Raw genomic sequence first — 72,089 nt, forward strand, 5'->3', positions numbered from 1 at the left:
TAAATGCAGCACAATAAAAAGTAGAATTTGTATCAAATATTTTATACATGCCTAGGTGCAAACAATAACAGATTAGATGTCAATCTGCTTCATTAGAGAATTTCAGAACATTGCATTGTTCTCTTATCCTTCTTCAAAGGCTCTAAAAAGCTAGGATCCCTGGAATGATAAGTCATATACTTGAAAGAAACCAATAACCTTATTGTACAGATGAGGAGACTGGAGCCCAAATATGTTAAATTATTTCAACAAAGTTGCACAGTGAATGGGTGGCAGAACCATGACCAAAACCCATCATCAGCCTCAGAGAAGTTAAGCAGAATAAAGAATAAAATCTTTTTTTCTTTTTTTTTTGGGACGGAGTCTCGCTCTGTCGCCCAGCGACAGAGTGTAGTGGTGTGATCTCGGCTCACTGCAAGCTCCGCCTCCCATGTTCAAGCGATTCTCCTGCCTCAGCCTCCCGAGTAGCTGGGACTACAGGCACCTGCCACCACTCCTGGCTAATTTTTTGTATTTTTAGTAGAGACGGGGTTTCACCATGCTAGCCAGGATGGTCTTGATCTCCTAATCTCGTTATCCACCCACCTTGGCCTCCCAAAGTGCTGGGATTATAGGCATAAGCCACTGTGCCAAGTCTATAAGATCTTTTATTTTGGCTTTACTGCCCAAGATTAATGTTTTCTTCAAACTAATAAGAACTTCAGAGAAATGTACAGGGAACCAAATGAGTTCTGATCATACTAAGATACTGTTCCAATATGAGCAGTTCATGTATTCATTGATGGGCAAAATATGGCTTTGACTTGTTCTTTGTTTAATGGCAATACCTGCTTGCCAACTGAAAACTTGAACAAATGTGGGTGTTACTACTGAATCCCAGTTCTTCAGCTCCAGTTCAGTTCAACCAATCAATGAAAACCGATGGCGATTGCCAGAACAGAGAAGAGCAGCACACTCATTTTGTTGATGCCTTCCCCCACTATCATTCACTCATTCAATATTGATTGACACTCTACTGAGTGGCACATGAGCACCAGCACAGATAAATAGTGACGATTGCCACTATTAAACAGAAATATTGCTAGGTGTCCCCCTGCCCCAGTGATAATTTAGAGACATGGTGGAATAAATTAGAAGAATAAAATTCAACAAAGATTTGCTATTGATAACTTGCTCTTGATCAACAGGACCCAATATGCAGTGTCTGTGCTGGTTAATTTTAGGAATGCTAGGACTTCAGAAACATTTGCCAAATAAGAAGGCGGATGATGTTGTGAGAATGGTGCCTATGATACGTCCATGAGTTTCCAGGAGGGTGTTTGCAGCCAGGAGTGGGGACGGAGGGGAAGTTTAAGTAAACGAAGCAGCAGGTCCTGTCCCCTATCACCCGTGGAGCATTCTTGCTACCTCCCAGGTTTAACCTAAATCAATTTATGAAAAAAGAATCAGATGAACCCAAATTGAGGGGCAGGCTGCAAAACAACTAGTCTGACTCTCAAAAATGTCAGTCATGAACAATAGAAAATGCTGGAGAGCTTTCCTAGAGTAAAGGAGTCAAGAGAGCTAAGATGACATCTTCACCGCTCCCAAGAGGGAGGTTGTAAATGCAGTATTTGTGTAATTGGAAAAATTCGAATATGAACTGTATGTTAAACAACACTGTTGTTTCAATACTCATTAATAAGTCTCTTTATCCTGACAATGATGGTGAGATTATGTAGGAGAAAGCCCTTGTATTTTAGGAGTTACATGAGGCAATAGTTAAGGATGAAGTGTTATGATGTCAATAATTAATTCTTAGGTGATTCAGCTAAAACCATGTGACGGGGGTAGCTAGGGTTAGCTAGAGCAAGAGTGAGTGTATGTGGCATAATGTTAACCGTTGGTGATCAGTGAATCTAGGTGAAGGGCATATAGGTATTATCACTTATTGTATTATCCTTGAGACTCTTGTGTAGGTTTGAAATTTATTAAAACAAAAAGTCGGCCGGGCACGGTGTCTCATGTCTGTAATCCCAGCATTTTGGAGGGCCAAGGCGGGCGGATCACCTGAGGTCAGGAGTTCAAGACCAGTCTGGCCAACATGGTGAAACCCCATCTCTACTAAAAATACAAACAATTAGCTGAGCATGGTGGCACATGCCTGTCGTCCCAGCTACTCAGGAAGCTGAGGCAGGAGAATTCGCTTGAACCTGGGAGGCGGAGGTTGCAGTGAGCTGAGATCATGCCGCTGCACTCTAGCCTCCAGCGTGGGCAACAGAGCAAGACTCTGTCTCAAAAAAAAAAAAAAAAAAAGTCTTTCTTGTTGTATTCCAGCGGAATTTTGCTTTAGCTTTCCGACAGGCCCCACATCAGCAAAATGCCCTTGTGGTTATGAATGCTGAGGTGAGAGTCCTTTTCAAAGTTGGCACAGACACCATTGTGGACTTCAGTGTCTATATGGAGGAGGTGGCCCTACTACAGTCGGTGCAAATAAATTCTGTCAGCAGCTTATCGGAAGGTGATTTATTAACTTACACCTCAAACCAAATAAAGGAGCACCATGTGTTGGCCCTACCACAGTTTTGTTTTCATGCTATTTTTCTGAAGTCCCTTACAGGATGAAAACCATGGCACTCCTCTGATTCATATAAACTTTCCTACGGCAATGAAAATAAAAGTCTGAAGACTATGCAGCAGTGTAGAGTTTTAAGATGCTTTTATACCAATCAACTATATCTTCATAACGAATCATTTCTATTAAAAAACTAATAACCATAAAATAATAATAAGCATAAAATAATAACCCCTTGAATAGTCAACTATGACAATTGACATAGTTATCAAAGGGTGAGGCCTGTGTCTCTTCTCTACAGAATCATACCATTTTAGAGTAAGTGTATTTATTAAAAGCAAGATTTTAAATAAAACAGTGTGCACACAGGCCCAATTGTGTGCTATACTGTTCCTATGTGAGAAGATAGATTTTATCAACTTTGTTTATACTTTTTAAATTAATTTTCTGATAAATATTACACACCTGTTTATCCCTGACTGTACTAAATTGGTTGGATTTTTTTTAAAACTAGATGTTAGGATGAAGGAATGTGAAGTGAAGCTTGCAGGCTGTTCTAGATAAAACCACCCTTCCCAAGTCACCTCTGGAGATACGGTGGAACATTGAAGAACTCTCATGAAGTTTCCTCTTCAGATTCTACTCAGATGCTTTGCAGAAGTTAAAGAGGAGGGTAAAGATGTGTTTGTCTTCAGGCTGCCCAGGGGAAGAGAGTTTGTTCCTAGTGCTTTCAGCCTCTTAGCCTGGGACGCTCAAAGGAGCACCATGGGTTGATCTTACCACAGTTCCGTTTTAATGTTTTTTCTTTCTTTCTTTCTTTCTTTCTTTCTTTCTTTCTTTCTTTCTTTCCTTCTTTCTCTCCTTCTTTCCTTCTTTCTCTCTCTCTCTCTCTCTTTCTTTCTCTCTCTCTTTCTTGTTTTGCTTTTGCATGGCGTTTCCCTCTTGTTGCCCAGGCGCAATGGTACGATCTCGGCTCACCACAACCTCCGCCTCCTGGGTTCAAGAGATTCTCCTGCCTCAGCCTCCCGAGTAGCTGGGATTACAGTCATGCCCACCACTCTCCGCTAATTTTGTATTTTTAGTAGAGACGGGGTTTCTTCATGTTGATCAGGCTGGTGGCGAACTCCTGACCTGAGGTGATCCACCCGCCTCGGCCTCCCAAAGTGCTGGGATTACAGGCGTGAGATACCGCGCCCAGCCCATGTTATTTTTCTGAAGTCCCTTGTTGGATGAAGACCACGGAGCTCCTCTATTTCATACAGACTTCCTCACGCAATAAAAATAAAAGTCTGAAGACTATGCGGTAATGTAGATTTTAAAAGTGCTTTTATACCAATCAGCTATAGCTTCAAAATTGATCATTTATATTAAAATAATGACAGCATCTTTACTTCAGAACCCAGTGGATATTCTGACATCTCCAAGAAACTCTTAAGTGTCCTGATAGACTTTCCTTTGACCCTACCTCAGGGGATGTACTCATACGAGGTCACCACGTTTTCTGGAAGAACAGAACAGCCAAGTGGAGCTGCGACTGTCTTTTGCCATGGCTATGCTTTTTAATTTCCAATTGCTGTCATAGTGTCAGCTTTTAGGAAAGGATCAGCTGTGGAAATGCTATATTCAAGCAATAATCAGAAAATACAATGGAATAACAGTAACATTTATAGTAACAACCAAAACATAACTCTCTAGGAATAAAATCAACAAAAATATGTGCAAGGCCTACATGAAGAGAACTTTTAAAATCTATTGGTGAACTTAAAAAAAAAAAGACAAATTTAAAAAGGGAAAGACATAAGCCTTAGCTACAAGTACACAAAATATAACAACATCAATTTTCTCTTAATTTATAAATTAAATGTAACACATTCCCAATCAAAACATCAACAGCATCTTTTGAAAACTTGATTTTAAAGTTTATCTAGAAAGATAAAAAATGTATACTTCTGAAAAATAAGAATAGTAATGAGGGGAAACTAGCCCAACATAATATTGAAATGTATTCTATTATATTAATACATGTCTAGTAGTTACACATTATAGGTACTGATACAGGAAGAGAGAAACAGACCAACAGAACAATGTAAAGTCCTGAAATAGGCCAGAAAATGAGGTCTCATTAGAAGTAAAAATGCACTTCAAGTAAGCCATAAAATGGAGTATTTAAGAAAGAATATTGGTACAACTTGTAAGCCATTTTAAAAACAAAGGAACATAAAACTGTACTTCTAATTCCCAGTTTACAATACAAATAAGTTCCAGATTGATTAAAGTTTTAAATATTAAAAACTATACTAAATATATGCATGTATTAAAAAAAACCCATAGCCTAAGGATCATGAAAGCCAGAAGTCATAAAGAAAAGACTGATAAGTTTGACTATATAACAGAGAAAAACATTAGTATAAAAAGAAACACATTTACAGCAAAAAGTTTTCTAAATCAATAAGAAAAAGATTAAAAATATATATATATACCCACTGGCAGAAAACTGGAAAAATAAAACATTAACCTATTTTGAGCCCCACTTAGATTTTTTAAAATTAAAATTAAAACAGCAATGAGATACCATTTTTCCCTATTAGATTGGCAACAATTTAAAATGTTGATAATACCCAAGACTGATTAAATTTGACACATTTTTTCCTCCAAGCATACTTTTCATATAATAAAGTTACTGAAACCAAATACAGTATTCTTAAAAATGGTTAGGGTTACCAAGAAGCCAGCAACAGACGGCAGCAGAGACCTCCTCTGGGGCCTCCGCGTAGTTCATGTTCCAGTTTTACAAAAGCAGCTTTTTCTCTGCTGTGGTCTATGAGGTATCAGAGGGTAGCAAAAAATGCATGATCAGCTCTTGTCATCTCATTGGTGACAATGAGTAATCAGGTGGTGGTGGCGAGGTAGCGTCTCTGGGCCCCCTCTCCAGCCCAGAATGGGAACATCCCACACGCAAGCAAGGCTTCCTGCTGTACCGCCTGTCAGAGCCAAGTCTGTGATGGCGCCTCTCTTCCAGGTTGTCGCAGAGCTGGGCAGTTCCAGTTCCTCAGGAAGGAGGCATTAAATAGCTAGTGCTCAAAATCTGGATTTTGTTTTTTTTTTTTTTAACTGAGAGTCCTTTCCCATCAATAAACTTGACAAAGGAGAGCAAGGAAACTAGGAAACTACCAGAAACCCTCATTCGCATTTCCAAGCAAACGCCCAGCAACCTTAGCCATATTAGCAGCATGGCTTTGGGGTTAGAAAGGAGGTGAGGCCAGGAAGGGAAGATAAAAGATAAAATCAGAGTGAATAACACAGAGGCGGTCTAGCCAGCTGCCTTTTCTGCCTACAAGGGGCCACTAGGGCCAGAGCAGGCCCCCTCCCCTGGCTGTTGAGTCCAGGCTCTTTCCCACACTGTAGACCCCTTTCCTCCTTTGGTCCTCTCTGCCCTCCCCTGGGTATCCCATTTCAGACCTTGCTGTGCTTCCCAGTCCCCAACAGAGAACCCAGACTCCAATTTCCATCAGTCAAGGGGTTGCCTCCTCAGACACATGTCCTCAGCTCCCACTAACAGGTCCTCAGCTTTAGGCCAGCTCAGCTGACTGGGGACACCTCTGCACTGACCCAGCAATGCTTATCCAGATCAGTGTTCAGGGAGCATAGCAGCACCTTTCTCTCCATGTCCTCTGGATTCAGGGTCTGCCCGGTCAACGGCAAAGGTGTCTTTATGCATCCTTGGGAAGTAGGCCCTTTACTGGGTATAGAGTTAGGGAAAGTACAATCTGAGAAATCAATATAGAAAGCATGTATATATACACACAGACACTTTTGCACTTTCTTTTTATAAAAGTAAAACATGCCCTTTAATGGACATTCGACAAATACAGAAGAATATAAAAAGAAAATCAAAATCTCCTGTAAACCCACCAGCTGTATATGGCCATTGCCAAAGTATTTTTTAAATACTGTATTAAAAACTTGATTCTCATACAAATCTTAAGTATGCAAATGTCAAAGATTTATTTAACTCGACAATGAGGGAATCAGCAAAATGATAAAACTGAATGAAAGTGAATTTGAGAGACTGAGCATATAGGCATGCCAGCACAATGAAGAAGGTTGCTAGTTTAGGTAAAAAACCGGTTAATATCTTACAGGTAATAAAACTGTAACCTTTGAGGTTGCCTTTCCTACAGGACAGAAATAGTTTGATTCTTTACTGGAAAAAAATCTACATGTTCTTATGTAGCTTCACAGAGTGTAAGCGCCAGTCAATAGTAAATAAGTTCAACAAAGGAACATTCCCTTAGAGAATGAGATAACCACGGAACGGACTTGCTAGACTGTATTCCAAAATGCATTGAAAGGCCATTCAGTGACTCTTGTCTTTTTTTCCAAGTTTTAGATAATATTTCTTAACATGCTATTATAATTTTAATAAGCTTCCTTGTAATTTCAAGAGTTATTAGGGTATATATAAATATATGAATACATAAAACACATTTTTATAAAGATTGCATTTATATATATAATCCTACATTCTTCTTTTTTTCACATAATAGTATACCACAAACATTTTCCAATGACACCAAAGATTTTTCAAAACAGGATGTTTAATGGATATGTGTTTGTTTTTTATTCAAATGGATGTGCTATAACTTATTTAACCAATCCCCATTTGCAGGGACAAATAATATTTTGTAAATACTCTAGAACATAAATCTGCACACATTTCCAATGGTTTCCTTAGAACACATTCCTAGAAGTGGAATTTCTGTCTATTTTTTAGGTTCTTAAAACTGTGACCTTTAGGAAGATGGTTTCAATCCACACTCTTAGCAACTGGATATGAATGCAGCCCTTTCATCACAGCCTTACCAACATTGGTTATCATATCCTCTCTTCGACAAATTTCTCTAAATTAGAGAAAAATTATCTCTCATTATTTTAATTATATTACTTTAATTAGTAAAGTAAGACCTTTTTCAGATGTTTATTTTCTATTGATAACTCTGTTTTTATGCAATAAAATGTCATAAAAGGGAAAACTAAAGATAGACCTGAATGGCAAAAATATAACAAAAGGTAAGCAAGAAGCCTGAGGGAAATGTGAGGGAAGGGACTTTGCAGCTGACCACGGTGGCTTCAAAGAGGACTTACAGTCGCATGCATGACATATAGCCGTATTCATGTGACCCTGGGGACCCCAGGTTAACCTGCCGCTGTACGTCCAGGACTTATCAGGACAGGGAGGACAGAGCGGTGTCAAAATTTATTTTCCAAACTAGACGACCTGATTCTCCCGCTGATCTGCTGTAGCTGAGTTAGTTGTTGGTCCAAGAAGTTTACAAGATGGCAGAAAAAAACCTGTTATTTGGAAAGCTGCCTGGTGTTCATCCCCAGAATCGCTGGGAGACATCTTCAAGGGACAGGAGTATGCACTGTGACTGTGGCTACATGACATCACAGAATATAAGAACTGACATCCCTTAAAGAGCTTCATCGTGTGTTATGCCATTTGCCTGAATGGAGGGAAAGAAAGATTATCCTCACCAGACCTCCAAAGTCATAGAGTCCCAGATCAGTAGAAAACTCTCTTATCTTAGTTTACAAGTTCAAAGTGTTGAAAAGCACGAATTTAATCTTGTACCTTCATTTCGTAGGTTCAGAAACTGAAGCCCAAAGTGCTTAAAACAAACAAACAAAACCTCCTGCCCCAAGTTACTTTTGGCAGAACTAGGGCTATAACTCATATCTCCCAGTTTCCCATCTGATACTTGGCCAGCACTGTCTTCCTGCCTGAAAGGAGACCTCACATGGGCTGGTTACACAAGCCCCCTAAATTTTATGATGGTGTTAATCAGAGCACATGGACTTCCACTTGCCAGTAGGGGAAATTTTTATCTCAAGCAATAAGATCTGTTTCATAAAACATTCAGGTTTTCTCAGAAAAGCAGAGTTCCCCATATGCTACCTGCCATGAAATCCATCTTCATTCATGCCCCAGTCCTTGCTCTGTCTCATCGTCACCACACCTACCCTCTTTAGCTTCAGGTACATCAACCATGAGGAAGAAAATTCCAGTTTAGGCTGAACACAGACTGGTTTGGAAAGGCCTGCCCCATGTAGAGTGGGGAAAGGCACACCCATTTCTTAGTGGATGCCTCTGACTTATAAACACTCCTGCTTGATTGATTTGCTTGAGTTTGAATTTGTTTTCTAAAAATAGTGTGTAGATTCCCAGAAGCCCCCTTCCTTCCCAAGACCCCAGTGGGATGCCCCATCATGCATCAGATGGATATTAAACATGCCATGAGGGAGGCTGTATTCTGTGATGACATGCCTGCCCTAGCAGAAGAGCTCTTCCTGACTGTGGTCACCAGCACCAGGCCACATTCTAAAATCAATAAGTAAATATGGACAGAATTGAGGGTCAGTAATACCTACCAGCCAGGCACAGTGGCTCACTATAATCTAACCACTTTGGGAGGCCAAGGCAGGCAGATCGCTTGAGCCCAGCGGGTTTGAGACCAGCCTGGGAAACATGGTGAAACCCTGTCTCTACAAAAAATACAAAAAAAAATAAAAATTAGACGTGTGGTGGCTTGTGTCTGTGGGAGGCTGAGGTGGAAGGATCACTTAAGTCTGAGTGGTCAAGGCTACAGTGAGCCAAGATCATGCCACTGCAGTCCAATGTGGGCAACAGAATGAGACCCCATCTCAAAATAATAACAATAGTAATAATAAAGCAGACACTCAAGGGATTAATTAGCTATTAGCAATTAATCCAACTCAATACATTGAAATATTTCACAGAAAAGCAATCTCAACATATATCTTGATAAAAGAAAATAAAAGCAGAAGGGCAACTGCAGGCTGGGGAGTGGATAAAAGAGTAAATAAACCCCTGTCAAGAGAGGGAGCTGGTATCTGAGGAGCTGAGCACTATTATCTCAGAATGTAAAGGGGTAAGAACAACTTCCTCAGCTCGTGACATCCCAAAGAGCTATGATTCTTTCTCTACCTTTTTTTTCTGAGTATTAATCTTCAGAGGCGAATGAGCTCCTAAGAGTGCCACATTTGAGCTTTGGTTTATTAAACAACCCAAGGGTACTCCTTCCCTGGAAGCAGAGACTAAAAAAATGCCCTCCCAAGGATCCCCTCTTTTTGATCTGCATCCAGTAAAACCAAAGTTCTCTACTTTCCACAGTGTTAGCTTGGTTTCATGCACTCCTGGTGGCACTCAGGTGAAATATTCAGGGTTCTTGGGGTTTGTGTATTCACTTACAAGAGGGCCACATTATCCTGTGCAACACTTGCCATCTCTATAGGGTTTCTTCTCTCCCCCATTCCACTGATGCCTCTGAGGCCCTGGCATTGCCTGGTGTAGTTAATGCCATAACAGTTCAGGGTGTTCCTGGTGACAATAGCAGTGAAGAAGAAAGACTATATGCACAAGAGTTGAATAAACAAGCAAAACCCAATGGTATGTTGTCTTCAAGAGCCCCGTCTCACACATAATGATACTCAGGCTAAAAATCAAGGGATGAAGGAAAATCTACCAAGCAAATGGAAAACAGGAAAAAAGCATGAATTGCAATACTAAGTTCACACCAAACAGATTTCAAACAAATAAAGATTAAAAAGGATAAAGAAGGGAATTACATAATGGTAAATGGTTCAATTCAACAAGAAGACCTCACTATCCTAAATATATATGCACCTAACACAGGAGCACACAGATTCATAAAGCAAGTTCTTGAAGACCTGCAAAGAGACATAGACTCCCACACAATAATAGTGGGAGACTTCAACACTCCACTGACAGTATTAGACAGATCACTGAGGCAGAAAATTAACAAAGATATTCAGGAGCTGAACTCAACATTGGACCAAATCGATCTGATAGACATTTCAGAGTTCTCCACTCCAAAACAACAGATTACACATTCTTCTCATTGCCACATGGCACAACTCTAAAATCAACCACATAATTGTATATAAAACAATCCTCAAGAAATGTTAAAAAGTCAAAATCAACCAAAAACACTTTTGGACCACAGCACAATAAAAGTAGAAGACTATGAAAATCACTCAAAACTGTTCAATTACATGGAAATTCAACAATATGCTCCTGAATAACTCTTGGGTAAATAATGAAATTAAAGCAGAAATCAAAAAGTTGTTTGAAAATAGTGAGAACAAACCTACAGCATACCAGAAATCTCTGGGACACAGCTCAGGCAGTGTTAAGAGGGAGATTAATAGCACTAAATGTCCCATCAAAAAGTTAGAAGAATCTCAAATTAACAATCTAACATCACAACTGAAAGAATTAGAGGGCTGGGCAAGGTGGCTCATGCCTGTAATCCCAACACTTTGGGAGGCTGAGGTGGGTAGATCACGAGGTCAGGAGATCGAGACCATCCTGGCTAACACAGTGAAACCCCATCTCTACTAAAAATACAAAAAACTAACTGGGCACGGTGGTGGGTGCCTGTAGTCCCAGCTACTTGGGAGGCTGAGGCACGAGAACGGTGTGAACCCGGGAGGCAGAGCTTGCAGTGAGCCGAGATTGCACTACTGCACTCCAGCCTGGGCGACAGAGCAAGACTCCATCAAAAAAAAAAAAAAAAAAAAAGAATTAGAGAAGCAAGAACAAATCAGAAAAAGCTCAAAGCTAACAGAAGATAAAAAATCACCAAAATCAGAGCTGAACTGAAGGAAATCAAGACACAGAAAAAAATTCAAAAGATCAACAAATCCAGGAGTTGGCTTTTTGAAAAAATTAATAAGATAGGCCACTAGCTAAAATAATAAAGAAAAAAGGAGAAAAGATTCAAATAAACACAATTAGAAAAGATGGAGAAAATATTACCACTGACCCCACAGAAATAAAAACAATCATCAGAAACTACTATGAACACCTCTATGCACATGAACTGGAAAATCTAGAAGAGATGAATACATTCCAGAATACATACACCCTCCCAAGACTGAACCAGGAAGAAACTGATTCCCTGAACAGACTAATAATGAGCTCCAAAATTGAATCAATAATAAATAGCCTATCAACCAGAAAAAGCCCAAGACCTGATAGATTCACAGCTTAATTCTACCAGATGTACAAAGAAGAGCTGGTATCATTCTTACAGAAACTATTCCAAAAAGATGAAGGGGAGGGACTCCTCCCCAACTCATTCTACGAGACCAGCATTATCTTAATACCAAAACCTGATGGAGACATAACAAAAAAAAGAAAGGCCAATATCCTTAATGAACACTGATGCAAAAATCCTTGCAAAATACTTGCAAACGAACAAAATACTTGCAAACTGAATCTAGCAGCATATCAAAAAGCTAATCCACCATGATCAAGTAGGGTTCATCCCCAGGATGCAAGGTAGGTTCAACATATGCAAATCAATAAATGTAATTCATCACAGAAACAGAACTAAAGACAAAAATCACATGATTATCTCAACAGACTCAGAAAAGACTTTTGAGAAAATTCAACACCGCTTCATGCTAAAAATTCTCAGTAAACTAGGTATTGAAGGAATATACCTCAAAATAATAGGAGCCATCAATGACAAACCCACAGCCAACATTATACTAAATGGGCAAAAGCTGGAAGCATTCCCCCTTGAACACTGGCAAAAGACAAGGATGCCCTCTGTCACCACTTCTATTCAACATAGTATTGGAAGTCCTAGCTAGAGCAATCAGGCAAGGGAAAGAAATAAAACACATCCAAATAGGAAGAGAAGAAGTCAAACTATCTCTGTTTGCAGATGACGGAATTGTGTATCTAGAAAACCCCATAGTCAGGGCCCAAAAACTCCTTCAGTTAATAAACACCTTCAGCAAAGTTTCAGGATACAAAATCAGTGTACAAAAATCACCAGCATTCCTATACACCAAAAATAGCCAAAACCAAGAGCCAGAAAGGCAATCCCATTTACGATTGCCACAAAAAGAACAAAATGCCAAACAGCTAACCAGGGAGGTGAATGATCTTCACATGAGAATTACAAAAAGAAATTAGAGAAGACACAAACAAATGGAAAAACATCTCATGCTCATGGATAGGAAGAATCAATATCATTAAAATGGCTATACTGACCAAAGCAATTTACAGATTCAATGCTATTCCTATCGAAACCAATGACATTCTTCACAGAACTAGAAAAAAAACTATTTTAAAATTCATGTAGAACCCAAAAAGAGCCTGAATAGCCAAGGCAATCCTAAACCAAAAGAACAAAGCTGGAGGCATCATATTACCCAACTTCAAACTGTATTACAAGGCTACAGTAACCAAAACAGCACGGTACTGGTACAACAGGCACATAGACCAATGGAACAGAAAAGAGAGCCCAGAAATAGGCCATAAGTCTATGATCATCTGATCTTCAACAAAAACTGACAAAAACAAGCAATGGGGACAAGACTCCCTTCAATAAATGGTGCTGGGATAACTGGCTAGTCATATGCAGAAGATTAAAACTTGACCCCTTCCTCACACCGTATACAAAAATCAACTCAAGATGGATTAAAGACTTAAATATAAAACCCAAAACTATAAAAACCCTGGAAGACATCCTAGGTGATACCATCCTGGATATAGGAACAGGCAAAGAGTTCATGACAAAGACACCAAAAGCAATCACAACAAAGGCAAAAATTGACAAGTAGGATCTAATTAAACTTAAGAACTTCTGCATAGCAAAAGAAACTATCAACAGAGTAAAGACACAACCTACAAAAATGGGAGAAAATATTTGCAAACTATGCATCTGACAAAGGTCTAATATCAAGCGTCTGTAAGGAACTGAAACAAATTTACAAGAGAAAAATAAACAATCTCATTTTTAAAAAATTAGCAAATGACATACACAGACACTTTGCAAAAGAAGACGTACATGTGGCCAACAAGCATATGAAAAAAAGCTCAATATCACTGATGATTAGAGAAATACAAATTAAAACCACAATGAGATACCATCTCATACCAGTCAGAATGGCTACTACTAAAAAGTAAAAACTATAACACATGCTAGATGCTAGCAAGGTTACAGAGAAAAGGGAACACTTACAAACTCTTGGTGGGAGTGTAAATTAGTTCAACCATTGTGGAAAGCAGTACTGCAATTCCTTAAAGAGCTAAAAGCAGAACTACCATTCGACCCAGCAATCCCATTGCTGGGCATATACCCAGAGAGATATAAAGACACACACATGTGAATGTTCACTGCAGTACTATCCACAATAACAGACATGAAATCAACCCAAATGCCCATCAATGACAGATTAGATAAATAAAATGCAGTGCATATACACCATGGAATACTAAGCAAGCCTTAAAAAGAATGAAATCATGTCTTTTGTGAGAACGCAGATGGAGCTGGAGGCCATCATCCTTAGCAAACTAACACAGAAACAGAAAACCAAATACTGCATGTTCTCACTTATAAGTGGGAGCTAAATGAAAAGAGCTTATGAACACAAAGAAGGAAAGAACAGACACTGGGGTCTACTTGAGGGTTGTCGGTGGGAGGAGGGAGAGGAGCAGAAAAGATAACTATTGGGTACTAGGTTTAATATCTGAGTGATGAAATAATCTGCATGACAAACTCTCATGACACATGTTTACCTACGTAACAAACCTTCACATGTACCCTCAAACTTAAAATAAAAGTTTTTTTTAAAAAAATGAAAAGACTACACACACAGGGTAAGGTATTATGATAATAGCACCTAAAATTCTCATATCATATTAATAATAATGGTAGCTGCTATTCCCCGGTACTATTTTCTAGGCCCCTTTATACACATGACCATATGCAGTCCTTCTAACAACTGTAGGCTATTTATTTGCAATAAGCCTTATTTCAGAACAAACTTAAGGGAACTTAAGAACCTCATTAAGTTGGCACAGTTATCTCAATTTTATGATGAAGACATCAAGGCTTATATAGTTTTAATCAATTGCCTGAGGCAACATAGCCTGCAGTGGCAGAGCCACATTCAAAACCAGCCCCATGCTCTAGGCTATAGGTCAGCCGCACACACGTCATTCCAGAGCATGTCCCAACTGGGTTAACAAGGTCTTCACTGGTGCACATTTTTGTTCCCTTCTGTCATGTTAATTGGTCTGTGTTTTCTGCAGGTGATTTGTGGCTGCTGATAAACATGCTCATGCCAAGTGGGCCACAAAAATGGTGAAGATTGTATACCAAGACATGGAGCCTATAAATGTGAACATTCAGGTAATGTCAAGATCTGCTCAGTCTTTTGGTCATTTGGCAGTGGGTCTTTCCAGAAACTTCCAAAACATGTGCTACCATGGTACCTGTGAAACTCTTTATCTTGTTGCATTTCCCAGCTGCTGTGGAGATGGTACATCTTCTCTTGCAAGTTTCAGTCTGCCTTTCTCTTACCACCAGATACTTCTAGCTGGAAATGTGTCCTCTTAGCCCACAACAGATCCCTAATTGTGCTCACTGCCCCTAAATACACCTGAAATGCTTCTGGTTTTCCCAACAGGAAAGTCCTAAATTCCAAACTTGACATTCAAATCTTAGGAAGTTCAAACCCTGGCCTCTTAGGTGGATTTTAACATTTTCAAGTTTGAAATGTATTTCCTTTAGCTCCTGTCCCAGGTTCCAAGGTCCCTGGTCCTTCATGGCCCTCAAGTCATCTCGCCCAACATGGAAAAAACTGCTCACTCTCCAACAAATATGGAGCATGTGCTCTTTCCCTGGGCTTTTCTGCACTTTTTGCGAGCTTCCTAGGTGCCATGATTCTTTTTGTACATTCCTGATGGAGCCACTAAAGAGAGAAATAGCAGAGGAATAGGTTCTTACCTAGAGGAAGAATGGTGATAGGAATTACTTGCATTACATTGGCAGGCTGGATGACCTTCTGTCACCTAAGGAAAGAAACTAAAAATTTGTCCACAAATAAATACAGTGGAATTGAATCTCACATGAGGTCAGGTTCTAAGCAAACATAAAGAATGATCAAACTCGACCTTAACATACTACCCCACTACACCAAGATAAACCAGATACAGAGGATTAAAAATTAAAAGGTCAAAAGTAAAATCCAAAAAGCATAGGATCAAAGCATGGGAGAACTCAACAGTATTTCTATGAGTCAAACTCAAAATTCCTTAAGAGAAAAAGTTAATAAATTAAATTATATAAAATAGCACACTTCTGCATAAAGAAAAAAATATAGTAAGCAGCCAAAACACAAGCATCAACTGGGAAAAATATTTGCAAGGCACACCACAACCATCAGCCTAATTTACTAAGTATATAAGGATTTTCTAGAAATCAAGACAAAAAAGCCAAAAGAAAAATAAGCAAAGAATGCAAGCAGGCAGTTCGTGGGAAAAAATATAAATAGCCCTTATATATAGGAAGATGATATGGTCTGGCTGTGTCCCCACCCAAATCTCATCTTGAATTGTAGTTCCCACAATCCTCATGTGTTGTGGAAGGGACCTGGTGGGAGGTAGTTGAATCATGGGGGTGGTTATCTCCATGCTGCTCTCATGATAGCGAGTGAATTCTAATGAAATCTGATAGTTTTATAATAGGCTCTCTCCCTGCTTTCCTCTGCACTTCTCCTCCTTCTGCCATGTGAAGAAGGACATGTTTGCTTCCCCTTCTGCCATGATTGTAAATTTCCTTAAACCTTCCCAGCCATGCTGAACTTTGAGTCAATTATAAATTGACTTCCTTTATAAATCACTTTCCTTTATAAATCACTCAGTCTTGGGTATGTCTTCATTAACAGTGTAAGAACAGATGAACACAGAAGAGATGCTTGGTCTTACTGAAAATAGAAGAAATTTAAGTTAAAAGTTACAATGAAATGCCATTTTTAATCTATCAGGTTGGCAAAAATAAAAAAGTTTGACAATATATTCAGTTGCCAAGCTGCAAGAAAACAGGCAATCTCTTGTCTCACTGATAGGAGTATAAACTGGAACAACCTGTATGAAGGGAAATTTAGCAGTATTTATCAAAATTCCAACTGTATGTAGCCTTTAACCAGCAACCCCAATCTGCGAATTTATCCTGTAGCTTGGCTTATCTATCTGTGAAATAATGTGTTTCCAAAGTTATTCTTTGCAGCATTGTTTGCAATACTAAACTACTGGAAACAACTCAGGTATCCATTCATCTATACAATGGAATTCTATGTAGCTGTATATATAACATATAAATACAGCTACATAGAATATAGCTTTATGTATTATAAAATACATAAACAGAGGGCTGGGCACAGTGGCTCACGCCTGTAATCCCAGCACTTTGGGAGGCCGAGGCGGGCGGATCACGAGGTCAGGAGATCAAGACCATCCTGGCTAGCATGGTGAAACCCCATCTCTACTAAAAATACAAAAAATTAGCCAGGCGTGGTGGTGGGTGCCAGTAGTCCCAGCTGCTCAGGAGGCTGAGGCAGGAGAATGGTGTGAACCCGGGAGGTGGAGCTTGCAGTGAGCCGAGATTGTGCCACTGTACTCCAGCCTGGGCAACAGAGCAAGACTCCGTCTCAAAAAAAAATAAAAAATAAAATATATATACATATATATATAAACAGAATGAGGGTTGGGCATGGTGGCTCACATCTGTAATCCCAGCATTTTGGGAGGGCAAGGCAGGCAGACCGCCTGAAGTTAGTAATTTGAGACAAGCCTGGCTAATATGGCAAAACGTTGCCTCTACTAAAAATACAAAAATTAGCCATGCGTAGTGGTGAATGCCTGTCATCTCAGCTACTTGGGAAGCTGAGGCATGAGAATCACTTGAACCCAGGAGGCAGAGTTTGCAATGAGATGAGATTATGCCACTGCACTCCAGCCTGGGTGACAGTGAGACCCTGTCTAAAAAAAAAAAAAAAAAAGAATGAGGACATTCTCTAAACACAACTATAGAAACGCCACTAAGTTATACTGACAAGTGAAACGCAAAATGCAAAAAATGTGTACAAAGTGAAGAGGGTAATAATAAGATCCATATTTACTGGTATTTGCATAGAGAAACTCTGGGAGAACACACAAGAAGTGATAATGTTAGTCACCTTTGGAGAGAATGAGTGGAAACTAGACAGAGGGAAATGGGTGTGGGCAAGACTCCACTGATTATATTCTGATTCTGTTTCATTTTTAAACCATTTGAATGTGTTATCTAATTTTGAAAATGAAATTCTAAAAATAACCTTGAAACATTCCTTAAATTGTTCATAAAGTACAGAACATAAGCACACTAAAGCTTGAGAACAACTTGACTAAAATAAGCAACAAAGGTTAAGTTTCTATGCAGGTCGAGGTATTGAAATCATTCTCCTGTAACATACCCATCAAATTCCTAGGTAAGAATGGGGGATGGGTGGAGAATTCTAAAGTCTGCTTTCAGAGTTTAGACTAACCTAATATTAAGCCTCCATAATAGATTGTGAGTATTAAAGGAGATAGAGGAGTCCCAATGTCACTGAAGGTTGAAGTTCATAGGTAAGTTAAATATGCATATGTGCGGCTCCTCTATAGGGTGATCACATTTTCTGAACTGTGCCAGGTCAGAGGTGGTCTGAGAAATGCAGCTGTACCATGGAGGCACTGGGACATCATGTTTGAAATCTGTGCTGTCTTGTGGTTTTCAGGGTGAGGGATGTAGAGGTGACCTATGTTGGAAATCTTGAATCGCACAACACTTTTAGTAGTTGCTTTTAAAGTAGCCACTTTTAGTAGTGGCTATAATGAAAATTATAGCCACCAAACACATGGCAGAAGGACGCTGGTGGGGAGAGACAGAGGTAGAGAGAAAGCCTGAGGATAGAATCTTTAGTGATTCTTTCAGTTGACGTTGTTATTAAATTCTCACTTCTATCACCTAGAGAATTGCACCTGTAACTGCCCAATGGGTTCACCCTGCCTCCTGCCTACACAGAGCCAATTTACCAAGACAGGAAAATTGCAATCGAGAAAGAATAATTCACACAGAGCTGGCTGTGTGGAAGACCAGAGTGTCATTATTACTTGAATCATCTCCTCGAGCATTCGGGGATCAGAGTTTTTAAGGATAATTTGGTGGGTGGGGGAAGGACAGTCAGTTGAGAGTGCTGATTGGTTGGGTCAGAGATGAAATCATGAGAAGTTAAAGCTCTCCTCTTGCTGAGTCAGTTCCTTGGTGGGAGCCACAAGATCAGATGAGGCAATTTATCAATCTGGGTGGGGCCAGCTGATTTGTCAAGCGCAGGGTCTGCAAACTATCTCAAGCACTGATCCTAGGAGCAGTTTAGGGATGGTCAGAATCTTGTAGCCTCCAGCTGCAGGACTCCTAAATCATAATTTCTAGTGTTTTGGCTTATTTGTTAGTCCTACAAAGGCAGTCTACTCCCCAGGCAAGAAGGAGGTTTGTTTTGGGTAAGCGCTGTTATCATCTTTGTTTTAAACTATAAACTGAGTGCCTCCCAAAGTTAGTTCAGCCTATGCCCAGGAAGGAACAAGGACAGCTTAAAGTTTAGAAGCAAGATGGAGCCAGTTAGGTTAGATCTCTTTCACTGTCTCAGTCATATTTTTGCAAAGGCGGTTTCAAACCTGATAATTCCCAGATGTCTCACGGGGTAGGAAATCAAGGGCTGCTCATATATAGTTTATTGATACCAGGTCAACTTAAAATTCGCATTTATGGGCTGATTACTAAATGGTTCACCAAATCTTTCCAATTGCCCTGATTCTTTTCTGCACTGCCTCCAGCTTCTTGAATGCAAACAAACTTTATTTCCCAATACCTTTGGTTATTCATAGATTTCTGAAGTTTTTCCTTCATAGTTAGGTAAAAAGAATTGTTTTTATAAGATTTTTTATTCTCCACTCTTTCCCTCACTTCTCCCCTCACATACACCCATTTATTCTTCATAGCTGAATCCCCTATGGGTTTTAATGAGGACTCTTTCAACTCAGTGGGTGCTGAATTGTGGCTTGGGATTTAATATCGCTAGTAAATAGGTGAAAAGATGGACAGCTGTTTGGGCGTCACTGTTGAGGAACAAGTTTCTATATGTTCTATAAAGTCAACCCTGCCCCCAGGCAGTTTCATTACAGAAACAGGTTCACCCATAGATAAGAAGATCTCATTATTTATCCTTATCTGATGATGGAGTCCTTGCTCAAGTCAATAATAATTCGCTTCTCGGTCTTGAGAGCACACTGATTTGGGCAGGAACCAGAGTAAAGGTATAGGAGATTTTTAATTGCATATAATTACTCAATTATCTATCATGTGTTTAATAATAATGGCCTGTGGAAACTTGGCCAAATTATGATTCTTTGACATCAAGACAGGAAAGAGCAGAAAGATAGATATCATATAAAGAATAGGAGTTGCCTTCTCTTAAAATTCCTCCTACCCTGCAGCTGCAGGCTATACATCACCACAGCTTCCCTCTGGCCCACCTGCTTCCACTCAAGCCCCACCTCCTATCTTCAGGTCACGTGGACTTCTGATCCTGCCTGTCCAACTCGGGATCACTTTCATTTTTTCCCTCTGGATGGTGCATAGCTCCCTCTGCCTTTATTTTCTGCCAACTCATTTATATAAGGTGCTAATGCTAATATCTAAGAGTGAGGAGTCTTGGGTGACCTTCTGTGGCACTCTAGGGACTGCTGAGCAGAGGATAATGAGGACCTCAGTGTGACCATCTTAATTACATTTTGTAATGCAATCTATCTTTAATAAATTTTGGAAAGCGATACCAATTTATTTCTCCAACTAGGGCTTTGCAGGCATTTATAGAATTTTCTCTAGTCTGTACCCCACAATAGATAAATAATTTTTTTTTCTCGAAATTGGAGGAAATGACAAGAAATTTATTTTTTGGTGAATGAAGCTTTTGCTTTTTATGTGTGATCCGTGTTACCTTCTGAGGATCTTCTTGCCATTTGTATAAATGAAAAATCTGGCCAGTAAAGGTAATAATGAAGGAATCACAGAAATGACAAACTCCAGAAGGTTTTTAAATTCCCAAATTACTCAGAGAAAATCCAACGAATAGCTGTGGATGACCACTCAGAAACTGAGAGTTAGGCACAAAAATAGCCACAAATAATGCTCTATCATGACCTCTAAAACAGAGCGACAGCAAAGGAGTTCCTAAACATACAGATTGCTTCCTAGCTGCCTTGTTGATTATGAAAAAGCAAGAAATTCATGGCTTCCTGCTCTTTCCTGGGCTGTTCTACTCTTTGTCTCTCACTTGTGTAGTCAAGGGAATACAGTTGTCCCTGAAACATCCCACAAACCCAAACTTGAGATCTCAAATCACTTAAAGTTGTGATCCTGGTTTTCTTTTCTCCCCAGATCTGGCTGCCCAATCCATTTTATTCTGGAACATGGGGACAACATGTTGATAACTGGAGGATGGCACCCACTACCTGGGACACATAAGGTAAGCAAATAGGAAAGTCACTACAATGCAGCACAAATTCATTGATTCGCTAACTTGCAGTTTCAAACATCTGCAGAGCCCTGTGCTCATCCACATATGATTGCTGTACTTTTTTATCAAGTTTTGGTACTACACTTTGTGACTGTCAAGTCACTGCCCATAAATGATATGGGAACATTTATGTAGAGGGTGAAAGAAAGGCTGGAAGCAAGACAGAAGTGTGGGCAGAGGCCACAGCATTTGAAGATCTCCCCGTTTCTGGGGGCATCCAGAATATACACATGTTAAGGATTTGGATATTCTTCTAAATATGCTGGTCCTAACTGAATTTTCACAGCTTACTAGTGAATCACAAGGGACAGTTTGAAAAGCACTGAGTAAGATGGAATTTCTGTAACAGTGGCCAGAGAACACCTGCATCAGGGCCTTGGAGATGCTTGGGTAAAATGCAGACTCCTGAGCCTCACTCAGACCTCCTGAAGCTGAATTTCTAGGAGTTGAGACCCAGGTACAAGCTCCAAAATGAACCCCTGCACTGGAAGAGTTTGGAGCAGCTGGCCTCTAGATTCCTCCCAACTCCAAAGACTGGGATTTATTGAGCCCATAATGTACAAAGCGTTATATTAAGAGTTATGGGAGACACAGATCTATCACATGGCACCTGTCCTGCTGGAGAAACAGCATGTACATGTGGAGGAAGTTAAACAACAAGTTTATCGTGAACAGGTAGCTCATGATTCACACAAAGAGGGGTCTAGGCACATGATGCCCTGAGTCCAGAAGATGGGGACCTGTGCACTGTGGTTTTCAGGGAACCCTCAGCAGTGAGAAAACCCCTTGGCCCATTAATTAGGGAGAGTAAACTTCTAATGAATCATGCTTTCTGCACTAATAACCATAACAGCAACCACCGTAACAGTAATATGTAGTTAGCATGAATGGGGCTATTTCATTGCTTGCAACATGTGGCTTTCTGTTAATCCTCTCCATTCTGTTAATCCACACTCCATTTACAGATGGAATTTTTATGACCTGCCCACCCATGGTTTTATAAGATGTATTCTCAAAAATTCTCAAAACAGATGTAGTCTAATTTAATAAGAAATATGCATTATAATGCATCGGAGGAGGAGATGCTGTCCTGAGGGCCAGCAAACAGCTATTTGTCTTAACTACACAAAAAGTTGGGAAGGGCTGCACCCACCTGGCAGAGCTGTTCTTTCCACTCTTTTTTCTACCTGGAGTCAGACTCAGTGATTCGGGAGAGTCACTCTGTGCCACCACTGAAATACTTTGGTTGAGTCATGATCAGAAATTTTGTGCTTTGCTTGGGCTTGCATGGCTTAAATATGCAAGAAAAAAATGGAAAAGATCCCAGGAAATATTATAGAAACTAATGTCTCCAACCTAAAGAAAAAGAAAAAAGGTCTGAGTGTTCATAATACCAATAACATTTTGAGGGTGTCCAGTAACTTTTTTAAAAAGCAAAATTAAGTTGTTTCCATTTCAACAAAATATGGAACATTAATTGGTTTAAATTGTAGAAAAATATTTTATTTATCCATTTATATAAAGACGTATTTACTTAATCTATAAGTTATATATACATTTAATTTTAAATTATATGCATTTTAAATTAAATGTATATTTACTTATATATAAGTATAAATATTCTATACTTATATATAAAAATAAAATCCACGTAATTTAAAATTAGACGGTCACCTAAGTAGGTATGAGATTCCCCTCTGTGGTGGTGCTGAGAATTGAATACAGAAACACATCTTAGAAGGGCTGGCATTTCTCCTTCCTGCGTGTCTGAGGCCGAGCCTGCAAGACCAAAGACCAATTTGCCTTCCAATACAACCTTCCAAAGGTTTGGTTTTCCCCATGGAGCATACGTAACTGAGACCTGGATGAAGCTGTGGCAGCCAAATGCCACCTCACCACCAGAGAAGGTAATAGGAACTGATCATCATGAAAAAGGCCTTTAAATAAATAAAAGAACAGTATTTCAATTCTAAAAGTTGCATTGTCTCTTAAGTGCTTAATTTATTCTCAAAGTGTTCTTTCCTGCTGATTCTATAATATTCTGCAGCTAGTCTCTACTATGGACTCACTGTGGACCTTGTGCAGGTTGGCATTTTCATCCACCAGGTTAGAGATAAACATGTGCAAATTGGTTGATAAGACAATTCACAAGCAAGAATTTGATCCAAAGAATCTGATAAGATGCTGGAGAAACGTATGAAAAATTCTTCACACTACAGCAGGAAAAAAGCTATAGAACAATTTAACCAGTGGAGTTACTCGAAGGAAAGAGGAATTGTCATTATCCCCATGAAATTCTCAGTTGGATATCCAAAGATGTTTTATCATCAGGTAATTTTCAGAAATGCTTGTAAGGCTAAAAAAAGAAAAAAATTACCTAGATCTATTGATGCTAATTTTTAGAGAATAACTTAGTGATTCCATAGGTTTTGTTGCTGGTTTAGCAATTTCATTTCTTTTGCTCTAGCAGCTATGGTGCTATTGGTTGATGAAGAATTACTGATAACAAAGAAGTCTACAAGGAAAACTGATATTTAAAACACCACAGTTCTAACATACAGATTATTTTGAGGACCACCTTAAGTCACAATCCCATTTAACATTTCTTGTCATGTTTCTGTGTGATCCTTAAGCATTACTTCTGGAAGGCTTCCCTGACCTCCAACACCTACGCTGCACCATCCACTCCTGATTCTTAACTCAGTACAGTTGCACTATGTTGAAATTGCTGATTTCCCTAAAGGGTTTCTCACTGCAGGAACTATACCCATGTCTTAGTCTATACCCATGTCTTAGTCATTTCTTTATTCCTCTCTGTATTCCTCCTAGCATAAATGTTCGGATGGAATGATGGATAGATGGATGGATGGAATGATGGATGGATGAATGGATGGATGATGGATGGGTGAATGTATTGTTACATGAATGAGGTGAAACAATTTTGGGGAGTATTGGGTCTTTCTCTGTAATTTCCTTGAAAATGCTCTACAACTTCTAGAAAAATAAGCTCAGATTGCTTGGTCCTTCCTACAAAACCACAGTGGAATTACAGAGAAGACATCAACATTTCTGCCCATGATTTATTGTTGTTGTCTGTAGATTTCTCCCCACTTAAAAAAAAAAAAATCACTTGGTATTAGAGAAACAGCCAGACACTAAAAATGAATCTTTTTAAATCAGTGTCATTGAAATCAGAGATAGATCCCCAAAAAGGTAATGTTGGTGGGATTTTAGAATTTTTTTTTTTTTTTTGCAAGAATTGAGTTTTGTAGAATTGTATGAAAAGATTATTGGAACAAAAAGGTAAAAATATCTAAACATTCCTACACTGAACATCCATGGGCTCCTTGCCTAAGAGACATGTCTAATAGGCACTTCTCATGCTTCTAGCAACCACCTTCCTATAGCACGGGGAGCAGCTCTAATGCCTTAAATTGCCCCAAACTGGGTCATGCGTCTGAGTCAAACTGGGTCATGTGTCTACTTCAGCACCTCCACTGCTCTAATTAGCATTTTCCCACTGGTTAACTCGGAAACATAATCATCACTTTTTAAACAGAGATTTCTTTCAAATGTTTAAGTAACCACACCCAGAATTGTGATTGAAAGCGACAGTTAAGCTCAGGGAAGACAATGACTAGTTTAGCTTTTTTTTTCTTCAGATTAATATATATGTATAATTTTTAACACACTCAAAGTTGCCCAACTCTAATACGCCCTTTCATCACGCCTGGCTCCCAGAACATTTTCATCTACCTTTCTCAAAGGGTAGAGTCCTGACGAGGCTTCTCCTTGCTCAAGACATTCTCGGCTCTGCTCTTGAAGGAAGAGAATCTGAGATCACACACTCATAAATTGTACCCACCTGGTAAAATCTGTATTTTAATGAGGGAGTTCTAGAGGTGGTGCCTAAATCTCCACGTTTTCCCAGTTTAGGAACTTTCGACACTCTGGGAGCCCCATAGGACCCAGGCTTGGACAAGGGGACACCAAGCCTTGTTTATGACTGAGCACATAGACGGCTGCTCAGCACACCTCCTTTCAAAGAAAATTGTTTAAATATACTTTTAGTGGCCAACATTTTTCCTCAATGAAAATAGCTTTATTGTTTTGTGATTATACAAATAATATATGCTCACTGTTTTTGCAAAGAAATTGTAAACAATACAAAAAGTTCAAAGAAAAAAATTAAAATCACCTGGAAGCCCACCATGCAGAGATAACTACTATTCATATTTTGTCAACATCCTTTTCTATATCTCGCATATGTCTATATGATTTTGAGCAATTGGGATCATTTTGCACGTGCTGCGTTTAGTTGTGGACACATTTTTTAAGAGTTTTCTTTCTTGTTCTGTTTTGCTTTGGTGAGGAAAGAGAATGCTGCCTCCTCCTCCCTGCTTCTCCCCACTTCCAGCCACCAGGTAGCCAGTGTTAACAGTGTGGTATACGTCCCTCCATTTCTTTCCTGACGTACCTGTAATCATAGTTCACATTCACATACTTATACAAAGGTTTGGTATAAAATAATGTAACATCTCTGTGTGAGAATGTTCCTCTCATTTCCAACTTACTACCTTTCTTCCTCACCTAGTGAATAAGTAAGTAAGTAAGTACATTGAAACCAAGTATTAAGCTCCATGAAAAAGCAATAGTTTTGAGGAAGCAGTAATGAGGTAGAGGGTAAGACTGGTGTGCAAAATCTCTCTGCCTCCCTGAAAAGTCCACTTAACATATTCCCTCTCAAGTCACCTCAGTCGTCCTCTGTGAATCAAGAAAGATAAAACCCAGAGGCCAGTCAACTCAGTGCACTGTCACCAGACACCTACTATGTGACTGATGACATCATTGAGGCAGTGGGGCTGCAAATGGGATTTATTACTGGAAGGTCTGAGTTTGCACCCTATTTCTGTACATTTAATGGCTGCGTGACCCTGACAAGTATCTACTTCTCATCCCAGTCTCTTCATCTGCAAAATGGGAATGGTATAAGTATCACAGAATTATAAGGATTAATACAATAATACACATGAAAGTATTTTTAAGTTATGAAGTGTGTTAGACAATGTGGGAGATAAAAAGGAAGTGTGGTGCAGTACCTAATTAAGAAACTAAATGTTATCCAAAGAGGTGACATGAACACAGATGGAATCATTTCAGTCCTGGAGCAGTTAGTTGCTGCAGGCAGGGCCATATACCCTCATGCCCAAGGGCAGTAACTCCTGTGGATAAGAGATGTGCCCACACACAGAATGCACCAGTTTCATCCCATTAGTAGAATAACACCCGACATCCCTTGATCTACAAAACATGCTAAGGGAAGACCCTTGCTCTGGGTCACATCCACCAAATACTCATGACTGGGCCAACAGGAGCAGTGCAGACCCAAAATGCTATCTGTTCGAGGCGAGACACCTCCAGGAGAGCAGCTCCAGCTCATAGGCTCAGGGGGATTCCTATAAGCACACAAGAACCATTATGACATAGAAGCCCCAGCAAGAAGGCAGGCAGGACTGCTGGTGAGGACACGGCTGAATGTGCACCTTTCTAATGATAAAAATGACCACCAACATCCTAATACACATGCCCTCAGACCTACCACTTTCACTGCTAAGAATTTTGAAACAACTTTGAGATCTAATCTATCCACATACCATGAAACTCACCCATTTAAACTGTACCATTCATAGAGTTGTGCAACCATCACCAAAACCTAATTTTAGAACATTTAGTCAGCCCACCCCCCAAAAAAATATTTATACACACTATCACTGCTAGAAATTTATCTGATGGTCATTTTCAGGAAATTTTTTGCCAAGACATATATGCAAAGGTGTTCATTTTTGGAAGCTATTCTTAGAAGAGTGGGGGGAAATGCACAGAGTGCTCCTTATTTAGAAACTTCTTAAGTTATATTACATATATGATGGAATATTGTGCAGATATTAAAGCAAATGAGATGGATCTATATATGGTGATATAGAAAAAAATACCCAAGATTCATTAATAAGTTTAAAAAAAAACAGCAGAATGGTGTTTTTACTCTTACACTTTTTAAAAACATTCTATCACAAAATTATGCCATATTCATAAATAATCACAAGGAATTGATGACCAGTTACTTTTAGGATGGGACACGGCAGACAAGTGGGCAGGGGTGCTTTCATTCTCCATCCTGTTCCTTTCTAAAATGTTTGATTTTTTTAAAGTATACACCATGTTCATTTTTCCCTCTATGAAATCTTTGAGACCAGATATATTTTGGGGTTCTAAATTTTTCTGATTTTAAAAGATCATATGATCTCTACACTATTTATTAAAGTCCTCAGCAGAGTCTGGGGCAACATGCCACATTCAAGCATGGTAATACTTCTGCAGTGAAGTGTATGATTACTTACACCAAGTGAGATCTTTTGAAGACTATGAATCTCTCATTGGATGAGATCAGGATAAGTTTCTCCACCAAATAGGTGCTCAGGGCTTTTCAATTCAGAATTGCAGGTAACAGACTGGGGACTTATATTAGCACTATTCAACTTTTCTTATAATAACCCAGTGTGTGAGAGCAATGAGATTATGGACAAATGAGATTTTGTTTTTTATATTTTGCTGTATTTTATTCTATAATTCTTTGCCAGTTTTTACTCCCCAGAAGCAATTGAGAATAATAGTTCAGAGGAACAAGGAGAAAGAATTCACGAGGACAGAGTGTTCCTCCCCGAATGACAACTAAGGGCAAAGAGGGTCTGCTCCAACAAAAACAAGCTCTAAATTCTACTACTTGTTAACAATTTAGGCCAATTTGCTATTGCTTTGCAGAGTTGGAACCGCAGAGTGAGGCACTCTCCTTATTGACTTCAACCTTACACTATGAGAGACTCAGAAAGGAGGACAATGCCAGTGGGCGTTCAAAGTCTAACCAGTTAATGCCGCTGAAAATGGTGAGAGGCCCCTGCAACAGCTGACGACCACATTTCAACAGTAAGGGACTCGTCTAGGCTTTTCTTTGTTTCACAGGTTTCATGGAACAGCACCTTTGCTCTTCTCAGGTGGCACACACCTTTGGATGAAACCACTGGTCCTGTACCAGTGAAACTGTAGCTTTATTTTGTGGCTTTTGCTACTTCATTTGTGACTGCCTTACTGTCAAAAATTCACATACCGATGGCAGAAAGAACAGATTTCTAATTTTATTTCCAGGCTGCTGCTCTAGTTCATATCTACACAGATGGGTCTATATTAGTTGGTCATGGCAGAGCTGAATTGGGACAGGGTATTAACACCAAAATGACACAGGTGAAAGAGGTTGTTTCAGTTCGCCATCAGCCAGAATTGGACTTCATAAAATATTCCCAGACTGCACTGTATCACCTTTGGGCTTTGTGATGCAATGACTAGAATTCTCCACAGCGTCCCTAGGAGCTCATTCTGAATTACCTGGTAATAAGCCTACTGGAACTTGGGAAGAGGGCTTCACCTGCCTTCTCTAGTGGGAGGGGCTTCACCAAAACCCAGCTGCCCAGGGAACCAGTGGCTCCTCACCCTTGACTGGAGCAGCTGTAACTTTTCATGGGCTCCAAAGTTCAGTGAGGAGCGGCAGCATTCCCGGACAACTCCTGTGTATTAATTACACATATATTTAAGTTCTAATTGCACCCCAAATCCAGACTTCCTGGTGCCAGCCAACTTGTTCACTCCTCAGTCAAGTCCACTTTCTCATGCTTACTCTATGAAAAGGGCACCCATGATAGGGTCAGGGTCCCCCCTCTAGAATGCAGACCTCCTTATGTGAGAACAGAGATCTCCCCAGGCTGCCGTCTTGGAAGGACAGAGGGCACAAGCCTTGCTGAGCCAAAGACCCTGGTATCTGGAGAAGGGCAAGCGCGGCATCCCATTTTGAGAGGGGACAGGTGCAGATATCCCTGGTTTGGTCAGCTGAACTTGAAGACCAGTGCCAAGAGTAACTCACTCAATGCTGGTCACTCAGTGACCCACGTTCCAAGCAAGTCTCTTACAAAGCTTTAATGAGTACCTGCCCCTGGAGTAACGTAATGAAGACAATACTGAGTGCTGTACAGTCATGCCTCACTTAACGACAGGGATATGATCTGAAAAACACATCTTTAGGCAATTTTGCCATTGTGGGGACATCACAGAGTAGTATATTTTCATAAACCTAGATGGTATGGCCTACTGCACACTTAGGCTACATGGTCTAGCCTATTGTTCCCAGGCTCCAAACCGGCGCAGCATATTACTACACTGAATGCTGTAAGCAATGGTAACATAATGGTAAGTATTTGTGTACCCAGATATATCCAAACATAGAAAAGGTACAGTAAAAATCTGGTATAAAAGATAAAGAAATTTACACCTGTATAAGACACTTACCATGAATGGAGCTTGTAGTACTAAAAGTTGCTCTGGCTGGGTCAGTAAGTAGTGAGTGGATGTGAAGACCTGGCACATGAGTGTAGACTTAATAAACACTGCACACTTAGGCTACACTACATTTGTTTTAAAAATAATTAGGTCAGGTGTGGTGGCTTACACCTGTAATCCCAGCACTCTAGGAGGCTGACGCAGGCTGATCACTTGAGTCCAGGAGTTCAAGACCAGCCTCAGCAACATGGGGAAACCCTGTGTCTACAAAAGAAAATATGAAAATTAGCCAAGCATGGTGGCATACACCTGTAGTTCCAGCTACTTGGGAGGCTGAGGTAGAAGGATCACCTGAGCCCAGGAGATGGAGGTTTCAGTGAGCCAATTTCATGCTGCTGACCTCTAGCCTGGGCAACAGAGCCAAAAAAATAAAGTTAAATTAAAAAATAAAGTAATTATGCCACAACACTATGACAGCTATGATGTCACTAGGCAATAGGAATTTTTCAGTTCCATTATAATCTTGTGGGACCACTGTCATATATGTGGTCCACTGTTGACTAAAACATCATTATGCCACACGTGAATGCATTTAAAACCACCCTTCAAAGTAGGTATTAATGCCCATATAATTCAAACAAAAATACTTTGGAGAGCAAAGGGAGCCACTGACATTAACACAAAGACAACCAGTGTAAACAGGGATTGTCCTGGGCAAAGCAGGCTGTGTGGTCACCTGGTTCTGGTATCTCCAGGTCACGGACAAGATCCCCACGGCATGGAGAGTATAAGTGATCCACATACTGAGAAGAAGCAGAGCTATTCAATCACAGGGATGTCTGGCTCTAAAACTCACATTTCTCTACACACCACGCTGCCTTTCTCTGTGCCTGCATTCTTGTGTTCACTGGCTGGACAGGGATTTTCATAGCCTTGGTAAGTATGCAGCAAATCCTAAATGGAACCTCAGCACATAAAACACATAAAAACAGAGCCATTTTGGTTGAACTAGGCAAATAGATCTTGCATTCTATCTATCCTCCCTCTAGCCTCCACTTTTACCTCCTGGGTGAAAAAGCCCTGCCTTGGCACTGGTTCCGCAGGGAACACCAGAGTCAGCCCCTTATCCAGAGGTGGAGACAAGCCAAATGGAAGGTATCTGCAGGATGCAGGGAGGATGGTGATTGTTACAGGGTGAGAAATACAGTCGAGTTTGAAAGGTTTCCCTATTTGATTCTCTGCCACTCTTCTGTCCATTTCCACCTGCAGAATACCTGCCAGACTCTTGTGGAATGCTTTGAACCTATCATCAGATGGAGTGCTAGTGGCACCTGGGAGAAGTGGGTGAGCACCAGGTGTGGCTGAAGCCTGCAGAGCTCCTGTGGGATCACGGAGTGGAAGCACCTGTTCCCAGGTATGCTGCATCCCTGCCACTTCCTCCTCCTGTCCTGTACAACCTGGGGCATCCCTCCCCAGTCATCAGTGGGCAGGCAGATCACCTGGGCATCAGTTAAAATGCAGATTCTTATTCTGTATGTCTGAGTGGGGCCTCAGAGTCTGCATTTCCGTCAACCTCCCATGTAATACCTGCACTGCTGAACCACGCTTTAAGTAGCACTCCTGACTGGTGGATATAAAATGATAGTATCTCCATCATAAGGAGGTGACCAGGAGCTAGGAAGAAAGTCATTCTTACATTGGTCCAGCAATTAAAGATTAGTAAGCTGAGTTCATAACGGACAGATATAAATCAATCATTCACCTTCCAACCAGATCTTATGAAACAGAAATCTCTGATTCATCTGGATATTTACTCACATCTGGAGAAATAGCTCAGTAACAATGTTAAAGCCGTTCGTGTTTAAAGACCACTTAGTGTGTGTCTGGTTATTTGCTAAGGAAGATAGAGCCTACATCATCTAAAGTTCAACTTCGGAAATTTGCAGGGAAAAAAAGCAATACATTTAAAGGAAGTTCTTGCAGGGGAAGCTGTTATATTGGATTACATTTTGGAAAACAGCTTCAGCTAAAGCTACAAATGCTTGCTATTTTTCTCACCTGCATTTCAAACATTTATAGGGAAAACTGGATAGTCTTTGGGTGGTAGTTCTTGTTCTTCTTTCAGAATAAAGACTTCATTTTAAAACGTGACCCAGATTTTTAAAAATTGAGGCAGCAGAAGTTCTGCAAGGCCCTGAGTATTTAATTAGTGCTGTTAGAAAGTCTCCAGGTGATTTTGAAGTTTTGTGGGAAGCCCTCAGAGAGCGGCGATGGATGGGATGTGGTGGCAGTAACTTGAGGGATTACTGAACTTACCTCCTTTATCTCTTAGTTTCTCTGAAACTTAAAAAGACATGCATATTCCAACCAAGCTGACGCTCCATCTAGACTGGTTCCCCATATATGGAGACAGGAGAGTGGAGATCCTCAGCTAGACTTTTTTGGGGGACCCTGAATTTAAACTTCCACCACAGATGTTTACCTTCATCACTTCTTCCCTTGCTCTTTAAATAGATCCACCAAAGCAGTGACTTAGCAATCATCCTGGGCATCCTTAGCAATCATTCTTCACAGAGAACCCACTTGGGCACTCTGCTTGTTCACTCAGTAAAATAACATTCCCAACAATAAGGAAAATTATGACATCTAGAAAACCATTATTTTCACATGTTTTGCTTTTGTCCAGTTGTGTATTTTTCCTTTCATCGTATTCTTTTTTGCAGGTTAATGAAGCGTTTGCTCAAAGCATTAGTCTCTCTGCCACTGGATATTTTAGGTAAGAGGTATCTAATACTGTCCTACAATTATTCCCTTTTAGAATGGAAAAGGGACTTTGAAAAGACGTGCTCAGTTGTTTATATTTTTAATATTAAGTCTATTATTATTTATTTTATTTCTTTTTTATTGAAAGGTTTTCATTAGAAAGAGAAACGCTGTATTATCAGAACAGGAAGGCAGATAATTTTGAGATGAGTCCCATAATTTTCTTCCTGCAATGCCTTAGTACACATAAACCTGCCACAGGTTTATAGATTTGATATTAAATGATCCTGTGGATAGTGAGGACAGATAAAGATAGAGGGATTTTTGCAAAGCTTTCAGTGCTTCCCAGTATGGATTTAGTGCTTATACCTTTCAGTCTTAGTGTCTAATAGGATGCAGCACTTTGGGATTTCTAATATTTCTTGCTCTCCAGAAATCTTGCCTTATATCCTGCCTCTTGTGACTCTCTTCTCTTGTCTAATGGGAGATTGATTATAAAAGCTGTGATGACCAAAACAACCCCATACAGATAGCATGGGAAGTTGAGCAAGGTACCCCATCAGACATGAGAATTTGTCCAAACAAGCAACAGGAAGATCTCACTGGAAGCAGTAAGAAACTAATCATGCTTTTACCATATTTAGCATACATGGGCACATCTCCTAGGCTTATTGGGAGGGTTGTCTGGTATCCTGGTGGCATCTATAAATACAAAGCTCACATCTGAAGGTAGGTTGGATCTTCTTGAATGGGGAGGTCATGCCTAGTGTCAGTAACCCAGAGGAAAGACGTGAATTTAGGAAACTAGAACTGAGGGAGCTCAGATTCTGTTGGTCTCACAGGTCAACCATGGAAGTTACAGGCACCCCTGGCCAGTGGGTATAAATAATAGTCACCATCATGAGGAGGTAGACCAGAAACCAGGAAGAACCCATGTATTGGTTCAACAATTGAAGAGAAGTAAGCTGAATTGTAAAGATCAATGAAATTGTCTGTTTTTCTTGTTCTTTTGTTTCCTCCTTTCATTTATCCAAGTCTTATATGAACATTCTAACTCTGATCAGTTGGTCTACGGAGAATCAACCCAAGAGTCCTGCATCTAGTATAAGAAAAAGAGAGGGAAACAGTGCCCCGTTAGGCCAATGTGTCAGTGGTAGGATCAGACATAGACCCCAAAGGAAGTGAGTCTTGGGTGAAAGCCAAGGCCATAAGGACCACCCAGTGCCAACCCTGAGGTTCTGAACTTTATTTTTGGTAAGAAAAGTGAAATTTCCTCACAGCAATAGGCAAAAATGGAAAGCTATCCTGGCACGCAAGTATAGAATGCCACCAGAGACAAGCAGCTGGCAGAAAAAGCCAGGCCACTAGCATCAGAGACAAAGAACTGTGAGCTTGAGAGGCTATGGCAGATGACGAGGGATGGACAGTGAGGGAGAAAGAGACTCAGATGCAACAGAGGCTCGGTGGCTAGTCTTGGGACCCAGCCAGGGCTTATTGTAAAATAAGGACTTGGTAACTTTTTGTATCTTTGCCTTGGCAACCAGGAAACTCAAAGTTCAATTTTATGCTTCATTTAGTTATGTTTTGTTGTTGCTGTTGTTGTTTATAGAGACAGAGTCTTGCTCTGTCACCCAGGCTGGAGTGCAGTGGCATGATCTTGTCTCACTGCAACCCCTGGCTCCCGGGTTCAAACAATTCTCCTGCCTCAGCCTCCCGAGTAGCTGGGACTACAGGTGCATGCTGCCACCCCCCATCTAATTTCTTTTGTATTTTAGTAGAGACAGTGTTTCACCGTGTTGCCCAGGTTGGTCTCAAACTTCTGAGCTCAGGTGATCCGCCTGCCTCGGCCTCCCAAAATGTTAGGATTACAGGCATGAGCCACCGCACCTGGCCAGTTTTTATCATATATAAATTCCTACTCTCTTATTATTCATTTCATCTCATTTCTTGACTCTCATCTTTTACACTTATTTTAATGATTTGACTATTGTATTTGTATCTAATGTGAATGCTTTCTATAAATAGACTCGTAAGGCTTGTTTAGGAAATAGGTGAAATTGAATTAAATATGTATGTCTCACATGAATCTCTTAAGTTTCTCGGTAGATGAAAAAGACCTCCCTTATAACAACGCTTGTCATACCTGAAGAACATTATTTAGCCAGTTCTCAATCTTCTCTTTACCAGAATTGATTTTAACTCGTTTTTAGCTTTTGAAACAAGTTTACAGAAAAGTTGCATGCATACTATAAAGAATTTTATTTCCCCTGAATCGTTTGAGAGTAAATTGCTGACCTAATGCCCCATCAGCCCTGAATACTTAAGAGTTTAGTTCTACGCACTATACAATATACCCATCAGAATCCAGAAATTAACACCGGTACACAACTACTATCTCATTATCAGACTCCCTTCAAGATTTGCCAATTGTCCCAATCAAGTATTTTATAGCAAAAATATTCAATACAGAATCTCACTTTTCATTGAGTTATCCTGTCTCTCAGGTGTCCTGGAGCAGAGATCAGGTCTTCCCTCTCTCTTTGACATCCATGACTTTGACACTTCGGAAGGTTTTGGCCAGTTATCTTGTCCAACGTCTCCCATTTGGAGTTTGTCTATTGTTTTGTCATGGTTAGATCAAGGTTATGCGTCCTTGTCAGAATATTACAAAAGTGACTCTGTGTTTCCCTCATGGCATCCTGCCAGGTGACACATGACTTCGAAGTGTCATACTTGGTTAAGATGGCATCTACCAAGGCTCTCCACAGTGAGGTGGTTTTTCTCCTTCTGTAGTTAATAAATATTCTGTGGGGAGATACCTTGAAACTATGTCAATATATTGTTCCTCATTAAACTTTCTGTTTATTTATTATTATTAGACAGAGTCTTGCTCTGTTGCTCAGGCTGGAGTGCAGTGGTGCAATCTCGGTTCACTGCAACTTCCACCTCCCAGATTCAAGCAATTCTCCTGCCTCAGCCTCCTGAGTAGCTGGGTCTGTACAGGTGCCCGCCACCACACCCAGCTAATTTTTGTATTTTTAGCAAAGACAGGGTTTCACCATGTTGACCAGGATGGTCTCGATCTCTTGACCTCGTGATCCACCCGCCTCGGCCTCCCAAAGTACTGGGATTACAGGAGTGAGCCATCGTGCCCGGCCTCTGTTTATTTTTTACAAAAGTATGGGCTTATGGTTTCCTGTTTTATTCAATGGGTGATAATTTGTTACTATTATTATTTACTTAATACAATTAATTTTATGCTCCAATCCTAACAGCTGATTCCAGGACTAGGGCAGGGAAAGTATAAAATGAACCTAGAATCTTTAATTGTGCCAGAACTCCAGGAAGTATTCACAGAATAATGGGGACATGTCAAAAGGCCACCGAGGTGGAAGGAAGGGGCTCCCACTGGTCAAATCTGGTCATAAATTTTTGCTCTTTTTTTCTAAGAACAGGTTTCCCATCATGTAATCATTTTTATGATTCTTCTTTGAACCTATTTTATTTTGCTGTATTTCTCCAAACTTAAACATTTCTAAAAGGCCCCTAGAAAGCATCCTGAGATACCATCAGTAGAAGACTGCCTCCTGATCTTTGCTTTTTAAAGTCCTCACAGCATTCTATTTCTGGAATTCACTCTACTGTTGACCTGTGGCCCATTTTGGTTTCTCTCTGAAAGTCAACTTAGATGTGAAGCCAAAATATCACCAGAGCCCTCCCCACTTCTTCATTCTCCTTAGTTGCAGAATCATAACAACTGTAGAGGGAACAGAATGTTCAGAGTCTACACGGTGGTCACATTCCCCTGCAGGCAGGTCTACACAGGAAGCCAGACCAGAACCAGAAGTTTCCCTAACAAACATAGAATTCAAAAGGGAACATCAATAAACTGACTCCTTAGTGCAGTTATGCAAGCCAAACTCACAAATCCATCTTACTGTCAGCTGAGCTGGGAAATACCCAAATTTGGCAGGTGTTCCCAGCCCACTGCCAGCATTTACCTCTCTTTCTGTTTTTCTCCCAAGCTCACAAGACAAACTCCTCTTCTGCTTAATGTGTTAACATAGTCACTTTCTGACAGATACTTCTGAAAAATACTGTGCAACTTTTAACACAGTGAAATTGGTATATGTCAAAACCAATTTCACTACAAGAAAAATGGTAAAAGAGGAGTTGTCATACTCAGAAAATATTATAACCTGTATTATCCATGATAACACTAACATCATAGAATATATATACATGTGTGCATGTGTAAAATACTAACCTCATAGGGTGAATGGCAGTGTAGGAAGACAAGGAGTTGGAGTATTTGTGAAAGAAGGAGAAGAATGGAGAGTTTATAGGAAAAAGAAGAAAGTCTCATTCATTTAGATAACCATGTTGGAAATGGCAGGTCGTTTCCCCAATGCCGGCATCAATTATTTAATATCAGCAACTTTGTCTAGATGGATCAAGTTATGTAATTTTGAGGAACAAAACTTGCTGAGATTTTTGCAGCTAATGAAAACCTTGACCAGGAGGAGCAAAATAAAAGAAAGTTACTCAAAGGTGAGGATTAATTTCAAAATCATGTAAGAAGATGAAAATCACGCAAAAGGGAAAATTGGGGTGATTTACTATTGTAAAAATGTGCCCCCAAATAGGACAAGAGATTAAAAAGAGAGCTGATCTTATCAAATGACAGCATCAAATGATACCTTTTCATAACATCAGTAGAAGTACCAAAAGATATCCTTGAAGAGCAGCTCAAAACAGCAGTTAACCTGATTGTTTATACTGCAACTAATTAAAAGCACAAATGTGACAGATCTGACCACTACCTACCATGTGATGATGATGTCTGTGAAGATGTTCTAATTGGCAAAGGGCTTGAGAGTGGTAAAGAGAATGTCACGTTTCATGATTTGTGAGCTTTGTGTTGAACATGGTGTTGATATATTAACTATGTGCAGTTCACATGCATGGCTGGAGCCAAGCACCAGACACAGAACTTCCTGAGCAGTGGCCTTCATTAGGACACTCCACCTCACAAATGCATCGACTGAGGCTGCACCATTCACCAAGAGACACCTAGGCCCAGAAAGTTTACTTTTCCCTGTGTTAAATGACACAATGTTTCTTCATGCTGTAAAAACAATGGTTTGGATATCTGCCCATTTGTTACAAAATGGAAAAATAACTGAGACTTTTTCGACTACATTCATGTTTGTTTGACCAAAAAAAAAGGTGTTTCAGACACAAGATTGAATTTTTAATTTTTTTTCACAGAAGAGGAAGTGGGGGTGGAAAGAAATGAGAGAGAGAGACAGAGAACACAAGCCTGTACATTGGAACAGACACACAAAGATACAAAACCCAGAAAAAGTGAATGATTTCACATTTCGAAGAGTGGCTTTCAAAAGCAGGCTTATTAAAGCCAGTCACAAAAGGACACATATTGGATGATTCCACTTATCTGAGGCACCAAATTCATAGAGACAGAAAGTAGAATGGTGGTTGCTAGGGGCTAGGAGAGGGGAACGAGAAGTGACTGTTTAATGTGGACAGCATTTCAGCTGGGGAAGATGAAAAAGTTCTGGAGATGGATGATGGTGATGGTTGTACGACAGAGTAAATACACTTAATGGCACAAAGTGCTACACTTAAAAATGCTTAAAGTGTAATTTTATGTTACATATAAAATGCTTAAAGTAGTAATTTTATGTTATATATTATTATATATAAAATAGTAATTTTGTGTTATATAAAGTAGTAATTTTGTTAACATATTATAATAAAGTAATAATTTTATGTTATGCATTATTATGTTATGTTGTAATTATTAATCACTGCTTTTTAAAAGAGGGCTTCTTTAGCAGGGTTTTTTTCTTGCAAGGCACAGTTGTAAATGCTTTGATCTCAGATGGAAAGACTACTACAAAGGAAATGATACTTCAAAGTTGAGTGGAGAGAGTTGATCATAGGACCTCTATATGTCTGTGTTATTGTTGAAATAAAGAAACCGCATCATGAATAAAAGTCCTTCACTGAAGGTTTTTTTCCTCCTTAGCTGAAAAATATTTTATTGGAACTTTCCAACAAAATCCTCCTGGATATACTGAAATATTACGCTTCTTCAGCAGGATCTGCACCTATCAACTCCATGACTGCCCAACATAGCTCATAAGACAATGCAGCTGTATCACAAGCGTATGTGAGTCTGGGCTTTCAAAATGTCTCAGCAATAAATCAAAGAGGAGGAATGGCCACCGCCTGTGTGCTTGGTCTCATAAACTGTGTCATTTGAATTCATTTTAGCCTCACTTCCGGCAAAATACATCTTCATTGCCACAGCAACTAGCCTACCAACCAACAAGATGGTTTAAAAAAGAAAAGTATTTTGGGTTTTCTTTCTTTTCTCAACCATAGTCATTTAAAATGCTGCTCAATATTTTTGAAAACAAAGATATATTGTGGAGTACAGTTTTTAAAATGTTTAGGTTTTTTAAAGTTAAAAGTATATCTTCCTTTGTTGAAATGAAGCAGATGATTCTCCTCATGGTGGGCTCATGTCTCCCCTGCTCTAAGTACTTGGTGAAACATTGAGGAGCATAACATTCTACATTTGTGGCATATTTTAACTCTTTGAAGCCAATTTAACTTACCTGATTTCCATATTCTTAGCTGAAGCTCCATTTCCAGTCCTACAATCTAACCACAGTCTATTCTGTCTTATCAGGGGCTCTAAAGTTCACATAGACTGAGAGAAGGGAGAAGGTGATATCTACCCTCCTTGTGGTTTTAGAGTCGCCTGTTCTGAAGTTGAAATTGATGATATGACAGGCACTCACAAGATAAGCGGCAAATCCCACATCCCTGGTATGGTAAATTTGTAGTAAAAATGCTGAGGCAGAGCTTTTTTTTTTTTTTTTTTTTTTTCCTGTCACATAGGCAAATACTAAATAATCATTTTGGTGTCAGCAAGCATGTAGAAAAATGAGTAGTCTGTTTACGGTGTTAGCCATAATTTATTTCAGTGGTTTCACCTTTCTCGAAATATGTATTACACTTCACATTGTGCATACTGTTTGAGTCAATAATGCTACTATTAGGCATTTTTCCTAATGCAACCTGAGGAGGGGGAAGAGGCAGAAAGGTGGTTGGGGAAAGCTTCCGGAGTAGAGATCTAGAAGACGAGTCATGTTCATAGAAAAAGGCAGGCGAGGGGTCAGATGGGGAGTTATTATACAGGGAAATAGCAACACCTACTCGCTGTGTCTGGGGAACATGGGGCCACCTTGTAGAAAGCACAAAGCAAGGGATTCTGGGAAATGAAGCCAGGAGTTAGTCAGGGACCACAGAGGCCATGTTCCCACCCACTGACACATTTGGTATCTGTCTTTTAGGGTGAGGATCCAATGGAGGGTTTTCAACAGAAGGAAGTCATGGTTGAGTCTGGAATTTAGATAGTTCAGTCTAGTGGCTGCATAGAGGATGGATTTGAGGAAAAGGCAGGACTAAGGCAGAACTAGGAAGTGGGGAGACCCTTTGGGAGCGTGTTGCAATAATCTAAGCCAGAGAGGATGAGGACCTGAACTTAGGGAGTACTACTAGGGATGGAAAGGAGGGGACAGGTTCCAAACTTACTTCTTATGGAAAATTGATGGATTGATGGCACTTGCTGAGGGAATGGTGAGGAAGTAAAAAGGAAAGAGCAAAGCACATTTCTGCCTTGGGTAATTGGAATTGCATTTCACTCAGTTTTATTTTTCCAGAGCCTGGCCCAGTGCCTGGCACATAATAGGTGCTCAGTAAACGGTTGTTGAATTAGTAAAATTTTAGCTTAATTTGTAGTGCTGTCAATATCATGCTGTTATCATAGTTGTATACCACAGATTTGCTTTTGCGTACTACTAGCATTTGTATACCCCTTTGCAACTAGTGAAACCTTTTCCAGTATATTACCTCATTAATCTCCATAACAACTCCATGAGCTAGGTATTAATATTGATATGCCCATTTTACAGATGAGAAGACTGAGGCTCAGAGAGGTTAAATTCCCCAATCAAATTACAGTTAGTAAATGGTGTAGCAAAGACTCAAAAACAGACTCTAAATTCCATACTCTGTTCACTATGTCACAGTAGTTCCAGGTTTTTAAATAAGCCACTTCAAATGACAGATCAGCATTTGGTTCATCCACATATACTAAGGCACAATAAAGATAAGTTACCACACACTAGTCCATGTGTGGTGAACTGTCCTTATTATTCTGTCATAGCCAGAGAGAAAGCCACACATCTTTTATTCTAATATCTTCTGGCAACAGACTTAGTTACTTGAAAAGCCCCTGGAAAACACATGACAGCTGTGCCTCCAAACAGGAGAACATAAGTCTGGACCTGAGCAAATGAAGCCTACTGGCAAGACAATGTCTTAATGGAAACTGGAACTTGACCCAAATTCCTTATAGTTCAAATCACTGCGGCATCCGTATACCGAGTACTGGTGACACCTTCTCCCAGGCTGTGAAGTCGAGCATGACATGGCCCCTGCTCCTGAGGTACTCTTGGTGAGAGCCTGCCACATCTGAGCAGTTAGAAATGTGCACTTTGCATGCATTAGACAGGCCTACATGTGTCAATCAGCCATGCCTTAGCTGGGCAACCTTAGGATAACAACATATGCCCCCTGAGCCTTCGTTTCCTCAACTGTAGGGTGGGAGTTCATAGACATTGGGGACTGAAGCTTTAGGTGCACCAGACTCCAGGATGGGAAACAGGCAAAAGCAGCCAAGAATTCAACTCTTTCAGGGAAACAGGGACTGAAATCCACCCTCATCACAATGGAGAACAGAGCTTTATTCTCTGTGAAAAACAGGGACTGAGGCTGAGCTTTCCCGTTTGTATTAGTCCAGGCTCACGTTGCTATACAGAACGACCTGAGACTGCGTAATTCATAAAGAAAAGAGGTTTAATTAGCTCACAGTTCTGCAGGCTGTACAGAAAGCATGGCTGGGGAGGCCTCAGAAAACTTACAATCATGGCTGAAGGCAGAGGAAGCAAGCATATCTTCACATGGTGGCAGAAGAGAGAAAGCAAAGAGGGAAGTGCCACACACTTTTAAACAACTAGATTTCAGGAGAACTCCCTCACTGTCACAAAAACAGCAAGGAAGAAGTCTGCCCCCATGATCCAATCACCTCCCACCAGGACCGTCCTTCAACATGTGGGGATTACAACTCAGCACGAGATTTGGGTGGGGACACAGAGCCAAACCATCACTGTTCACTCCTGACTCTGAGGAAAGCTACAATGGTTGTCAGGAAACTAGGAAATGGTCCAACCAAAAGCAATCTCCCCATGGGAAAAGAGCCCAGAGCTGCTGACAGAGGGTCTGATTCTAAACCACGAAACCAGATGAGAGCAACCATAAAATCGATAAGGGATAGATGAGAAAAAATAAAAGAAACCCTCCTCAGGATAAGCTTGTAGACTGAAATTTTAAAAGCATGCAAAAAAAAAAAAAAAAAAAAAAAAAAAAAAAGCCTAATGCCATGAAATACAATAAATAAGATAATTTATTATCAAGGGATGAATAGAGCAAACTGAAATGATTTTAAGATATATATGTGTAAGATCCTCAAAGAAATGTACCTATTTTTCAAAATGGGAAACTAGGAAAAAGTTGGTGACTATGAATCAAGAATATGTACATGTGAAAAGAGCCAAATACCCTGATGATGAAAAACATTGTCATTAAACTTAAAAAAACTTGAGACAACACCTAGTCAAAAACAGAATTTGTGAATTTAAAAATTATGTGGAGGAGTTCACTGAGAATACAGCCCAGAGAGATAAAAAGATTAAAAATATGAAATAGAAATTGGAGACATGAAGGACAAACCAAAATGCCCTGGCATGTCTAATGGGAGTTTCAGAAGTAGCAAATACAGGGAATAGCAGAAAGATGTTAGCTGAGAATTTTCTAGAACTGAAAGAAATACAAAATTTAAAGTCTATAACAAATGCTGAGGAGGATATATAAAAATAAATCAACACGTGGACACGTTAAGGTGACAGATAAAAGACAAAATATTAAAAAGCCACCAGTGTCAAAAGACAGATTGCTAACAAAACAATGACACTAGACCATTTTAACAATCCAGATGCCAGAAAACAATGGAGTAATGTATTCGAAAGGCTAAGATAAAGTAACTGTCAACCTAGATTTCCATAATCTTTTGACATGGTTTGGCTGTGTCCCCACCCAAATCTCATCTTGAGTTGTAGTTCCCATAATCCCCACATGTTGTGGGAGGACCCAGTGAGAGGTAATTGAATCCAGGGGTGGTTACCTCCATGCTGTTCTCATGATAATGAGTGAGTTTTCACAAGATCTGATGGTTTTGTAAGGGGCTTTTCCCACCCCTGCTTCACTCTGCACCTCTCCTTGCTGCCGCCACATGAAGAAGGACATATTTGCTCCCCTTCCGCCATAATTGTAAGTTTCCTCAGGCCTCCCCAGCCATGCTGAACTGTGAGTCAATTAAACCTTTTTCCTCTATAAATTACCCAGTCTTGGATATGTCTTTGTTAGCAGTGTGAGAATGGCCTTTTCCAACGGGAATGAAAGAGCTTCTCGACCACAAATTTTCATGGAAAAAAAAACAACAAATAAACTGGAAGGAAACAATGGGATATAAAAAGCAAAGCTCTAATGGGAAAAAAATTATTAAAACTTACCTTACATGGGTGTTTATGTGGATTCAATGAGATACTACATATAGTGTTAGCAATGTGTCTTACACAAAGTAAATACTCAATAAATGGTGCCTATTCATTAATCCTGAAGATAAAGACAACCCTGCCACATGTTTTCATTATAAAAGTAAGGTCTTCTAAAACTCTTCCATGTTATTACTTTAAAATGCCCATACTGAGAATTGTGGTATATTTACTCCAGTATTTTTCTACATAGCTTTACACATACATTCTCATCTATGAATATAATTTTATAACCTGCTTTTTTTCACTTGATATGCTGCTATCATACTTCATCTTCACAACTGTTATTTTAAATGGCTATATAATATTAAGACTGATTAAGGTAAAAAGTTTCAACTTAAACATTTTGGGGAGATGAACTAGTATTCAATATTTATAAGCTTAAAAAATTCTGGTAGATTCCATATCAAGAATTCTGTAATAATTAGCCAAAAACCTCTAATTTTTTATTTATTTTAAGAAACATATTGTAACTGACAATATTTGGTATTTTTAAAGATTCTACAAGGAGTAGAACTTTTTAATGGTCTTGTCTTTCCCTCCCTCCCTCCGTCCCTCCCTTCCTTTCTTTCTTTCTTTCTTTCTTTCTTTCTTTCTTTCTTTCTTTCTTTCTTTCTTTCTTTCTTTCTTTCTTTCTTTCACAGAGTTTCACTCTTGTTGGCCAGGCTAGGGGCTCACTGCTACCTCTGCCTCCCAGGTTCAAGTGATTCTCCTGCCTCAGCCTCCCAAGTAGCTGGGATTATAGGCATGCATTGTCACCTCTGGCTACTTTTTGTATTTTTAGTAGAGACGGGGTTTCACCATGTCGGCCAGGCTGGTCTCAAACTCCTGACCTCAGGTGATCCACCCACCACAGCCTCCCAAAGTGCTGGGATTACAGGGATAAGCCACTGCACCTGGCCTTTAATAGTATTTTCTAATCATCATTTAAATGCCAGTAAAAGAAGGTATCCTTATTGCTTATAAAATGGAGTATGTAATGTAGCTTTCAGCTTATTTCTAATTCGCTACAGAACATCACCATGGATGCTTCTCTCAGTATAAATCCTGTTATGGACACAGGACAGGTATATGTGCACCTTACTCTACTGTATCAGGAGTTAGAATCTGAATGTTTTATGAATCTGAGTGTCACGTAATACTTTACCTGTTCTACATACAGGATGATAGAAGCAACTCTGTCTTCTGTTTTCTGAGTGATACTAAATAGTTTGTTCTATCAGCTAAAATTATTTCCTTGTCTTTCTTCTTCTTTATGCACCATAATGTGGAAGGAAAATTCTTGAATTCCATTTGTTCATCCAACAAACATTTATGGATTGCAGAGATGTAAGCTATGACAGACACAGAATCATGTGGGGCCCAGGAATCTGTGTTTTCAATGAATTTGCCAGGAATGTGTGCCACTGACAGATAATGGAAACCACTGACTGATGACCGAGGATCACTTAGGAACTCATTACAGATAGGCAAGAGATGTGAAAGGCATAAACTGGGACAGTGGGAAGAGGGAGGAAGAAGAAACAGATGTTCAGAAATGCTTAAGAGGTAAAATCAGCAATTGGCCAGGGTTGATGGAGAGAGGTAGTACAAAAAAATAAAGAAAGAATAGATTCCAAACTTCCATCATGGATTTTCAAAGTTGTGGTAGTCCCAGGGACTGAAAATTCAAGTGAAGAGGTACACACTTTAAAGAGAGAAGTGTGAGTTCAGCTTGGCTCTGTTGACTTCAAGGTGCCAATGGGAGATCCAGCAGGAAGTGTCAAGAAGAAAGCTGGATATCCAAGTCTAAAGTTCAGGACCTGAGCTGAAGATGTACATTTCAGAGTGATCCACTGAGAAGTGATAGCTGAAACCATGAGAATCTGGGATGATGACACACAGAGAGGGTAGGAGAGAGATTGAGAGAGAGGGTGGATGAGAGAGAGAGAGACAGAGAGAGAGAATGGGCCAAGGTTGAAAACTTAGGGCCCTTAACTCCACAGTGGAGATCACACAATTGTATTTGTTAGCATTTTTAATGTAACCCAAATGTTTTAGCACATCACAAATACTAACAAAGAAAATGTTTGAAAGTTTATTTCAGCATAGCATTCACAGTTTTTGCATTAAATCTTCTTGAATGTCATTTTTGTAGGGATAAATTCTATTTAAACAGCTATTGAATTAAAAATACAATCAGATTATGTCAGAATTTAGCCCTTGGAATGAGGGAAAGAAGGGGAGTGATGCTGGGATGTGAGCCCACTGCTAAAGAATTTGGCTGGGAAATTCTTCCTTGAGAGAGAACAAATCCAAGCCCTTGTTCCTTGAGAGAGAACAAACCCAAGATCTTAGCCATCATCCTCAGACTTTCTAAGACACCCTGACAACTGGAAAAGGGACTAAAGAGTTGTCCTTCCATGGGTCAGATGACTTTGGGATGAATAAACCTTGTTCCAGAAGTTGGGCCACAGGAAAATTGGTCATCTGTTCCTAAAATCACTACCATGCAACTGATTTATTGGACCATTGAAAGTTAAACATTACTTGTTTTTATAAGCAGGTCCAGGCATTTTTTCTGAAATCTACCCAGGAATATCAGAAAGTCATCTGCAAGTAGAATATGAAAAGCTAGAGAGACCTGGACTTTAGGAGGAATCAGTCATTTAAAGAGCAACATCTTTTATACTTGGAAATTCTTGACACAGCATGGAAAAGTGAGATTCATTTCTTTCTATGTCTCTGATTGAAGGAGCATTTACACAAGGTCGTAGAAGTACTAACACTAGAGGAACTGGAATATTCTCCTGAAGGGGTCCTATACACCTGTTATCCAAAGCAGTACAAAATTCCTTAAATTACTGAGATCCCAGAGGAGTTCCATGTGTTTCTGCTGACACCATCACAAAATTCAGCAGCAATCCCTCCTCCAAGGTAAGCACTGATGGTCAGTATGTTTGTTTAATGAATGAATAAATGAATGGATAGATGAATGAATGAACCAAATTCTATATCAGGACAAAAATGTCATCTTGAGTAATTCACTAAGAATAAATCCAGAGAGATATAGAGATGAAAAACATGAGAGAGAACACAGAAGGGCAAACTGTATTAAGATTATGCCAGGACATGAAAAGGGTGACCCATAGATGCTTTCTGCTATTGTTAGTCCTCAGAGGTATTTCTAGCACCCATTTTGGTGTCCAGAAGCCCTGGAGGTTTTCTGATAAAATACAGAAGCTCTATTGATACCCTTTGCAGAATCTTGGGGGGTTTTGCTGTCTTTGTGATGCTTGCCCATACCAGAGGACTCAGCCATGCACTTCTCAAGCTTGGCTCAGAGGACTGCATTTGAGCCAAGGCTTAAATAATACAAAAAGAGAAATCAGATTCATTTCCCAGCCCCTCACAGTTCCATCTCCTTGTTCTTCCCATGACAATAGATGACCAAGAGGAGCCAGAATCAGCAGAGGCCAGTGGAGAGGCCCTTCCAAAGCAGTCTGTGTCTCATTTGCTCTCTTATGGCTAACAACAGCCCACCCATAAGACCTGAAAGGTTTCCAGATGGATTCCAGCTTTACTCAACCCCTTGGTCCTAAGGATATCGGATAAATTCTTCTTCAAGTGTTTCAGACAAATACCAAAATTACCAGATTGGTATTACCAAGCACCAAAATGAAACAAATTCATGTGTCCACTAGAACACAGTACGAAAATGAAATAAATTCATGTGTCCACTAGAACACAGTACCAAAATTAAATAAATTCATGTGTCTGCTAGAACACAGTCCCAAAATTAAATAAGTTCTCGTGTCCACTAGAATACAGTACCAAAATTAAATAAAATCTTGTGTTCATCAAAGCATTCCAAGACAAGGGGGTCATGCTTTGTCATTAGATGTCCTTATTTAATATTAGATTGAGATATATAAAATCGCTGACATAGTCAACCTTTTTTTTTTTTTTTTTTTTGAGATAGACTCTAACTTGTTGCCCAGGCTGGAGTGCAGTGGCGCTATCTTGGCTCACTGAAACCTCTGCCTCCCAGGTTCAAGTGATTCTCCTGTCTCAGCCTCCCGAGTAGCTGGGATTATAGGCGCCCACCACCATGCCTGGCTAGTTTTTACATTTTTAGTAAAGATGGGTTTTCACCATGTTGGTCAGGCTGGTCTCAAACTCCTGATCTCAAGTGATCCACCCACCTTGGCCTCCCAAAGTGCTGGATTACAAGCATGAGCCACTGCGCCCAGCTGTATTCAACCATTTTTTACCTATAAAGATGGTGATTTTATATGGCTCAGCTTAATAGATGAGGAAATACTAGGAGAGCAAAGGCTAACTGTGCCTAATCCTGGAAACAAGGGAAAGCATTAACCAAGGCAGATGTGCCTCTGAAATGCTGCTGAGGTAGAAAGTAGCCCTAGATGCTAATCAAAGACTTCTTAACATTCCCACGCACCATCTCATAGCACAAGTCCCCTTTTCTCCTTGAATGCTATCAAAAACCTCTTGTGATGCATCCCTCAAAATTGCTCAAACTCAGTTATTTCAACAGCCTCCTCTGAGCTTTAGGGAGGTCAACTGTGTTTCACAACTGGGAAAGATTATGTAACTAGAGCAGGCAGGCAGCTGTGAAGAGCAAGGGTGCAGCATGGGTTCCAGGTCTCCCTGGCCCTGACCTCGACTCCATGCAGCCTGGGAAGACACAGGCATTCATTTCCTTTCCTGAAACGGGGTCCAGGGTCTTGACGTGTCCAGAAACCAAGCAACTCCTTCACCTAATCAGTATCTGTCTTAAAAGAAAAATGTCAAAAACAAAAAATACTCCCTTTATACATTCAAAAGTCAATTCCAAAAATGATACAGACACGTACACAGACATTTAGAACTTCCCAAAGTCTTCCCAGTGGAACAAACTACCAAGTTCTTGAATTAATAAACAATATGGACATTGGTTTTAAGTGAATATTATCCTTTTTTGTTTGTTTGTTTGTTTTTTTGGCAGTCTCTTTACTCAAGAACAAGGTTCTTTTCTAGAAAAATTTTAACTTATACACACACAGAGAGAACTTTTCCTTTTACAATTCTCAAGAACTCTTTGTCTCACAATTAAAAGGTGGACAAATAATTCTAGATAGCCATGACATGGTATCCTAAACTCCCCTAAGCTCCCTGACTTCCTGCCCTCAAAGTCTCAGGCATTGACCTACAAATCAGCTCACTTTTCCCTTAAAGTTTCAGCACCAAGCTCTCATGTGGAAGGTTGGGAGCTATGTTGGCATCCACACGGAGACCCCTTTGCATACGCTGGGGGCAAGAAGAAGAGTTTCTCCACAAGAGCTAGAATTTAATCCCTACCCCCGCCTTCCAGGATGAGCATAGCACCCTTGTGGGCAATGCCCCAAGCCCTCTTTCCTTAGCTAAGTGGGAAGAAAAATCAGAGGAGGGACAAAGAGGAACCAAAGAGAAAGAGAGCACCAACCTCCTCCCAAGAGAGGAGACCGGCCCTGCCTCTCCTCTCTCCCACCTCCTGTTCAGAGCAGCCTCAGCCTTCTCAAGCCTCCATCCTGTGGACAGAAAAATCACTCAAGATGAAGACAAGAGAACATCTCAATGTGAGTTTGGGTCCCTCTGCTTGTCATGATGCAAGCTCTCCTCATTGAAATGTCCTCACAGTGAAATCAGTAACCAATCGACTATCTTTAGCCTTTGACCTGTTTTGGTAACAACACTCCTTCCTTTTGAAGGGGAGTGGGGATAAAGGGGACAGTGAATTTCCCTTAGCTTGTTAAGCACCTATCCCCTCTTTCTGAACCTTTGGCCATGATTTACCACAGCTTTCTGGGGTTAGCTTAGCTCTGCCCGTGGTTATATAATACCTCCACAAAAACCTCAGAGTCCGAAGGATCCTGCCCTCCTCTTGGATCACATGGTACAGTAGCTCACCTAAACTGCTAAAACTCTCAAAATGAGACTCCAAGAACTTGTCTCATAGTTAGTTATATCCTGATGCATTCTGGAGCTCTCGGAATGTGTACACAGCAAGCCAGTGGGGGCTGCTTATCCTCTCTGGAAGGACAGGTGAACTAGCAGATGATGTTCTATGAATTCCTTTGACCTCATTCAGCCTCTAGACCAGCAGCGAGGAGAAGGCCTCATGGCAAGAGCATCTTCTATCCCCTCAAACAGGGAGAGGCTGCACCCTGTAAAACCTGCCCCCACTGTTAACAGGGAGGAACATTCTACACCATCACCTCTTCCACTCTACCCCTCAACCAAGAAGCAGGCTAAGCTCCACTCATAACACTGTAGCTGCTCCCAAGGACCTTCCCTTGTGAAGCTCCCCCGTCAGTGAGATGGTTGCCCCAATGTGCCAAAAAGTGAAACTGACACCTGGAGGGGGCAAAGCCAGGGCAGCCCTGCCAGTCAAGCTCAGGATGCTGAAGTGGAAAGCTGGTCCTGTCTCTTTCACTTCTTCCTCCAATTCTACCCCAACTTCCACATGGTGCACAACCTCCACATTCTGCACAAGACCCCGTTTCAGGAAAGGACATGAATGCCTGTGTCTTCCCAGGCTGCATGGAGTCCAGGTCAGGGCCAGGGAGACCTGGAGCCCACGCTGCACCCTTGCTCTTCACAGCTGCCTGCCTGCTCTAGTTACATAATCTTTCCCAGCTGTGAAACACAGTTGACCTCCCTAAAGCTCAGAGGAGGCTGTTGAAATGAATGAGTTTGAGCAAGGGAATCCCCTTCCCCTTCCTCAGCCCTTCCAATGCACAGCTGTGGATCCCCTCTCAAGCCAAACTCAGAGATGTCACTATACATGCGTTTTTCCTCTTCTCTAATATGATCCATCCTTTCTGCGGGGGAATGATTTGGTTTGTCACCTCATCTGACTTTCCAGGACCCCCACACCACTTCCTCTTGTCTAAGGCCAACTATATTGCCATTTCCCAGGCACTTTTGTAGTGTTTGTTTTCCCTGTCAAAGGCAGCTGAGAGTTTTATACCATCACCTAAATGTCACACAAGAAGACTGAGACCTGAGATCCATTTTAATACAAGTGGAGTTTAGAGGCTTATAGTCCCTGGAGAACTTAATCTTCCATTTGATTTTTAATCTTTTTTAAGTTTTAATGATTGGCATGGCCAGATGGACATCCTTATCTCAATCTCAATTATGGTTCCAATATGTTGGCACCAGAAGGTTGGACTTAATGATGCCCTTTCAATAACAATACCATTCAATAATAACACCCTGTTGCCCTAAAGAACTGGTCATCGTTCATGATGTTGCAACACAGTGACCCACATACAGAGATGAGATGTTGAAATGGGAAATATTAATAAGGTCTAAGGGAATGGTCAATTTCAACAGTCAGTTCCAAAAATTACTGCCTCTAGGTAGCATTTCACTTAAACTGGTTTATATCTCAATTCTGCTATGCTTTGTTCTCACCTCACCACTAAAATCACTCTCCCCAAAGTCCCCAGTGCCCTCTGGGCTACTGGATACAATGGACTCTCTTTGATCCTGAGCCTCTCAGCAGATTCATCACAGTTGACCCTACTCCCTCCTTCTTAAACCACTCGCTTTCCTTCATTTCTGTGATGCTTCACCCTCCTGCTTCCTCCTCCTCTGTTTGCTTTTTGGTGTTTTTTGGTTTTTTGGGATTTTTTTGTTGTTGTTACTGCAGATTCCCATTTTTTCTGCCCATCCTTTAAATTTTGGTATTCTCGGACTCCATTCTGGACTTCTTGGGCTTTATTCTATAGGCATTCCCTAGATACTCTTATCCACTAGTAAATAACTATAAGCATTTTGAGGACAAGGCTTATGCCACTCACCCTGTATCCTCAGCCCTAAAACAGTGCCTAAACATAGGGTTACACCTAATAAATATTGGATAGGTTGAACTGATATTTTTTTCTGTAGTCAAATCAAATCTATGGCTGAATCCCAGACCCACTCCATCAGCCCCTATATTTCCCTACAAAAAGTGTAACATTCACTATACTGCACATCTTAAAGAAAGACAGGGATCATTCTTCCCTGTACCTTTCTCCTGTCCCTTGGGTAAAATTTCTCAGGTTAAACTCCTGAGTAGAGTTTTTCAACCTGTGGTTCACTGCCTGTTAAGGGTCGTAAAGTTAATTTACTACGTTACAAACACCTTTTTTTATTGTTTTTATTATTATACTTTTGGTTCTAGGGTACATGTGCACAACGTGCAGGTTTGTTACATATGTATACATGTGCCATGTTGGTGTGCTGCACTCATTAACTCATCATTTACATTAGGTATATCTCCTAATACTATCCCTCCCCCCTCCCCCCACCCCACGACAGGCCCTCCCCCCACCCCAACATCACAGGGTGTGATGTTCCCCACCCTGTGTCCAAGTGGTCTCATTGTTCAGTTCCCACCTATGAGTGAGAACATGTGGTGTTTGGTTTTCTATCCTTGCGATAGTTTGCTGAGAAGGATGATTTCCAGCTCCATCCATATTGCTACAAAGGACATGAACTCATCCTTTGTTATGGCTGCATACTATTCCATGGTGTATATGTGCCACATATTCTTAATCCAGCCTATCATTGATGGACATTTGGGTTGGTTCCAAGTCTTTGCTATTGTGAATAGTGCCGCAATAAATATACGTTTGTGCATGTATAGCAGCACGATTTATAATCCTTTGGGTATATACCCAGTAATGGGATGGCTGGGTCAAATGGTATTTCTAGTTCTAGATCCTTGAGAAATCGCCACACTGTCTTCCACAATGGTTGAACTAGTTTACAGTCCCACCAACAGTGTAAAAGCTTTCCTATTTCTCCACATCCTCTCCAGCACCTGTTGTTTCCTGACATTTTAATGACCACTATTTTAACTGGTGTGAGATGGTATCTCATTGTGGTTTTGATTTGCATTTCTCTGATGACCAGTGATGATGAGCATTTTTTCATATGTCTGTTGGCTGCATAAATGTCTTCTTTTGATAAGTGTCTGTTCATATCCTTTGCCCACTTTTTGATGGGGTTGTTTGATTTTTTTCTTGTAAATTTGTTTAAGTTTGTAGATTCTGGATATTAGCCCTTTGTCAGATGGGTAGATTGTAAAAATTTTCTCCCATTCTGTAGGTTGCCTGTTCAGTCTGATGGTAGCAAACACCTTTTTTTTTTTTTTTTTTTTGAGATGGAGTTTCACTCGTGTCACCCAGGTTTGAGTACAATGGCACAATCTCAGCTCACTGCAACCTCCATCTCCTGGGTTCAAGCGATTCTCCTGCCTCAGCCTCCCGAGTAGCTGGGATTACAGGCATGCACCCCCACGCCCAGCTAATTTTTGTATTTTTAGTAGAGACAGGGTTTCACCATGTTGGCCAGGCTGGTCTTGAACTCCTGACCTCAGTCAATCCACCCTCCTCAGCTTCCCAAAGTGCTGGTATTACAGGCATGAGGCACTGTGCCCAGCCAACAAACACCATTTTTAATTAAGTCAAATAGGATATAATGACACACAAAATACCAAAATATTTTACACATAGTAAGGGAAAGTATTTCTTTCTTAACGATCTGTCTGTCTGCATATACACATGAGTGGACTGGTAAAAATGTAATATGTACATCTCACAGGTGAATATGGTTGAAAAAAGTTGGAGAAATACTGCTCTGAAGTGCCCATTCCCTATATCCAGGTCAAATGTAACCCCAGTTACTACTTCTTCCTCCAATTCTACCCCAACCTCCACCCCAACAACATAGAGTGATATATGTCCTCCTTTTCAGACCTAACAAACATTGCAAACTTAAATTCACTCCAGAGCAAGTTCAAAATAAGCCTTTTCATTTAAATAGTTTCATGAAAGGACAGGCTACTCAAAAATTGGGGGCTTGTGTTGTCGCTTCAGTTTCTTCTTCTTTTAAACAAATTTCATCAAAATAAAAATCAATAGGACATGGTATATTTTTCCAAAATACATTTTTATAGCATCAAAATAACTAGATAATATCTATGAAATTCTACAAACAGGTGACAAGATTGGGCCACCACAGATACTACTTAGGCCTGTGAAGGTGACCCACAGTGCTTGTACTCTGTCTCCTCCAGAAGGTTTACAAAGGTGACAGCTAGGCACCTACTCCAGATCCTAGAAATAAGGGTATTCATTGTAGTACACTCTCCTTTCCAATCGTTGTGGCTTTTTGAAATCCTGGGATAATATATCTGGCTGATAGTAACTTGGGAGAGTGTCACCTTCTCTCTTAATGGCTTGCCTTTTTTTTCCTTTTTTCTTTTTTTTTTTTTTTTTTTTTTTTTTTTTTTGAGACAGATTCTCACTCTGTCACCCAGTTTGGAGTACACTGGCACAATTACGACTCACTGCAATCTCCGCCTCCTAGGTTCAAGCAATCCTCCCACCTCAGCTTCCTGAGTAGCTAGGACCACAGGGGTGTGCCACCAAGCCCAGTTAATTTTTTTCTTTTTCATAGAGACGGATTTTCACCATGTTGGCCAGGCTGGTCTCGAACTCCCAGACTCAAGCGATCCCCCCCACCTCAGCCTCCCAAAGTGCTGGGATTACAGGCATGAGCCACCACACCTGGCCAATGGCTTGCTTTTTCAATGTGTGCATTTTTCAACCAAGACATATATAGGTTACAGGAAGCCTCTTGACCCAGCACGACATACACCACTGTCTGAGACCTCATTGGAGAGCTGGGATTGTCCATTTGTCATGCAGCCATTGCCCTTCATCCTGGGAAGCATTTGTCCTTCTTTCTGGGAGTTCTCAGCACCTCTGAACTCTTCATCCTTACGTGCAGATAGACTGGGCTTCGTTACCTGCCTTCAGTGCTTCTCCCCTATCCCAGCACTCAAAACAAAAACATGAATTGTATCATTGGTATATGCCATCCAGGGGAAAGGAGAAAAACCTTCTAAAGATTTAATAATATGGAAGCTCTAAGTAATAGGGACAGGTAAACACCTGTAATATTGCTCAATGCAGAGTGGCAGAAAATGAGACTGGAGAAACCATCCTGTAACCTGGATACCAGGAAAAATCAGATGTATCAGCAAACACAATCATCCTGCAGGAGAAAGTGACACACAGTCACAATAGTGCAGGGCTTAAGGTTCAGGAGTGTCACTGAATGAGTTCCGATCCCAGTTCTACCACTTACTAGTTGTGGGGCTTTGGGCAGGTACCTAACCACTCTGAGTCCCAGTTTCCTCACCTAAAATGGGGACAATGGCAGTGCCTGCCTCATGGAATTGTGAAGATTGAGGGATGTAACCCATGTACCTGCATGTGACCAACTGACAGTGTTAGCTGCTAACGTCGCTTATGCTCATGTTATCACTAATAAGCAAACTCACTATAGACAGGTGTTTACTCATTCACTTATTCATTCATTCAATATTTACATCAAGTACCTGTTAAATGAACGTTCAGCCTCAAACATGACAGACACACCCCAATTTTGGCCAAGGTGGTAGCATTGTTCATCAAACTTCTCTATGGCTAAAGCAAAATATCACTTGTATATTTCTGCCCAATTTTAAGCCCACGAAAGGGCCTTTTGGTCACAGTTTGACTTTCCTGTAGATGTGCCTGCAGGAAGAGTGCACAGCACGGCTGCAGTCTGGTTTCTCCCTGTAAGTCAATGCGGTGGGTCTGATTTCCACAGCAGTCCCTGGGGAGTTTGAGGAGTCTTCTAGGGGGCAATCCAATCTAGAGCTCTGATACAGTCAGGAATCGACTGGGTGAAGAAACTGACTTTACCTCAAGCTATAATGAATGCCACCTTGCAAAGGCCTGGTTGACCACATGTCTCTTCCCTTAGTGCCGTTTCTCCAGGCCTGGAATCCCTGCCCAGTGGGCTGGCACCTGCGTGCTCCCATCTGCACGCAGCTGAGGTATACGGACAAGAGCGACGGGCTGGGCCCTGCAGACCTCTCCCTGAGCCCACTTCTACCACAGGTAGCCACCTGACCCTGGGAGGACAGTTGGGAGTGCAAGGACCTCATTCTCCAGGGTGATTGACAGGATTCAGTAGTGTGGCACATGTGGAAAGATATAGGTGGCACCATCTGGAAATCAGGTGAAAGACAATCACAGTCATAGGATCTCTATCACCTGCCTCCAGCACTCAAGCCTGCCAGGAAGTGGGGGAGCAGGCAATTGCAGGGGAGTAGGGTGTGAACCTGTGTAGCTCCAGCAGCAGAGAAGAGCTGGCTTCTGGTGAGGACAGGGCTGCCTCTCGGTCACTGCTGTGGGACCCAACTGAGCAGTCTAGATAGACTAGTAAGCCACTGAAGCCTCCCTGGGTCCAATAAATTCCCCAACTGCCTGCTAATCGCCAGCATTAGGCACTGCTTAAGGGATGTCTTAGGTGTCTTGTGTGAGTTAAGGCAGCAGTTAGCTACTGCTAATAAGAGCGTATGAGTAGGGGGAAAGTTGTATAAATCAACAATGAAAACCCTTTGATGGCTTCTCTTGAGTTGACGATAAAACATACAGTTCTTAACATTGCTATAAAACATGTAGTTCTTAACATGGCTTCCAAAGCCTTGCATGACCCTGCTGACCTTTCCTGAGGCTCCTTGTGCCACAATTACTGCATTTAGGCCACATGGCCTTCTTCAGCATCTTACGTGGGCCCAGCTATTCTTTTCTTTAAGGTCTTTCCACATGCCCCCTGGTTCAGTCAGGGTCCTCCAGAGAAACAGAACCAATAGGATATATGCACTCATATGTCCGTATGCATATCATCCATGCATCTATAATACATATGCATATATTACACATATACATTTGCATATATATGCACATAAAGAGACATTTGAAGGAATTGGCTCGTGCAATTGTGATGGCTGACAAGTCAAAATCTGTACGGCAGGCTAGCAGGCTGAAAACTCAGGCAGGGCTCCTATGTTGCAACCTTGAAGCAGAATAATTCCTTCTTCTTTGGGAAACCTCAGTTTGGGCTTGGGCCTTCAACTGATTGGATGAGGCTCACCCACATTATCAAGAGTAATCTTTTCTTAAAGTCAAGTGATTGTCAATGTTAGTCACATCTACAAAATACCTTTACAGCAATATCTAGACTAGTGTTGAACCAAACAACTGGGTACCATAACCCAGCCATGTTGACACACAAAGTTAACCATGATGCCCTGCCTGTCTGCCTGGGATTCCCCCACATCCTCACCTGACTGGGACCTTCTCACGCTTGGATACTAGCATAAAGGTCACATCTTCAGGAAGCCAGCTCTGACCCCACAGCTTATGTAGGTGCCCGCAGTTGTTTCCCTGGTAGCACCTGATATTTTTCCTCGATTGCCCTCTCCCACTTCTAAGCACATCTCTGTGTCTGTGTATTTCTTCATTGTATCTCTCCTAGTTGAACCTAAACTCCATCAGGGCAGGGTCATGTAGGTTTTAGTCACCATCGCAAGGCTGCTGTAGCCCAGAGTGTCTCTGGATACATTAGAGAAAGGGTCCCTTCCTGCAGGTGGATGTGCCCCTCACAGTTAGGGTCTGGTGAGCAGAATGCGGGCTGGATGTCATCCCACTGCCTCCAGCCCTGTGCAGGAGTCAGACTGCACACCCAAGTGGAACAGTGGCAGATGGTAGGTGAGATGGCGCCTTCCATAGGAGATGGGATGAACGAGCATTCCCCTGACACAGCTGTGCAGGGCCCAGGTTCTGGGATGCTTGAACTTTGCCCCAGGGACATCTAACCCAGAGACCCCTGATGGTAGTCAGCCCTGCTAGGAGGATACATCAGAATCGGCTGGAAGGGGCATGTGTACCTTGTAGAAGCTTTGACTCAGTTTAGCACTCTGTTTATAATTTGAGCAAAGCTTTTTAAAGCCTGTTATGTTTTAAATTCCGAATACAGAGGATAAACCCTTGGGTGAACCCTTGGGCATGGGCCCAACTAGGAGCATCAGCCAAAAATAAAGACATTTCTAAACTCTACTAATCCTTTCAAAGCCCAATTTGTGCTGTGGTTAATACCCGAAACTCCAGCTGGCTTCGCCACCCCACCCACACAGTCCCCTTGGCCATGTGCATGCCGGGCCTCAGCCAATCTCTCGCTGTTTGGCAAGTTTGCCAGCTTCTGAATTGCTGTCTGGGCCTACCCTCTTCCAGGACAGGATGAGGCAGTTCCCTACACAGATAGAAGCCAAGCTCTGCAGCAGAGCTCAGAGATACCCTAGAACTGGTCATGAGGGACATTTGAAAAGGCGATCATCTTCAAAAAAGAATGACCCCAGGTAGACATGATTTGGAAGAGGTGAGAAGCTGTCAGCCAGGACTAACATGTTTGTTCTATCAATGGTGGATTTAGTCAACAAATATTTGCTGAGCCCCTGCATAAATCTGGTGCTGGGCAAGGCCCAAGGATTCAGCAGTGAACAAGATAGAGGTCCTACTCTGGCTTTCTCCAAGGCCCACCAGCCGGATGCTCCTGGGATGAAAGGGAGGAAACAGCTTCAGATGCTTTTCTAAATCAGCTCAGGCAAGGGGTCATTGTGCCCACTACCTCCCCACCTCCCCACAGGCTGGGTGTCCTCGAGTATGCTTATTAAAAATTCTCTTTTGGAATCTTGAAGATCACGGTGGATGGGAGGCAGCACTAGATTGTAGCTCCCACTCAGATGGACAGAGCAGTGGGTGGAGGCTCGCATTGTAACTTTCACTCCAGAATGACTGCAGGAATAAATCAGGAAAGCTGAGAGAACCCACAGACCCTCTGAAGAAAGCAGATTGCTCCTGCAGGACACAAGAGACACCCCAAATACTGTGAGGGCCCAAACTGTGGAAGTGGAAAAGGGGGAGTGTCCATCCCGAAACACACACCATCACTGGGGAACCTGACGATCTAGATCATGGGAGAAGATTCTGACTTTACCTGGAGCTGAGTCAATTTAGAGAGCCAAATGAAACACAGGGGTAGAGGATGCAGCAGGAAAAGCCCTGTGGGCTTGCTGGGTCCCCTAGCAAGCCATTTCTGCCTTGCCTCACAGGGGTCCTTGAGGAGGGCTGCCAGAGGCACTGGGGAAAGGCCAAAGGAGAAGAAAACCTCCAGCTGAAATTTGTCACAATTTGAACCAATCCAGAAGTCTCCTGGCCAGAACTTGAGGGAGGGTGTGTGAACAGGGTGTGCAGGCTCCACAGGTGGTGGAGGCATGAAAGCCCTAGTTACTTTCACAGCTGGGAGGTGGGAAAGTTCTCAGCCCTGCTCACCCAGTGCCAGGAAACAGACTCGGCGCCATTAATAGGGCACAGTGGGAGTGAGACTGGCCCTTCGGGTTGCGTGGGAGCTGGGTGAGGCTGTGACTACTGGCTTTCCCTACTTCCCTAACAGCCTGCACAACACGGTAGAGGTAGCCATAATCCTCCTGGGAACAAAACTCCATTGACCTGGGAACTATACTCCCATCCCTCACAGTACCTACAGCAAGACCCACCCAAGGAGTATCCAAGCTTAGACATACCTAGCCCTGCCCCCACCTGATGGTCCTTCCCTACCCACCCTGGTAGCAGAAGACAAAGGGCATATACTCTTAGGAGTTCTAGGGCCCCACCCACCACCTCTTCCTCCCCATACTACCATAGCTGATGCTCTCTTGAAAGCGTCACCTCCCAGCAGGAGGCCAACCAGCACAAAAATAGTGCATTAAACAACCAAAGCTAAGGGCCCTCACAGAGTCCATTTAACTCCCCTGCCACTTTCACCAAAGCAGGTGCTGGTATCTACGGCTGAGAGACCCACAGACGGTTCACATCACAGGACTCTGTGCAGACAACCCTCAGTACCAGCCTGGAGCCTGGTAGTCTTGCTGGGTGGCTAGATTCAGAAGAGAGATAACAATCACTACAGCTTGGCTCTCAGGAAGCCACATCCCTAGGAAAAGGAGGAGAGTACTACATCAAGGAAACATCCCATGGGACAAAAGAATCTCAACAACAGCTTTCAGCCCTAGACCTTCCCTCTGACAGAGCCTACACAAATAAGAATGAACCAGAAAACCAAATCTGGTAAAAAGACAAAACAAGGTTCTTTAACACCCCCAAAAAATTACACTAGCTCACCAGCAAAGGATCCAAACCAAGAAAAAAATCCCTGATTTACCTGAAAAAAGAACACAGATGGTTACTTACTAAGCTAATCAGGGAGGCACCAGAGAAAGGTGAAGCCCAATATAAGGAAGTCAAAAAAATGATACAAGAAATGAGGGGAGAAATTTTCAATGAAATAAATAGCATAAATTAAAAACAATAAAAACTTCAGGAAACAATGGATGCACTTACAGAAATGCAAAATGCTCTGGAAAGTCTTAGCAATAGAATCGAACAAGCAGAAGAAAGAACCACAGAACTCCAAGACAAGGTTTTCAACTTAACCTGAGAGAGGAGAGAAGGAGACCCCCATATTGTTGTATGTTGTTTTATACTCAGTACCTGTTTTAGGAAGAAACAAGGAAACGAAACCGAAGGCAGGCAGCCCGGCGCCAGGCACTGGACCCAAAAACCAGGCCTGGGCCTGCCTGCCCTTAGCCTGATAGTTAAAATTCAACCCATGACCTAGCAACCGATGTTACCCATAGATTCCAGACATTGTATGGAAGGACATTGTGAAACTTCTCGCTCTGTTCTGTTCCACTCTGATGACCGGTGCTTGCAGCCCCTGTCAGAGAACCCCCTAGATTGTTCAATCAACCATGACCTTTTCATGCAAAACTTTCAGCGTTGTAAGCCCTTAAAAGGGACAGAAATTGTGCACTCAACAAGCTCGGATTTTAAGACGCTAGTCTGCTGATGCTTCCCGCTGATTAAAGCCACTTCCTTCACTATCTCGGTGTCTGTGGGGTTTTGTCCGTGGCTCATCCTGCTATAAACCCAATCCAGCAAAGACAAAGGAAAAAGAATATGAAACTATGAACAAAGTCTCCAAGAAGTCAGGGATTATGTTATACGACCAAACCTAAGAATAATCGGTGTTCCCGAAGAAGATTAAAAAGTTTGGAAAGCATATTTGGGGGCATAATCAAGAAAAACTTTGGCAGCCTTGCTAGAGACCTAGACATCCAAATACAAGAAGCTCAAAGAGCACCTGGGAAATTAATCACAGAAAGATCATCACCTAGGCACAGTCACCAGGTTATCTAAAGTTAAGATGAAAGAAATAATCTTAAGAGCTGTGAGGCAAAAGCACCAGGTAAGCTATAAAGGAAAATTTATCAGATTAACAGCAGATTTCTCAGCAGAAACCCTACAAGTTAGAAGTGATTGGGGACTTATCTTCAGCCTCCTCAAACAAAACAATTATCAGCCAATAACTTTGTACCAGTGAAGCTAAACATCATAAATGAAGGAAAGATACAGTCTTTTTCAGACAAACAAATGCTGAGAGAATTCACCATTACCAAGCCAGCACTACAAGAACTGCTGAAAGGAGCTCTAAATCTTGAAACAAATCCTGGAAACACATCAAAACAGAATCTCTTTAAAGCATAAATCTCACAGGACCTATAAAACAAAATACAAAAAAAAAAAAAAAAAAAAAACAAGATAACAGGCAACAAATAGCACAATGAATGGAATGGTACCTCACATCTCAATAATAACATTGAATGTAAATGGCCTAAACGCTCCACTTAAAAGATACAGAATCACAGAATTCACTGACCATCTGCTGCCTTCAAGAAACTCACCTAACACATAAGGACTCACATAGACTTAAGGGAAAGGGGTGGAAAAGACATACCATGCAAATGGACACCAGAAGTGAGCAGGGGTAGCTATTCTTATATCAGACAAAACAAACTTTAAAGCAACAGCAGTTAAAGAAAGACAAAGAGGGCCATTATATAATGGTAAAAGGCCTTGTCCAACAGGAAAATATCACAATCATAAATATATATTCACCTAACACTGGAGCTCCTAAATTATAAAACCATTACTAATAGACCTAAGAAATGAGATAGGCAGCAACACAGTAACAGTGGGGGACTTCAATACTCCACTGACAGCACTAGACAGGTCATCAAGACAGAAAGTCAACAAAGAAACAATGGATTTAAACTATACCTTGGAACAAATGGATTTAACAGATATTTACAGAACATTCTACCCAATAACCATAGACTATATATTCTGTTCTTCAGCCCATGGAACTTTCTCCAAGATAGACCACATGTTAGGCCACAAAATGAGGCTCAATAAATTTAAGAAAATTGAAATTCTATCAAGCACTCTCTCAGACCACAGTGGAACAAAACTGGAAATCAACTCCAAAAGGAATCTTCAAAACCATGCAAATACATGGAAATTAATAACCTGCTCCTGAATGATTATTGGGTCAAAAATGAAATCAAATGGAAATTTAAAAATTCTTCCAACTGAAGGACAATAGTAACACAACCCTATCAAAACCTCTGGGATACAGCAAAGTCTCTGCTAAGAGGACAGTTCATAACCCTAAACACCTGCATCAAAAAGTCTGAAAGAGCACAAACAGACTATCTAAGGTCACACCACAAGGAACTGGAGAAACAAGAACAAACCAAACCCAAACCCAGCAGAAGAAAGGAAATCGCCAAGATCAGAGCAGAAGTAAATAAACTGAAACAAAAACAATACAAAAGATGAATGAAATAAAAAGCTTGTTCTTTGAAAAGATATATAAAACTGATAAACCATTCGCAAGATTAACCAAGAAATAAAGAGAACAAATTCAAATAAGCTCAATTAGAAACAAAACAGGAGATATTAAAACTGACACCCCAGAAACATAAAAGATCATTCAAGGCTACTGTGAACACTTTTATGCACATAAACTAGAAAACTTAGAGGAGATGGATAAATTCCTGGAAAGATACAACCCTCCTAGCTTCAACCAGGAAGAATTAGCTACCCTGAACGGATCAATAACAAGCAGCAAGATTGAAATGGTAATTTTAAAAATTACCAACCAAAAAAATTCCAGGACCAGATAGATTCACAGCCAAATTCTACCAGACATTCAAAGAAGAATTGGTACCAATCCTACTGATACTAGTTCACAAGATAAAGAGAGAATCCTCCCTAAATCATTCTATGAAGCCCGAGTCACCCTAATACCAAAACCAGGAAAGGACATAACCAAAAATGAAAACTACAGACCAATATCTCTGATAAACATAGATGCTAAAATCCTTAGTAAAATACTAGCTAACTGAATCCAAAAACATATCAAAAACACAATCCACCATGATCAAATGGGTTTCATATCAGAGATGCAGGGACAGTTTAACATAAGCAAGTCAATAAATGTGATACACCACATAAACAGAATAAAAAACAAAAATCACATGATCATCTGAATAGATGCAGAAAAAGAGTCGACAAAATCCAGCAACGATTTATGTTTAAAACTCTTAGCAAAATTAGCATATAAGGGACATACCTCAATGTAATAGAAGCAAGCCAGCTATGACAAACCCACGGCAAACATAATACAGAATGCGGAAAAGTTGAAAGCATTCCCTCTGAGAACTGGAACAAGACAAGGATGCCCACTCTCACCCCTTCTCTTCAGTGTAGTACTGGAAGGCCTAGCCAGAACAATCAGACAAGAGAAAGAAATAAAGGGTCCAAACTGGTAAAGAGGAAGTCAAACTGTCACTGTTTGCTGATGATATGATTGTTTATCTAGAAAACCCCAAGGACTCCTTGAGAAAGCTCCTAGAACTGATAAAATAATTTGGCAAAGTTTCCGGATACAAAATTAATTTACACAAATCAGTAGCTCCTCTAAACACCAGTAGCGACCAAGCTGAGAATCAAATCAAGAACTCAAACCCTTTTACAATAGCTACAAAGAAATAAAATAATTAAAAATATACCTAAACTAAGAAGTGAAAGACCTCTACAAGGAAAATTACAAAACACTGCTGAAAGAAATCATAGATGACACAAACAAATGGTAACACATCCCACGCTCATGGATGAGTAGAGTCAATACTGTGAAAATGACTATACTGCCAAAAGCAATCTACCAATTCAATGCAATTCCCATCAAAATTTCACCATCATTCTTCACAGAACTAGAAAAAGACAATCCTAAAATTCATATGGAACCAAGAAAGAGCCCACATAGCCAAAGCAGCACTAAGAAAAAACTCCAAAGGCATCTTACCTGATTTCAAACAATACTATAAGGCTATAATTACAAAAACAGCATGGTACTGGCATAAAAATAGGCATGCAGATCAGTAGAATGGAATGAAGAACCCAGAAATAAACCCAAATACTTACAGTCAACTGATCTTCGACAAAGCAAACAAAAACATACAGTGGGAAAAGGACACCCTATTCGACAAATGGTGCTGGGATAATTGGCTAGCCACATGTAGGAGAATGAAACTGGATCTTCATCTCTCACCTTATACAAAAATCAACTCAATATGAATCAAGGACTTAAATTTAAGATCTAAAACTATAAAAATTCTAGAAGATAACATTTAAAAAAAAAAAACAAAAAAACCCTTCAAGACATTGGCTTAGGCAAGGATTTCATGACCAAAAACCCAAAAGAAAATGCAATAAAAACAAAGATAAATAGCTGGAACTTAATTAAACTGAAGAGATTTTGTGCTCAAAGGGAAAAGTCAGCAGAGTGGAAGAAAATCTTCACAATCTATACATCTGACAAAGGACTAATGTCCAGACTCTACAAAGAACTCAAACAAACTAGGAAAAAAAAAATCCCATTGAAAAGTGTGTTAAGGACATGAATAGACAATTCTCAAAAGAAGATATACAAATGGCCAACAAACACATGAAAAAAAATGCTCAATATCACTTATGATCAGGAAAATGCAAATCAAAACCACAATACAATGCCACCTTTCTCCTGCAAGAATGGCCATAATCAAAAAATAAGAATAAAAAGATAGTGTATTTTGGCATGGATACAGTGAAGAGGGAACACTTCTGCACTGCTGGTGGGAATGTAAACTAGTACAACCACTATGGAAAACAACGTGTGGAGATACCTTAAAGAACTAAAAGTAGAACTATCATTTGATCCAGCAATTTCACTATTGGGTATCTACCCAGAGGAAAAGAAGTAGTTATTTGAAAAAGATACTTGCACATGCATGTTTATAGCAGCACAATTCGCAATCGCAAAAACGTGGAATCAACCCAAACGCCCATCAATCAATGAGTGGATAAAGAAACTGTGGTATGGCGAGGCGTGGTAGCTCGTGCCTGTAATCCCAGCATTTTGGGAGGCGAAGGCGGGCAGATCACCTGAGGTCAGGAGTTCAAGACCAGACTGAACAACATGGCAAGACCCTGTCTCTACCAAAAGTACAAAAATTAGCCAGGCATGGTGGCGGGTGCTGTAATCCCAGCTACTCAGGATGCTGAGGCAGGGGAATCGCTTGAACCCAGGAGGCAGAGGTTGCAGTGAGCCGAGATCACGCCACTGCCTTCAACCTGGGCAACAAGAGCGAGACTCTGTCTCAAAAAAAAAAAAGAAAAGAAACCATAGTATATATATATGTACATGATGGAATACTACTCAGCCATAAAAAGAAATGAATTAATGGCATTTGCAACAACCTAGATGAGATCAGAGACTGTTATTTTAAGTGAGGTAACTCAGGAATGGAAAACCAAACATCATATGTTCTCACTTGTGAGAGCTAAGCTATGATGATGCAAAGGCATAAGAATGACACAAAGGACTCTGGGGACTTAGGGTGAAAGGGTGGGAAGGGGGTGAGGGATAAAAGACTACAAATTGAGTGCAGTGTATACTGCTTGGGTGATGGGTGCAACAAAATCTTACAAATCACCACCTAAAGAACTTACTCATTTAACCAAACACTACCTGTTCCCCAATAGCCTATGGAAATAAAAATTTTAAAAATAAAATTTTTTTTAAAAACTGAAAAAAATGCTCTTTTGATTTTTCTCCTCCACCCCCAGGGTCTAGGAGAGTCAGAAATGTTTCCAGGGTCTTCTGTGTTCTTCACCATAACTGAAGTTGTGGGTGCAGTTTGCAGGGAGAGGGGCCTGGTCCCAACTTTGACAATAAACAGCCCAATCACACTGGAGCAGATTTGAAGGACCTGTGTGGATTGGTTTATGGACCTGGTATGAGGTCCCTCCACCTTGACTATGAATTCTCTGCTCTACTCTTCAGTAATTCTCAATGCATATGGGGGCAGGGGACATATGTCAATTTAAAAGTCATTTCATGATCCCAACCAGTATAAGGTTTTCATTTAGAAAATAAAATTACTTTGAATTTTCAAACAGAAAGTTATAGGATTTTTCTATTTATCAAAGGGGAATATGGATTTTAAAGGATTAAGAAATGGTCCTTCCCATCTGGGCCCTGAAAAAGTTGCAGGTAGTCCAACTACTGATTCTTCCAGCTGCACAGCAACCTTCAGCCAATCAGACATCCCCATTTGCCCCAGGTGTGCTATACCATACCATCACTTCCCAAGAGTGGCATGACCTGGACGAGGTTAGGAAGCCCTGCCTGTGGCTCCAGCCATGTGCTGACCAATGTCATAGCCAGGAGCCATGTGGGGCTCGGGACCCTCTAAATGAGCCTAGTCCAGATTGAGATGTGCTGCAAGTGAAAAGCACACACTGCATTTTGAAGATGTGGTACCAAAGAATTCAAAAACACCTCAGTAATAATTTTATACTGATATGATGTTGAAATGATATTTTGGATATACTGGGTTAAGTATAAATCACTAAAATTAATTTTATGTTTTACTGTTTTTATATAGCTACTAGAAAAATTTATGTTTTATACTTGACTTCCACCTGTGGCTTGCATGGTAGTTCTGTTGGACAGCGCTGCTGTGGACAATCCCTTTTGCATTGTGACATGAGGGAAAAGGCAGAGGCACCATCAGGTGGAAGAGATTTAGTGGCTGTGGGGAACCAGGAAAGGAAATCAATCATTTGATTAAAACACCTTCACAAGGTCCAGCATGTAAAAGTGAACACCAAGAAAGAAAGAGGGGAGTGGATAGGAAAGAAGAGAAGAGAAAGAAGGGAAGGGAAACAAAGAGGAAAAGAAGGGAAGAACAGCAAAGGAAAAGGCTCTAAACCTCATTCATTCCTCCGTTATCACCTCATTCCTGAGCCCCACCCCCAATGTCCCCAGCACAACAGACAATCCCACTTCTGCTCTGCTATTATATTTGGCTTCTGGAAAACTCCGCTTGTCGCTTTGGTTCAGTTCAACAAGTACATTCTATGCACCTGCTATGTGCAAAGCATTGTGCTGGGCGAAGGAAGAACCGCAGTAAATGGCACAAGTCCCTGTCCAAGGAGTCCAAAGTCTAGTGGAGAGCCAGCTGTTGAAAGAGGTGATCACTGCACAAACCACCCAATGCTGGGGACCGCATGCTGAGGCAGCACAAAGAACTGAAAGCTATTTATTCATCCAAAGGGTTCCCTGACTCTGCCCCAGCTGGGTGGCAATTTTCTCTAAAGAAGGCATCATGTTATATTTTTTCTGCATCTGTCACCGAGCTTCTGCAAATCCTGATCAGTTGAAAAGGCTGGAGTGATGTGGTGGCTTTGAAATCAGATGCGGGCTTCAAATCCCAGCTCTGCCTCTTAATAGCTGTACGTATGACCTTAGGCAAGATTTTCACCTACCTGTGCCTCAGCTTCCACAACTGTAAAAAAGCAAAAAGATCTATCTAGTCATGTCTTTGTATTTAATGAGCTTAGCTCTATAAGTGTTTACCACAGTGCCAGCACATACTAACAGCTAAATGTTAACAATGATTATTATAACAACTATTGTTATTATTCCCCAAGCAGTCCTTGGTGTTCCCAGCATCATGTTTGTTTTCTGTTTTTCTTAGACTGCAACACCATTGTGGAGAAATGAGTGAAGAAAGACTTCCGATGGGGTCGCAGGGGCAAAAGGAGAAAGGTGTCTGGGGTCTGGCAAGGACATTACAAACAGTACTCCATTATTCCAACTTAATGTCAGCTGTAACTTCCCTTAGCCGCAAGACCTGTGCCAGCCTCACCTGATTAAATATTAATACATTTTTAATGCATTTGAAAAGACTTAGTACAGTTCTGCACTAAGGTACATAAGATATATGGCAACAAATCGTTAATTGTATGATGGTAGCTTTTTTGTGGTTGAAACTCTTAGACTCACCCCTTTTCAATAACAAAGACAAAAGAGGTAACAGAGAGCAGACTGAGATGCATAATCATTTATACATTTATTCAACACATTTTAATGGAACATCTAAAAAGTGGTGGCCAAGCACTTAAGGAATGGTAAAAATAAATTAGGGGTCCTACTTCACAGAGCTTATAACTTAGTTTAGTTATGTATGGCCTTATAATGAAAGCAATGCACGTAGAAAGTATTGTACCAGGCACAGCCCAAATGCACTCCCATGGATGGTAATGAGGAGGTGACATCCAGCTGATGGGTAGGATCTAGACAAGTGGACATAAAGAAAAAGAAACTCCAGGTGGAGGAAAACACAGAAGCAAAAGTTTGGGGGTCAGGAAGGAATCAGGTATGTCTCAGAATATAGACAATTTGATTTGGCTGGAGGGTAGGCTGTGAAGGGGAAAATCTGGAGATACAATTAGAAAACTAGCCTGGATCAGATTATAGATGGTGTATTAGTGTGTTCTTATGCTGCTAATAAAGACATACTCAAGACTGGGTAATTTATAAAATGGGTTAACTGCCTCACAGTTCAGCATGACTGGGGAGGCCTCAGGAAACTTACAATCATGGCCTACAGGAAGTAAACATGTCCTTTTTCACATAGCAAGAAGTGTGAAGTGAAGCAGGATGGCAGGGGTGGGTGCGGTGGGCAGGGGAAGCCCCTTATAAAACCAACAGATCTCATGAAACCTCACTATCAAAAAAACAGCATGAGGGTAACTGCTTCCATGATTCTATTACCTCTCACTGGGTCCCTCCCAGGACAGGTGGGGATTATGGGAACTACAAGATAAGATTTGTGTGGGGACACAGCCAAAGTATATCAGACGGTCTTAAACATAAGTGAAAGCCTTCTTTACATAAATTAAACATCAGTTTAACTTTACATAAGTTAAAGACAGGTTTTACCCCATCAGCTGCATAGGTCTTGTAATTTGATCAAGGAAACAATATAATCAGAAAGATTGAAGACTGTGTAACATGAATCAGCATGAGACAGAATAGTTGGGAAGCTACTTTAATAATCAAGAGGTGACAAAGGCTTGAGGGAGGACATACTGGTAGTAACAGAAAGATTCAAGGGACAGGATTTGTCCCCCAGCTGGATGGGGTGGCCAGGGAACGGATCAAAGATCAGTCTAAGGTTGTGCTCAGGAGTGTGGGAGGACAGGGGTGCCCTTAACAGAAGCAGGCACCACAGGAGGAGGAGCTGGTTCAAAGGGAACATGGTGACCTGGAGTTTAGATTTGTAGCCTGGCAGCCCGCCAAGGGATGTATCCAACAGGCAGTTAGTGCAGCTTGGCAAGAGGTCTGGGGCAGACAGATTTATGAGTCATGAATGCAAATTAGTAATTAGAGTCATGAGATTGGATCAAACTCACTGGAGGGTGAAACTGCAAAGAAGGAAGAAAAGCAAATGCAGAAGGTGAGGAGAAAAATGCAAAAAGAAGGAGAAAAAAACAGATGAGGAAGGACTAGGCCAGGGTGGCCTCCACGGGGAACACCAACCGAGAAGGCAGATCTCAGAGAGAGGAGTAGGAGTCAGGAAGCACTAATCGCCTTGAAACAGGATGGGGTCCTGAGGCTCCTGGCACACTCCGAACATGCGCACACCTTCAGACAGAGCCAAACCCCTGCAAGGGGAAGTGGGTCACCCTTAGACAGCCAGATTTTAAAGACCCTAAAAATTCCCCCAGTTTATGCCCCACCTCTGCCCCTCTGTACACACCTACTGAAAACAAACTCTCCTCTACCGGCCTGAAAACCGCACCATCCTAACTCTGACATGGATGAAGGCACCCCGAATTCCAGGAAGCCTCTGTTAATGTGTATCCCGAATCCAGAAGTTCTTAGGGTCTGGGTAGAGGCTGGAATCCCCTCCCCTGGCTCCTGGCCCTCCCTTTCTGGTTACCACACCCGCAAGACTCATGGACTCTTGTCTGCCGCTGGGCAGTGGCATGGATGGCACCTTCCTAAACATGCAGATGGGCGGGTCACTGTGCAAGGAGGAGGTCGCCCAGGCCGGTCCTCAAACGGAGGGAGCGCAGGCAGTGTGTCCGGGATGGAAGGGGGAGGCCTTTCTTTAACGGGAGGAAGGGAACGAACGGTACAAGAAAGGAATAATGGACATCTTGGTGATATTTAGAAAAAAATGCGCACACTCAAACCGCCTGCCTGGGAGGCCACCGCTCAGGAATCTGCTGAACCGCAGCTGACCCTGAACCGGTCCAAAGCTCCTGGCCATTTTGACCCAGGTTCTCCCCGTTCCCAGCGTCCGCATCCCGCCAAGAAATCCGAGGCTGCAAAAGCGTTGGACGCGAAGTGCCTCGAGACCCAGGCAGGATTACGGTTTGCCCTGGACGTTAGACTCGGTTCAACGGACACCCTCCGCTTCCACGCAGGACGCAAATGCTTCGCGTTTTCAGATCAAGGCAGAGAGCCGGGCCGTCCGCCACGCCGCCCACACCAGACAGAGCCTGGGAGAGACCGCCGGGCCGGGCGGGGCTCCTGGGCAGGTCTGCGCAGCCCGGCACGTGGAGGCCCTGTTGCGCCAACGTGCGCCCCCGGGACACGCAGGCACGCCGCGGCGGTTGGGCGCGGCCGCCACATTGACCCCTCTCCTCGGCCCCTCTCCCCCAGCGCCACCACTTCGCAGTCCCCGGGGACGCAGGGGACCAGGGCTGCGAAGCAAGGCCCAGCAGCAGCGACTCCACTTCTCCCTGCAGGAAATCCTTGTAAAGAGCACAGCAGACGTCTTGATGACGCAAAGTATGACTGGTGGCATGAGTGACGGGGAGCGAGAGGGCGAGGCAAAGAGGAGAATTTAAGAAGAATATGCGTAGGCCGTTCTGATTGTTTTTTCCAGTTGATGCATAATTTCTTGAAAAGCATCTGAGTAGGAAACAGATGGAAAGTTTTGAGTAACCCATAGTGTAAGGAGAAGTACTCTAAATGGCTTCAAATAACTTGATGTTTCTTTCACTCGCATGTCAAACTTAAAAAAAAAAAGTCACAGTAATCTCATTATCCAATTCATCTGTGTTTTAACATAATGCAAATACAAACGGATGTATACTCTGCTTTCAGGAAAGCAATTTCCTCATCCAGTGCCTGCTCTATGCCGGTAAAAGAGTTTAACTGAAGTGGACACCTGGCTTTCCAAGTGTAGGAAAGATAGGGTGTTGCCTTCTTGGAAACTAAGCAAGGACAAATAGGTGCCAGTGTTCGTTTGAGGATTATATAACCAGTGGTCTGGCCTCACTGAGAATACTGGACAAAGTATTTCACTATTGCAGAAGGGCTGTCCTCCTTTTCAGAGCATGCTATGCTCTGCAGAGAACAAGGCGTGGGGCTGGAGCAAGGAAATGGGTAAGAAGAACTTGGAATGAATAGCCTGAGGTGCAGAAAGGTGACCCAGGATGGTGAGTACACTGGTATGGACTGGTGGAGTCAATTTGACATTAGAATTATTTTTCCAGCACAAGACACTGAATGAGCTATTTGGCAGATTTATATGCTTACCACCTTGAAGAAGCAGTAGTCAGATTACACTAACACTCTTTCAATTGCAGCAGAAAATTACCTTGGAAAACTGGATCAAATCCTTCCTCTTGAAATCCTTCCTTCCTATCAAGGACAAGCGGTGTTGAACTCAGCAAAATTCTGATCTTTGTGTGTCTGCTATAACTTTCTACATGTATATAATGAGAAAAGAAGACTGCCAATGATTGTTAGTTACAAAATGCAGAAAACTGAGGATCTCTCAGGCTGAAACTTTATAAACTTGTTATGCCAGCTGCCAACCTAAGTCACAGAGAAAGGCTCTCTAAAAGAAAAGATACTGGTTTGGAAATACAGCATTACAATGGGAATATGCACGCTATAGTAAACTATGTGCATATTCAGGGAGGTAAAGGAAGACAAGAGTTTTTAAAGGAAAATGTGAGAAGGATTACATAATTGTTTTTGAAGTATACTTGGCTTACAAAGATCAGAAACAGGGGACACCAGTCCAAGATTGGACAGGCAGTTGTTGGGTAAATGTCCGTGTAGAAGTTTTTTGTTCTTTTTTGTTTTTTTGTTTTTGTGCAAGGTTTCAATGGCCTTTGTGCAAGCTTGTGGTTTTGGTAGAGTCTTTTGTGATAGTTTTTGTTATTAGTCATATAAGCATGAGGACCCTCTTTTCGTGGCCCTCTTTGGCTCTATTTGTCAGGGATTTCCTAACATTAGTGACTCCATTTGGCTTCTGATAGCTTTTACACTGCTTTAAATGTAATGACCCTCCTGAACTAAGCCAAAATGACTAATAATGGAACAGTCCTCTGTGAATGATTATTCTTTATTATGCCTCTTTGCATATACAAAGAAATTATTTAAAGCCAAGAAAATCTTTTTAACTAATTATGCTATAAAAACATCTTGTGGCCTGACACAGTGGTTCATGCCTGTAATCCCAGCACTTTGGGAGGTCAAGGAGGGCGGATCACTTGAGCTCAAGCGAAGTATCGCTCCTCACGAGAGGGCGTTAGCTGCAGGGGTCTGCCTGCAGACCCTGACCCAAACGACGGTTGAATAAAACGTACACTGACACACAGATATTCTGCTTTGCCAGTCCAGCTGAGTGTCCAACTGCCTGCACACCATGAGAGGTTTGTCACTGCGGGCCGGCCCTGAGCAGCTTGCACTCCAGGCATTTATTTAGTATAGAATTAACAACAGACTTTAAGTAGACACACTTGTGGCTAATGAACATGGTTAAGAGAGTAGTTCTAGGAAGGATTAAAGCTCAGTTATGGCAGTCTAAAGTAAATACTATTAGGGAGCAATTTCCCTGGTCGACCTTCCCCCAGAGGGCCATCTGACTCAAAGGTTAGTTAATGGAG

At 41.2% G+C, this 72,089-nt stretch overlaps 1 long non-coding RNA gene across 1 annotated transcript; it reads left to right on the plus strand.

Moving 5' to 3' along the window:
- The first annotated feature begins 28,603 nt into the window (after positions 1-28,603).
- On the plus strand, positions 28,604-33,776 carry LOC111546917. Its single transcript, XR_002732970.1, has 4 exons — positions 28,604-29,347; positions 30,707-30,851; positions 32,161-32,213; positions 33,265-33,776. It is a non-coding gene; the product is annotated as an uncharacterized LOC111546917 (long non-coding RNA).
- The last annotated feature ends 38,313 nt before the right edge of the window (positions 33,777-72,089 follow it).

The sequence above is a fragment of the Piliocolobus tephrosceles genome, chromosome 11, assembly GCF_002776525.5.
Source record: "Piliocolobus tephrosceles isolate RC106 chromosome 11, ASM277652v3, whole genome shotgun sequence".
NCBI classification, from domain to species: domain Eukaryota; kingdom Metazoa; phylum Chordata; class Mammalia; order Primates; family Cercopithecidae; genus Piliocolobus; species Piliocolobus tephrosceles.